Source organism: Erythrolamprus reginae, chromosome 2 (assembly GCF_031021105.1).
Source record: "Erythrolamprus reginae isolate rEryReg1 chromosome 2, rEryReg1.hap1, whole genome shotgun sequence".
Classification (NCBI taxonomy): domain Eukaryota; kingdom Metazoa; phylum Chordata; class Lepidosauria; order Squamata; family Dipsadidae; genus Erythrolamprus; species Erythrolamprus reginae.
In genome coordinates, this window is record NC_091951.1 from 275,815,691 (window position 1) to 275,874,767 (window position 59,077).

At 42.9% G+C, this 59,077-nt stretch overlaps 1 protein-coding gene across 4 annotated transcripts; it reads left to right on the forward strand.

Moving 5' to 3' along the window:
* The first annotated feature begins 11,995 nt into the window (after positions 1-11,995).
* Positions 11,996-39,002, forward strand: GCNT1 (glucosaminyl (N-acetyl) transferase 1). Of its 4 annotated transcripts, XM_070742696.1 has the most exons (3): positions 11,996-12,167; positions 32,115-33,512; positions 38,250-39,002. In XM_070742696.1, the coding sequence occupies exon 2, from the start codon at positions 32,204-32,206 to the stop codon at positions 33,491-33,493; it is 1,290 nt and encodes a 429-aa protein (XP_070598797.1). In that variant the 5' UTR covers positions 11,996-12,167; positions 32,115-32,203; the 3' UTR covers positions 33,494-33,512; positions 38,250-39,002. The 4 variants fall into 4 exon arrangements, with proteins under 4 accessions (XP_070598797.1, XP_070598794.1, XP_070598795.1 ...); XM_070742693.1 differs by lacking the exon at positions 38,250-39,002 and having other exon boundaries at positions 32,115-36,442; XM_070742694.1 differs by lacking the exons at positions 11,996-12,167; positions 38,250-39,002 and adding an exon at positions 13,633-13,723 and having other exon boundaries at positions 32,115-36,442.
* The last annotated feature ends 20,075 nt before the right edge of the window (positions 39,003-59,077 follow it).

Sequence of the window (59,077 nt, forward strand, 5' to 3'; positions counted from 1 at the left end):
ATGTATGTTTATAAATATATTTTGTTTCTTTTTTGTTATTGCTTTTATTTTGCTCTTTTACATTTGTTTATATTTACTTTATTATTTAACCACATTTAAATAACCTATATATCATTGATGGTGAACCTCTTTTTCCTTGGGTGCAGAGAGCGTAGGTGGCACATTCCCACACCCATAATTCAATGCCCCCATGCCCCACACCTGAACATGCACATATGATGCCCCCTAGCATATGCACATGATCCCCACTCCTGTTTCCTGACTTCCAGTAGGCCTGGTTGGCCTGTTTTTCACCCTCTCCAGGCTCCAGAGATTTCCCTCATACACATACATACATACATACATACATACATACATACATACATTCCTTCCCCTTTCTCATCTTTCCAGAATAGAGTAAAAAATGTAGCATGCCTTCCTGTCTCAAGACATCAATATCCTTATACTGTATTTTATTTGTATTGATTGATTGATTGATTGATTGATTGCGTCCAATGCACAATGAGGGCTTTAGTGGGTATACACATAGTAAAATACATGATGAAGGTTATAGAGGATATACTCATAGTAAAATATATCTAAGAAAGAATAGAAGAGAAGATATAGGAATAGAAGAAAGGTATAGGAGATATAGGAGAGCAATAGGACAGGGGACGGAAGGCACTCTAGTGCACTTGTACTCGCCCCTTACTGACCTCTTAGGAATCTGAATAGGTCAACCGCGGATAATCTAAGGGTAAAGTGTTGGGGGTTTGGGGATGACACTATGGAGTCCAGTAATGAGTTCCACGCTTCGACAACTCGGTTACTGAAGTCATATTTTTTACAGTCAAGTTTGAAGCGGTTAATATTAAGTTTAAATCTGTTGTGTGCTCTTGTGTTGTTGTGGTTGAAGCTGAAGTAGTCGACAGGCAGGACGTTGCAGCATATGATCTTGTGGGCAATACTTAGATTATGTTTGAGGCGTCTTACTTCTAAGCTTTCTAGGCCCAGGATTGAAAGTCTAGTCTTATAGGGTATTCTGTTTTGAGTGGAGGAGTGAAGGACTCTTCTGGTGAAGTATCTTTGGACATTTTCAAGGGTGTTAATGTCTGAGATGCGATATGGGTTCCAAACAGATGAGCTGTAGTCGAGGATGGGTCTGGCGAAAGTGGTGAACTTGGTGAACCCAATTGCCTTTTTAGCTCTACATTTCAAAGATTGAATTTAGTAGGAAACAATCCCTAAATAACCTTGTTTCTGTTTGGAAAACAGGAAAATTTGGTTTATTTATTTATTTGTTTGTTTGTTTGATTTATATGCCGTCCCTCTCCAAGGACAATTTAGTGTTTGGATGGAGAAAAAGGACTAAGGGTGTAGGCTAGATTAAGAAATTAAAAAAAACATCATGGAAAACGGCAAAGATCCTTTCCCACTTGTTATCAAGAAATATTCACTTTTATACGATTATGAAGACATTTACAGGTAGTCCTCAACTTAAAACAATTCATTTAGTGACCATTCAAAGTTATGGCACTGAAAAAAAAATGGGTAATGACCATTTTTCATACTAATGACTGTTGCAGCATCCCCATGGTCACATGATCAAAATTCACTGACTTGGCAACTGAATTATATTTATGATGGTTTTGGTGTCTTAGTTCATGTGATTACCTTCTGACAACAAAGTCAATGGGAAAGCCAGATTCATTTAACAACTATTAACTTAAACCAGCGGTTCCAAAGCTATGCTGGCTGGAGGATTCTGGAAGTTGAAGTCCACAAGTCTTAGGGTTACCAGGTTTGAAAGCCTCTGACTTAAACAAAGCAGTGATTCATTTAACAACTGTGGCAAGCAAGGTCATCAAATGAAGCAAAATTGACTTAACAAACATCTCACTTAGAAACAGAAATTTTGGGTGTAAGTCCAATTGTGGTTGGAAGTCGAGGACTGTACATACATGTATCCATGAAGTCACTTAAAATCTAGCTCAACTGGATGGGACTTTAATTTATCTGAGACTGCGAAAAATCAAATAAACACTTTACAAGTGAAAATTAAGAAGATTCACTGAAGAATATATGCAAAGGTTGCTGTTAGGAAAGACTTGAAGAAATGTAGAGATAACCCTCTGAGCAGTGAAGAAATTTTCCAATTGATCTAAATTTAACAAGTTTTAGAACACAGATTGGTGCATGTTTCTTTGAAATGGGGAGATAACAAATTAAATTCACTCTATTTTATTATCATGTTAAATATTAAACGGCCAATCATTATTATCAGAAATATAAGACAATATTGAATAAAAATTATGAGAAATTCAGAATTGCTAGTAGATATCGTATGCTTCCGTCTCTTTCTGGCGATTGTTGGGATCAGCTTCAAATCTGCTTACTAAAAAAAAAAAACATCACCTACTGTACTTGTCATTACATTCAAGGTATTTTTTTTAAGATAAAAAAATATTCCAACAAAGAAAAAGAAAGGAAAGCAAAATAACAATCTTCAACCCATATAGAATTCTTAATTCCATAATATGTTGCAAGGGTAAGAATGAAGAACAAAGAATAAAAGAACATAAAACTAGTTCTACTGGACTAGGTCAAGACTTAATTCAATGTTTGCAAATTGGAGGTGGAGATAAAGCTCTTTCTCACTCATCTTCCCCCTTAGTTGAAACTGGAACTACATATTTAAAGTCAATAAATGATTTAACAATAAAAAACCAAATATCTGTTGCCCTGGTGATCAACAATTAATTCAAACATTTTAATTGCATTGAGCATATATGAGTTTTATATATGTCTCATATCTGAAATTTTTACATGAAAAAGGCTATGAAGGTGAATTCTCTATTTTCTTAAAATGTTAATTCCCTATTAATTGCTTTTCCATGCAATAAGCAGCTCTAAAAACATCTTTTTTTTTAGTATCTTCTTTCCAAAGATCTCAGAGTCAGAAACATTAATTTACAAATATACTAGTTGACTAAAGAGGATATGAACTATGAAGGAAATCCACAAGACATAGACAATTTCCCCTCCTGTCCCAATCAGAGGAGAACCAGTAAATATCACCTCTGACTGGCCTAGCCCATCTATTTTCTGCCTCCCAAGTGTCAGCTAATCGGGACGAAATGGGGATTTTGCAGTGTCCTTCCCCTGTCATACCCACCAAGCCACGCCCATCATACCACACCCACAGAACCAGTAGTAACAAAAATTGAATCCCATCACTGGCCCAACTCACCAAATTAAACTCATTGCAACTGATGTTTTATTCCATCTCTCTCTTAATTGGTATACTGGATTACTATATGCTGGATTTTTGCCTTTTATTTAATTAATTATCATTTAACAGCATTTTTCAGATACACTAAATAACAATTCAGTGAAACTTTTAAGGAGCTTTCAAACTACTCTGCTACTTCAAGATACTGTGGTGTGGAAGCCATCTGTTTTGTTTTAGCTTATTCATATTTTAGCATTTAATTTTGACCCAGATTTTTGAAAAAGTAGTTTAAACATATTTTGCATTCAATAAATTAGTTTACTAAAGTTCATTTGCACAGCTTGTAAAGCCAACAACTACTTTCTGGCAGGCAATGAATGACTACGATTTCACATTGCAAGAAGCAATTGTCCCAAATCAGAGGAAATGATCCCTGTGAATAAGCCAACCTCCAATGGTGATATTAGCTGAGCTTCTAAGGGGTTTGTAATTCAGGAGAATTAGAAGCAGCAGGCTGCAGAAAATTAGTCTAGTGGCCAAGGAGATTTGTACTATACATTGAAAGAACAATACCTACCAAATTGCTGTCAGGCAAAATGTTTTAAACATTTTTTACAAAACCTATGCCAGGCCCATCCTCGAATATAGCTCATCTGTCTGGAACCCTCACCACATCTCAGACATCAACACTCTCGAAAACGTCCAAAGATACTTCACCAGAAGAGCCCTCCACTCCTCCACCCGAAACAGAATACCCTACGAAAACAGACTAACTATCCTGGATCTTGAAAGCTTAGAACTCCAAACTTGACTGTAAAAAATATGACTTTAACAATCGAGTCGTCGAAGCATGGAACTCATTACCTGACTCAATAGTGTCAACCCCCAACCCCCAACATTTCTCCCTCAGACTCTCCTCGATCGACCTCTCCAGGTTCCTAAGAGGCCAGTAAGGGGCGTACATAAGTGCACTGATGTGCCTTTCGTCCCCTGTCCAATTGTCTTTCCTTTCCATTTTATCATATATATTCTCCCCTTCCCACCTACTTCTCTTCCTCTTCACTTCCTATCTTTTATATACCACTTAATGTCTATTCCCTTTCATATGTATTGTATATTGGACAAAGAATAAATAAATAAAATTAAAAAAAACCATGATGTGGACATAAAAAGAGAAAATGTATTTACCCAGCATATATAAAATATAAAGTTCAAGTACAGGACTATTAACTAATGCAGAGACATTCCTTTCCTCCTTAGGTCTCTCAAAAAGCTCATTCAAAGCCAGATTTTTCTAAGTATAGAAGTCTTTTCTGAGTATCAATCTAGAAACTTCAAGAGCGGGAAAACTGTCTTGGTCCCAGAAATACAAAAACACCCATTTTTTAATTCTTGTATGTGTTTTAAATAGTTTCATTGACCAAAATATTTAATCAACATTTTACATTACAAAAGTATGTTTTATAAATGAAACATTTTGTGCGGAAACTTAATATGGACTCCCAATTAAATTGCTTTTTGGAAGGCCATCAGTTCTGTAATAATCCAAATAACCACTAGATGGTAGCAGAGAGACATAGCCATTGCTAATAGTTTGCTATTATTCTGCAGTCTTCTAAAATGTGCTTCCCATATTTGTTTTTTGTTTTTTAGGGTTTTTTTTCTTGGAAACATGGAAATACTTGGCCTAGGTTTTTTTTCCCTTGGAAACATGGAAATACTTATTGCTGACTTTATAGCTGCATCTGTTCACAATTTAATGAACTTTGTAGTATCCACATGCTAAATGTATTTTCTACTTTTTAAATAGGTAAGAAAAAGTGAGCTTGTTTAATTTACAGGCATATTGCATCTATTTCATAGAAAATATGCACGGTTCTACATAAAAAACCATCTTCTCCTAAGCCATCTTCAAACCAAAATAATAAATTACCCAATTAGCAAAGTTCTTAATTGTCAGAAGTTGAAATATACTCATTTTCTTACTTGCCAAACCAAATCCTACGGTGGCAATATGTCAAATAGAGGAATGCAATCTTCACCTTACTCAGAAGTAAGCTAAATACCGATAAGCCTTCAATAGCATTTATTCGTAGGTAAAAGTGCATAACATGGCAACCTTATTTTTTTTCATAAAAAAATTCCTTCAACCATTAACATTTAAAATGTACTAATTTATGACATTGCTTCTGAATTAACTTGCAATGTATATGAACTAAACTTGGAAGCCAACTTGGTCATCACTAATCAGATTTCTTTAAGTCTACAGAAAAATAAAACCTTTCCAATAACTTTATGTTTGCAGGATTGCTTCTATTTAAGCAATCAATAAATATTTGAACTTTAAATTGGGGGAAAAAGTTAAATGTAAAACCAGTGGTGTTCTGACAAGAGACATTTGTTTCTTCCCTTTCTAAGTTTCCCAATTTTAATTAGTTCAGTGCTGTATGAGAGAAGTGGCTGTTGCAATGAAATTTATGGTGGTTGCAATGTGGAGACTGAAGGAAAAGTTTGAGGCTTACCTTAAGTTTTTAGATGAATTATTTCTATTCTTAATTTATAGAATAGTAATTGGAATCCAGTGCATCTGCTTTTCCTCCACAGAACAAGTACTTCGTCAATAACGTTGCTGTATGTATTCATTGTACGTATATGCCGTATGTATGTATTTGAATTACAACCAATTGCTCTGAGACCATTTGAAGTTACAATGGACCTTGGAGGGGGATCTACTTAACAACCAGGATTTGAAGTCCTTATGGTCATCCCCTCCCACAGTCACAGGACCAAACATCAGTTGCTTAGCAATTGGCTGTATTTACAGCTATTTGCAGCATCCCATGGTCACGATGGACCACTGATTCTCAACCTTTCTAATGCTAATACAGTTCCTCATGTTGTGGTGACCCCCAATCATAAGTCTGGCACCAATTCCCCCAACAGAGCTTTAAGCTGATTGGCAGGAAGGTCAGAGAGACACCCCCACTGTAAACTCCTGATTGGTTGGATTGTAAAAATATGCTCCAAGGCATCAGAATAGAAGCTTTAGTTCCTAACACCACGGGAAATTTGTCTTTTCCCATGGTCTTAGGTGACCCCTGTGAAATGGTTGTTTGACCCCCCCAAAGGGGTCCTGACCCCCAGGTGATAACCATTGCAATAGAAGTTTATGACAGACTGCTGAAAATCAGAATTCACTTCCACTTTAAAAAAAAACTGTCCCTAACATTGGCTTGTTTGAGAACCATGCCATTTGCTCAATGACCAGTGCAAAAGTCATAAAATCAGATTGGTCATGTGTCTAACCAGTTCTACGACTGTCAGGACTTACAACCAGTAGTGGGTCGCTCCCGTTTTGGCCTGGTTTAAGAACCGGTAGCACCAGGAGGCTCAGCCCATCTGCCCAGGATGCTTTTGCGCATGTGCACGTGTGAACTGATAGCAAAGGGTTTTAGAACCCACTGCTGCTTACAACCATAATGGGCAAGCTCCATTATAATCATAATTTGTGGAGCACCATATTTTTTGGAGCACAAGACACGCCTTTTTCCCCCTAAAAGAGGCTAAAAAATTGGGTGCATCTTATACTCTGAATGTAGCTTTTTTTTCCCCAAAAAAGCTTTTTTTCCCCAAAAAAGCTTTTTTCCCCAGTCCTAACTAGCTGCTAACTATCTTCCCAGTTCTTACCTTGCAGGCTCTTTTATTGTTGCTCTCTGCAAAGAATGTTTTTTTAGTTCTAAGTCTTTGCAGGGTTTTTTTCATTGCTCTACTTGATCCAAATGTTTCTTTGCAGCCCTAACCAGCTGCTAACAATGTTCCCAGCTCTTACCTGCTTGCAAGCTTTCACTGTTACTCTTTCCAAATAATATAAGGTGCGTCTTATACTCCAAAAATATGGTACTTGTTCATAAATATATCGATATGTTAACTACTTCAACGAAATACTGTACACTCAAGACACTTACAAAAGACCCCATGCTCAAACCAGGTCCTACATTTTACCCTGTCTACTTTTACTGCAGTGAAAAGCAAGGTGGAAATTAGACATTCTTGCATGTTCATTATCTCCCCAAATACAGCTATACTGTGGAATCAAGCTGGTTATTTATTTTTTTTACATTTCCTGAAAGCCTCACGAAAGCGCTAGGGAATGACTTATTCACATTACTTACTAATGATCTGGCAGATATTCTTTACGGCTTCATTTATAAGTCAATAGGTGAATAATCTTAGAAAAAAGCTGACCATGTTGATGTTGTGCTGTTTTCCCAGCTGCATTAAGTCCATTTCTTCCAGCAGTAATACCAACAGGAAGTTCAGCCAGGAAAACCGAGTGACCAGAGAAAAACTGAATGAAGTCATTTGGGACCTAATCAGTGATACATCATTTCCCCAGTTTAAACAGACTAGCAGAGTTTTGTTGGGGTTTATTTTTTTCCCCGTACAGAAATATCTAGTGGCTAGTGGCTTTTTGAAACAGATGCCACAGAGTCCTTCTTCCCTAAGACCAGTAGATCTACATATCATATAATATGTAATCAATGCTTCGTTATGTGGGCAGATGCCTTGAACAAGCGATGGTTGTGAACTCTGCTTGTTGTGAACTTGGTCATTACCAATAAAAATTCTCAGGTTAATGGAGGAAGGAAGGTTGACTCCTCTTATGTTTGCTCCCCTTCCTGCATTCACTCATTCATGTCCAAAGATATTTCACCAGAAGAGCCCTTCACTCCTCCACTCAAAACAGAATATCCTACGAAAATAGACTAACAATCCTGGGCCTAGAAAGCCTAGAACTACGGCGCCTAAAACACGATTTGAGTATTGCCCACAAGATCATATGCTGCAACGTCCTACTGGTCAATGACTACTTCAGCTTCAACTGCAACAACACAAGAGCACGCAACAGATTCAAACTTAATACGAACTGCTCCAAACTTGACTGTAAAAAATATGATTTCAACAATCGAGTTATCGAAGCATGGAACTCATTGCCGGACTCAATTGTGTCAACTCCTAACCCCCAACATTTCTCCCTTAGACTCTCCACGATTGACCTCTCCAGGTTCCTAAGAGGCCAGTAAGGGGCGTACATAAGTGCACTGGTGTGCCTTTCCTCCCCTGTCCAATTGTCTTTCCTTTCTCTCACTTATCATATATATTTTCTTTCTTTCATATATCCTCTCTTCTAAGTTCACTTTACCCTTATATATATTACTGCATGTCTATTTTTCTTCCTATGTATTTGTGTATTGGACAAATGAATAAATAAAATAAAAATAAATAAATTCATTTGACACAAGATACAATCTCGGTAGATAAAGGGCTTTATCTCTCTCCTCCCCAAAGACAATATCCAGGGAAATTCCAAACAGATGAAAGACATTCCTCTATCTCCTAGAAGAATAGGATTAAAACATCAACAATCTCTGATATGCTGATGATACAACTCCTCTCTCAGAAATCAAAGAAGGCCTAACATCCAATCAAGGAAATCAAAGAAGAAAATAAGAATTTTGGTCACTTTCTGGGCAACAAAAGACCAAACTCATGACCACTTGCAAGGAAGGGAAATATCAAGATAGTAATTTGACACCAAACAAACAGATTGTGTGGAAAATTTTACTTTGCAAAAATCACAAATAGCTCAGAGAGGTGAATGCAGCAGACAAATACAACATTGAATTGCACTGGGTGCATAAGCCAAATATGAAAAAGAAAGGACGTCAGCCTAGAAACCAAATGTAGGTTAGTCTGCTCTGTTGTGTTCCCCATAGACATCTATGTTTATGAAAATTGGACCTTAAATGCAGCAAGAAAAAGAAGAAAATTAGCTTACATGAGCTTTAGTTCTAGAGATGCTCCTGCATATTCCTTGAACAGCAAAGGTAACAACAAGCAAGTACAGTGGTACCTCTACTTAAGAACTTAATTCGTTCTGTGACCAGGTTCCTAAGTAGAAAAGTTTGTAAGTCGAAGCAATTTTTCCCAGAGGAATCAATGTAAAAACAAATAATGCATGCAAAACCATTAAGAAAGAAATAAAAACTCAGAATTTGATTCGGCTGGGGCGAAGCACCCTTTTGACTTTCTGGGAAGCAACCTCGCACAGCAAAATGGTTTATTCCCTCTCCAAGTGCCCAGAGAAAGGAAAATGCTCCGTTCGCTCTGGACTTCCCAGAGCAATGGGAGCGTTTATTTTCTCTGGGCGCTGGCAGAAGGTTTATTCCCTCTCCAAGCACCCAGAGAAAAGAAAATGCTTTGTTCGCTCTGGACTTTGTTCGCCAAAGCCTCCTCTTAAGCACCACCGAAAGACTCCTCTGGCAGCACAGAAAAGCCCAAAATGACTGGGATTAAACGGGGAAAGTCAGGAAACTGGCCGGGCCTTTGTGCCGCTTTCAAATTTCCTGGGAATTTTTTCTGGGCTCAGGTTCTTAAGAAGAAAATAGTTCTTAAGAAGAGGTAAACAAAATCTTGAACACCTGGTTCTTATCTAGAAAAATTCTTAAATAGAGGCATCCTTAAGTAGAGGTACCACTATACTGGAGCACATAACATCAAACATGTCACTAGAACAGGAATGGCTAACCTTTTTGTTCTGCATGCAAAAGCGCACGCACACACCCATAATACAATGCATGCCCCACTCCCACATGTATACAATCCCTTACATGCGCCCCCACACATGCATGTGACCCCTGCATTCCCCCACCCCTCCCCACATGGCACGTGCGCATGTCTCCCGCATGTACCTTGCCCGAACATATGTGCGGCAGAGACCCAAAACCCAGTTGGCCGGTGGTAGGGGTGCGTGCATTTGCAGTAGAGCTGAGCTGGGTCAACGGCTCATGTGCCCGCAGAGAGGGCTCTGCATGTCACCTATGGCACATATGCCATAGGTTCGCCATCATGGCACTAGAAGGCAAAATCATGAAACTGTATCTCACTTACCTTAGCCATGGTCACGCAGGGATTTCTCTGGAAAAAGCAATTAGGCTAGGACGAGTTAGTGGTAAAAGGAAAGCAGGCATCAAAGAACATGGTGGATGGGCACAATCAAGGCTGACACCCACCACAGCATAGAAAAGCTCTAGTAGTGCATGTTTGGAAGATGTGGCCCATAGAATCGTCAAGAGTTGGACATAACTTAATGGATATCATCATATTTCTCATTGTTACCTTCCCAGATGCAGGAGTTGGGGGTTGTGGAGATGGTTATCCCATAGGCCAGTAATGGCAATATCTGCTGGCATGAAAGTGCCCTAGCTCAGCTCCAATGTGCATGTGTGTGCCAGCCAGCTGATTTTTGGCTCAGAGAGGCTCTGGGAGGGTGTTTTTGGCTTCCAGAGAGCTTCCAGGGGGTGGGGGGGTGTTTTTACCCTCCTCCAGCTCCTGGGAAGCATTTGGAGCCAGAGGAGGGCAAAACACGAGCCTACTGGGCCCACCAGAAGTTGGGAAATGGTCCATTTCTGGCTTCCAGAGGGCCTCGGGGGGGGAGAGAAGCTGTTTTCGCCCTCCTCAGGCATTGAATTGTGGATGTGGGCACTCACGCACGTGCAATAGCGCGCACCCACGCTCTTTCGGCACCTGAAGAAAAAAAGGTTTGCCATCACTGCCATAGGCCAACTAGCCTGATATTGTAGGTGGGAAAAATAGATACTGCTCAGGCTGGCTGTCATAAAAGGACCATAGTTCTCTGCTCTAAATGCTGGCAAGCATCTATCTATTCTTTTTCTACCATTTGAGGGGGTCGGTGAGAGGCAGCCTGTTCTCAATCTCAAACCTCTTTCCATGCATGGTCTCTCCTCTTACTGGCATGTTGACTCTGTTCCTCTTGGAGTTTCTGCAACCACAAGGGCTGACTTTTGCACATACCAGTGAATTGCTTCACTTACATTGAAGAAAATGATTTTCAAAGTCCCCGCTCTTAAGTTCACCGTCTCTGGTGTAATAGTCCAGCAGGTTGTGACAAATTCTTGAGAACTGGTAGCGGAAATTTTGAATAGTTTGGAGAATTGACAAATACCACCTCTGGCTGATCCCAGAGTGGGATGGGATTGGGGATTTTGCAATATCCTGCCCCAGTGAAGGGCTACCATTTTTTTTACTACCACACTGTGGGCATGGTTTATGCAGGGCACCCTGCATTTTCTTTCAACATCTTTCAGTGCAAATTGGGTGCTCTGGGGTGGAGCTCCCTTTTTGCTACTCCACTGCCTCCCGTCCCCCGTCCGGGCAGTAGCCCACCTCTGTCCTGCAGGAATGGGGATAGAATGGGGATTTTGCGCTATCCTTCCTCCTGTCACACCCACCAAGCCACACCCACAGAACCGGTAGTAAAATGGATTTCACCAGTAAGTAGGACTGAAGAACAAAGTCTGTGCCCACTTTTTCCTTGTGTTGGTAATTGTGGGGGTAGCCCCGCAAGGCCCCCAGATATTAAAGAAAACCCGACCGCCTACAGAGGCAGTCAGAATAGAGGGAGGTCCTGGATGGATTCAAGAAGGAAACCCCATAGATTTGAGGCCCACGTTTTATCGTGGCTTGTTTTAACCACGATCAAACCACCCAAGGGTGGGCAGACGGCCCAATGCGATCTGCTACACCCGGTGCCTTCCCTCACGCACTCCTGTAAAACCTCAGCCTTCATCCTCTACAAATTCCGAACAGATAAGGCGCGATGAGTCAGAGGAGCCTGAGCTAGGCGGCGTGAGGGAAGCCAAAGGGGTAAAGAATGAGCGGCTTCCAGCTTTAAAAAGAAGCGGAGCAGCTCCCCCACCCCACCCTTTCCACTCCCGGCGCCTACACGAGGTTGGTACGCCGACCGTCCCGGCCGAAGTGGGCGCCGGGGTGGAGCTTTGGAAGGGGCGGGAAAGCGCGGAGGTCCCCGCCTCTCTTGGGGTTTTCCTGGCGCACAGCTCGACAGCCGCAGCTTCTCTCCGGTCCTTCCCGGCAGGTAGGGTGCGCGCTCGCTTTCCTCCCCTTCCCAAGTCGGATGCGTCTCCGGTTCCCCTCGTTCCCTCTCAGGTTTTGGGGGTTTTTTCCCTGGGGCAACGGTTCTCGTTCTTTCCTTTGGAGCAGTGTTTCCCAACCTTGGCAACTTGAAGATACTGTATTTGGACATCAATTCCCAGAATTCCCCAGCCAGCGAATGCTGGCTGGGGAATTCTGGGAGTTGAAGTCCAGATATCTTCAAGTTGCCAAGGTTGGGAAACACTGCTTTAGTTTAGAGGACTCCCCTAAAGAAGCGCGCTCCCGATCCCTCAGCCGCCGCGCGCGCTTTTATAGGGTAAGTCGCGAGAGCAAAAGTTGCGCGGAGGGAGCCGAGCCCAGGAGAGCGTGCAGGAACTTTGCCGAGGGCAACGAGTTACTTCAGATTAGCAACAAGAAGAATTTGCGGGGTTCCCCACCCCTCCTTCCGACACTGAAAGGAGCTTGCATATTTGTTTTTTAGGTTTAGGAGAATCTCAGATTCCCCTAATTCCCCCCCCCCAATTTTTTTTTACCTTCTCTTTATGTCTAGTATCTACAACTGATTTAGCTATTGGGGGGGGGGGGATATTACCAATCGAGGGCATGTATTTTCCTCCTTCCTTCCGAGATTGCAAAAGAGCTTGCATACTTGTATTCTAGGTTTAGGAGAATCTCAGATTCTCCTAATTCTCCCCCCCCCCCAAAAAAAGTTTACCTTCTCCTTATATCTAGTATCTACAACCGATTTGGCTAGGGGGGGGAGGAATACTACCAACGGACGCGATGCATTAATCCCCCCCCCCCGTTTACGATATTGAACAAGAGATTGCATGCTTGTATTCTGAGATTCTCCTAATTCCCCCCTCCCAAAATTAACTTCTTTTTTTTATTAATATTGCTTCTTCATTGCTTATTTGACCCCTATGACAATCGTGTTGTAGCACATGATTCTTGACAAATGTATCTTTTTCTTTTATGTACGCTGAGAGCATATGCACCAAGACAAATTCCTTGTGTGTCCAATCACACTTGGCCAATACAATTCTATTTAGTATGTCTAGTATCTACAACCAATTTAGCTAAGGGGGTGTGTGGATACTACCAACCGACGGCACGTATTAATGACGGCTTTGTAAATGTGGTTTTATTAACAAGGGGGAGACGGTATAGCGAGTATGTTTTACGCCTGCTTTAATACAAGCTTCCATCGAAGTCCCATTTCCCTGGCCGAATGTATTTATTCCAAAGGACTCTGGGCGGCTAAATTTTCCTCGAGAGGAAAAGAGAACGGGCGGCGGGCGGCACCTCGAAGCGGCTGGGAAGTTTTTCTCCATCTCACTTTCTTTTCTCCTCTCCGCCCTTGGGCTGGGAGAGGGAGGAGGAGGAGCGTCATTTATCAACATTGCGGACAGGTGGCTCTTTCGAAAGAGCGAGGAGGCCTTGGCTCCGGAAAAGGGGGTGGGGGGAATGGCTGGGCCTTTTTTTTCCACCTCGCCTGTGGAGAAATACTAGTCGGGTGGAAAAGCAGTCTTGAGTGAGGTAACTTTCGGCAGAAGGGCGCGAAAGGAACGCGGAATGGGAGTTTTACAACAGGGAGGAAGCCAGTTTTTTTCAGCCCACTTGGTTGAAGAGGGTTTAAATATAATAGAAGAAGAAGAAGCTCCCTGCCACTCTTTAAAATACAATCCAGGTACCAAAGCAAACTTTCTCACATGCACAAAGAAAAGGTACTTTGCAATTATTGAGAATGGGAGTTTTACAACTGGGAGGAAACCAGGTTTTTTCAGCCCAATTGGTTGAAGAGGGTTTAAATATAATAAAGAAAGACACTCTTTAAAGGCTATCAATACAATCCGGGAACCAAAGCAAACTTTCTCACATGCACAAAAAAAAGGTGCTTTGCAATTTACGAGAATAATTTGTAAGGGGCAGAAACAAAAATGCAAAGTCTATCTGGAGTTTCAATAGATGAGTGCATAAAGCAGCCCATGCAAACTTCCTGTTGGTGGTAATCTCGCTATTTCGGAGCTTCGTTTTTTAGACCACCACTTCCTTTGTAAGCCTGCAGCCGCCACTCAAGAAGCTCACAGTCCGGCCTTCCACACCCACCCTATAAAAACTGCAAGCAACGCTGGTCTATGTTGGGCCTCCTAGCTTAAAGTGAGAAGTGGAGTTTTGAAACTTGTCAAGGTTGGTAACCAGATGATCAGTGATAAAAACAGTGAAAGGGTTGATCTGGTACAGGGGTAGGCAAAGTTGGCTCTTCTATGACATGTAGACTTCAACTCCCAGAATTCCTGAGCTAGCATGATTGGCTTAGGAATTCTGGGAGTTGAAGTCCACAAGTCATAGAAGAGCCAACTTTGTCTACCCCCGATCTGTCATGTTGGTTCTAACTAGATATGGCATCATTGGCTCCAGATAATTAGGGGAAGAGCCTAGGGCAGTGATGGCAAACGTTTTTTGGTTCACATGCCAAAAGGGTGTATGTGCCGTCCCCCGGCTTCAGGAGGCTTCCTTGAAGCCTGAGGATAGCAAGAAACGGCCTAATGAGCCAATCGAAATTTCAGAAACAAACTTCTGGTTGAACTGTTTTGCTATCCTCAGGCTTCTGGAGGCTTCCCCAAAGCCTATGGAGAGTAAAAACGGCCAAAAAGAAGGCCAAAAATAAGTTGTTCAGCACATTCATGTGTGTTGGTGCTTAAAGGGCAACACCTCGCATACCACTTGTAGCACACATGCCATAGGTTTGCCATCAGAGGCCTAGAGCAGGGGTAGGCAAGGTTGGCTCTTCTATGACACGTGGACTTCAACTCCCAAAATTCCTGAGCCAATCATGCTAGCTCAGGAATTCTGGGAGTTGAAGTCCACATGTCATAGAAGAGCCAACTTTGCCTACCCCTGGCCTAGGTGAAGTGGGCCTGTATTTAACTAAATGAAGAGCTTCATGATATGGAAGTAATGAGGTACCAATTTGAGCTACCTATCTTGCTATGCCCATCAGGATAAATTGCATCATTTGTTCTAATGGACGAACCCATTTCAGAGAGAAGAGGAACAATATTCCTACCCCTGGCCTAAGACAACCTTGCTTTGGGTCAAGACCGTAGTAGGAGAGAATAAGTTAATGGAATGTACGTGTTGTAGGCAAACTCGTATTTGAATGGCAATGCCATGATGCTGAGACCACCAGCAGAGAGAAAAATGTTGCGGTGCTGACTGCTGTGCTTGAGCCAGCCGTTTGGATCCAGTAGTGACCTCAGTGAGTCTCAGTCTTCCTGCCTTGAGTTGAAAAGGAATCCTGTTGTTGAGTCATCATTTTAGACATTGTCTATCCACTGCAGGATGAAGACGTCATCTGCATGTTTCCAACCAATACTGTTTCTGAGCTTTCTTTTGCCACTTGGGCCCCCAATACCAGCTGTTGTGGTTGATCCATTGTGTTTTAGATCTCATCTCTTTGCGCTTTTTATCCAATGGGGTCCATTCCATGACTACATTGCTCCACCTGCCATTAGTTCTTGGTATGTGACCAATCCATTTCCTTCTCCATTGTTTTACTCTCTTGGTGATATCATATATTTTCATTTGTTCTATAATCCATGTGCGGGTCTTTCTATTGTGCGTTGTAATGCTGACGTTGTATCTTTCCATGGCTTTATGCACGATCCGTATCTTTTATATCAATTGTGAGCTTAATGTCCAGGTTTCACAGGCATATGTTAGAACAGGTGGCACACAGAGATTGAAAACTTTTCTTTTCATGCACAGCGGAAGGTTGTTCTTGAAAATTATGCTTATTTTGCTGAATGTCGACCAACCACAATTAACACAACATTTAATTTCCCTTACTGTATCATCTTCCATTGAGATCCAGGCCAAGGTATATGGAGTGGTCTAGTACATCTAGTTCTTCTCCAGAAGAAGAGAAAAAAAATAGTGAATTTATTAAACATAACATGAATAACGGTATAAACATGAAGAGGTATGGAAACAAAATGGGGATATTCTGAAACTTTAAAAGGTGGAATGTGGGGTGAGGAACATTCGTTTAATAGGAGAAAGAGTCTCAGAAAAAGCTTTTCTTCTGGATTTGGCTCTAGAGAAGTAGTGCTGCATTTCAGAAAGAAAGGCATAAAACTGAAATGGAAGCAGGCTGCTGAACACTATCAAGACGATAAGCCAAGAAGGGCTTTATAGCTTTGACAAGTGCTGTAGCATAAAGTATAAAATTAAAGTCTGACTCTTTAGGAAGGGATTATTGTCACAACATTTTTTATCCCCACTTGTTTGAGAACCGCAACATCAAAATGTCTCCTTAAATTAAAATTTATCCTGGGGGAGAAAGACCTCTAAGAGTTATCTGGAGTAGAATCTGTGTGGAAGGACTGCGAGTTTTATTACCCCAAGCATAATCCCTGCTGTTATGTCACTTCAGTGGTACTTTGTGTTGTGTATTTGGCAGTCAGGACAATGTTGAAGGATTTCTACGCATCTTCTACAGCATATCTCTTGGTGTGTCCTTGAAAAGTTTGCTTAATGTAATTTAATGTAATTTAGGATGAGAATTTGGGCCTGAAGAATCAAATTATGTCTTTAGTTTCCATTTGTGTTCTTTTATTATTTTACAATCCTTTCTATATGTGCTTACTGTAACATGGGTGTATTTATTTGTTTGCCACTCAGAATTGCCTTGAACTTCCAGATAGGCGACAAACAATTTTGACAATAGAGTTTTATGGGGATATGCGTAGAATACAATTCAACTCCATGGTATCCCAGACTCACCTAATAGTGAGATAGCTGGCGTACAAATTTAATAAATAAATCTGTCAATTGACTATACTTAATGTCAGTTTGCTTTTAAAATCCAGAGGGGTACTCCTAGCTTAAGGCAACTTTCGGCTGCTGCAAGAATTCTTAAGTTAAAGCAGCTACTGAATAGGCAGATTCAGGAATTGTCTGCAGTTGCCTTCTTTAATCTGAAATTGTGTCCACAAATACTAGCTTGGTTGATGATAATCACAGGTGCTACATTTTGTCCAGAATCTTACTTGTCCAATAAATAAGATGTAGAGCAGAGTAATAACTGGTTTAGTTTCTACTAAAATAGTTTTCCAAGTCCAATAGTCAAGAAATGTTCCAAAGCATGAGTGTCATACTCAAGGACCAGGGGTCAGAGCCAGCCCATGGGGGTTTTCGATCTGGCCTGCAGGGCCGCGCCGGAAATAGTGAAGGATCGACCCACAGTGCCTCTGCCAGCAAAAATGGGCTCTCAAGCTCCATTTTTGGCTGTGATGGCTTCTTGCAGCCCTCTGCAGTGAAAAAAGAGCAGATTCTCTTTTTCCTTGCAGAGGATTGCAGGAGGCCATCCCAGCCAAAAACAGAGCTCAGGGGTCCATTTTCTCTGGTAGAGCGCTTGGGGTGCCACAGGCTCCCCCGACACAAGTAATGTTGAGTTGGCCATGCTGCCCCCCACCCCAGGTCGAACATAACCTGATGCAGCCCTCAATGAAATTGAGTTTGACAGCCCTGTTCTAAAGTAACATGTTCTGTTTCTATTAGTCCTTAATGAGTCCAAATTCCTATTTGGTTCCAAATACAAAACAAAATTGTCAGCACTCCTTCTTTTGATCCAACTCTGTATATAAGTTAAAAAGGAAGGTTTTACACCTGGTTAAACAGCATGACATCTTTCATGTTCAAATGCTGGCACAATATTTTGCACCTATATACCAGTGCCTCTTTTTGAAGCTCTTGTTAAAATGGATCCTTTTTAAAATTAATAATAGAAGATTACAGGTGGCTGAAGTATTCAGAGTCTCTTTTGTTACAAATAATCGATTTGCTTACTTTGGGATTCTTTTGCGACAGGAGACTGGCCAATGTATAATATTACACTTGATTTCTGCAAGATTTGTGTTATGATCAATGCCATCCTTTAAAACTCCCCCTCCCCTCTACCCTAGCATTCTTTAAAATAATCCTAGATGGCACTTGAAACCATCATCACATCTGGTAGCTCATTTAAATGGCTCCATCCCTATTCAGCCTGAAAACTGATTAAAGACAGACTCTACAGCTTGAAAATCCACTACTCTTAATTTTGATTCCCCCCCCCCTTCTCCATCTTGCCTGTTGAACAGCTTTAAAGAAATCTATAGTTTATACATTTTTCCATGGCTTTTGGATTAGTCTAAATCTGTTTATTATGTTATTGATTTGTTAAGTTTATTTCCCATCATCTCTGCATCTCTGTGGGGATGTTAAATATTTCTCTCATTCAGCAGTGTTGTGAGTTAAACTGAATTGAGAGAGAACAATTGGATGAGGTTGTGTAACTAATGATACTCTTAATTTGGTCTTCTCTGATCCTAGATCCAACTATCTGGTATATCACTCTGACTCCTTGTCTTTCATCTCTATTTTTATTATTTTTCTTTTTTCCTCTCCCTGCCTTCCATCGAGGACCTGTATACTGCACGAGTCAAAAAGAGGGTGGTGAAAATATTTACTGACCCCTCACATCCTGGACACAAATTGTTTCAACTCCTACCCTCAAAAATGTCACTACAGAGCACTGCACACCAAGACAACTAGACACAAGAGCAGTTTTTTCCTGAAAGCCATCACTCTACTAAACAAATAATTCCCTCAACACTGTCAAACATTTTACTAAGTCCTTTTCCCCCCACTTAGGACTGTATGACTGTAACTTGTTGCTTGTATCCTAAGATTTTTTATTAATATTGATTGATTCTTCATTGCTTATTTGACCCCTATGACAATCATTAAGTGTTGTACCTCATGATTCTTGACAAATGTATCTTTTCTTTTATGTACACTGAGAGCACAGGCACCAAGACAAATTCCTTGTGTCTAATCACACTTGGCCAGTAAAGAATTCTATTCTATTCTATTCTCTAATGTTTCTACCAGTATTTATTTCTTTCCTAGAACTAATCATATGCCTACCAATTTATATATATTCATATATACATTTGATAACAGTATTCCAATATTTGGGAGGCTGCCACAAAGAAGAGAGGGTCAATCTATTGTCGAAAGCCCCAGAAGGCAAGACAAGAACCGATGGCTGGAAACGAATCAAGGAAAGAGATGCAGTCAAGAACTGAGGAGAAATTTTGAAACACTGAGAAGAATCAACCAGTAGAATGGCTTGCCTTCAGAATTTGTGGGTGCTCCATATAGCTGATACATGATATAGACTCAAGCAAGGGGTTGGAGTAGATGACTCCCAAGGTCCTTTCCAATTCTGTTATTCTGTGATCCATAGAATAGGTGTGGTCTACAGCAGTGTTTCCCAACCTTGGCAACTTGAAGATATTTGGACTTCAACTCCCAGAATTCCGAATGCTGGCTGGGGAATTCTGGAATTGAAGTCCAAATATCTTCAAGTTGCCAAGGTTGGGAAACACTGGTCTACAGACTCTATAATGCAAAAGTGTTGTTTTTTGGAGTAAGGAGAGATACATAGGATTTAGTTCTGTCAGGCTGACAACATAGAAGTTAGTGATGGAGATTAAGGAAAGAGCTTTAGTAATGTTCAGAGGCCTGCTTTTTGAATGAACCTTATTATGTTTGTTTTCTGTACATCATGTATTATAACAGTTTTTCTTCAGCTCCTAGCTGTAATGGTGTTACCAGAACTGGTTATGATGTTCTTTTCAAGTCCAAGAGGTTAATGTTTTGCCAGTCAAGGGGGTTCTTTTGAGAGGCCAAGCAATTTTAATGCCCAAGAGGTTAATGTTTTGTCAGTTAATTTTCCGTTTTCAGAGAACAAGCAATTTCACGTGGTGGTATGCAGATTTCTCCCCCTCCGTCTTTTATTTTAAGCATTGTCATCTGAAATCTCATCATATTTTTGAAGTCATTCCCGTAGAAAACAAACACACACACACACACACACAGAGAGAGAGAGGATTCCACAGCAGCCATCTAGGGATTTGCAGATGTTTTGTTCTCACTTTTGAAAATCACATTGCCGACTCCTTAGGCACATGAAGGAATTATTCATATTAACTGGTACTTGAACTTAAGACTAGTGAATGCTCAGTGCAGTTTAGTTACTCATTAAAGCAGAATGGGCAGAAGGGTGATTGCTACTGTCTTTCAGTGATGCCCAAGTCCTTATAAGTCAGGTTAGTTGCTAAATTTTAGTATCAAAAAGTGACCAAAGTCTTTTAACTCCATCTAATAGATCTTATTTCTCAATGAATTTGGACCAGAGAAACATAGAATTTCTTTTTTAAATTGTTGAGTTTCTTCTTCACAGTGATTCCTTTTGGGTTATAATAGAACAGCTTCAGCTTTTAACAGATGTTTTCTTTATCTAGTTATCTCTGTGGGGGGGCCGTCCCTCTGGAATCAGCTCCCTCCAGAGATTCGCACTGCCCCCACCCTCCTCGCCTTTCGCAAGAGTCTTAAGACTCATTTATGTCGACAGGCATGGGGCAATTAGATCAAGCCCCCACCCCTTTACTAAATCTGATGAGTGGTTGTGAATGAATTGGTTGACTGATTTTAATATATTTGAATTTTAGTCTGTAAATTTTTAATTAACAAATTAGATTTGTTATTACATTGTTTATTGTGTCTTGTGAACTGCCCCGAGACTTCGGAGAAGGGCGGCATACTATTATTATTATTATTATTATTATTATTATTATTATTATTATTATCATTATCATTATCATTATCATTATTATCATTATTATACAAGCATAGACATGATGCTGTGGCACAGATGATCCACTGGAACCTGTGCCAGAACTACTATTTACCAGTGGCAAAGAACTGGTGGGATCATAAGCCCGAAAAAGTGGTCGAAAATGAGCAAGCAAAACTGCTGTGGGACTTCCGACTTCAGCCTGACCGAATTCTTAAGCATTACACGCCAGACATCCTGATTGTGGAGAAAAAGAAAGTATGGATCATCGACATCGCAATCCCAGGGGACAGCAGAATTGAGGAGAAGCAGCTAGAGATATTAGTGAAATATGAAGATTTAAAAATCGAGCTGCAATGACTCTGACATAAGCCAGTGAAAGTGGTCCCGGTGGTACTTGGCACGCTGGGCGCAGTGCCAAAGGATCTCAGCGGACATTTGAAAACCATCAGAATTGACAAAATCTCCATCTGTCAATTGCAAAAGGCTGCTTTACTGGGATCGGCAAACAAAATTTGCCGCTACATCCCGCAGTCCTAGGTGTTTGGGAAGTGCCATACTGATGATGAAATACGAAATCCAGCATAGTGATGTACTAAGTCTCACTACAAGTAGCTAACTACACTGGTTATAGTTTTGTATGTAGTGATTTGTGCTCAAATGCTATTACCGGTACACTGATCAAAGCAGGATGTATATTCAAATTGAGTTTCTCAAGAATTGACTAAGCACTCTATTTAAAACACTGTGACTTCTTTAAAAATAACTGCTTCTCTGGTGTTATGAGACTATGTAACTGGAAAACTTGAGCATATTTTTCTGACATTGGTAAAATAGTGTAATGCACTTTGGGGTTTTGTAGCTAATTTCTCATCACTGACCCTGTAATTCAAGGGTGTATTCATGTAGACCTTGACTTTGCAGATAAACAGATAAATGTATCTACTTGTCACTTAATAAATTAACCCCCTCTCAATAATTTAGGGAAGTAATGGCGAACCTTTTCGGCACCGAGTGCCCAAACCAGAACGTGGATGCATGTGCATAAATGTGCTTGTGCCGGAGCACTGGAAACACGAAGTCCAGCTGGCTGGTGCGCGCATGCCTGTTTTGGGGGCGTTTTCTGGGCTGTTTTCAGGCCCAGAAAATGGGCCAAAAAATAGCCTGGAAAAGGTCTGAAAAATGGTCTGGGTTTTGGCCATTTTCAGGCCATTTTCTGGTGCTCTGGCGCCCGTGAAGACCAGTGGTCTGGTTTGCATGTGTGCACTGGAAACCAGAAGAGTAGCTGGTGATAGTGCGCCTGTCTACAAAGAGGGCTCTGCGTGCCACCTCTGGCACAAATGCCATGGATTTAGGGTCTTTTCAGATTTGGTTGAGATAATTTGCTGAATTGGACACTATTATGATACTAGACAACTTTTAACCATTTTGAAGGAGGTGTTTTCCCATCCCACCCACAGCATACAAGTCAAGGATACTGGGAGTATTACCATAACTCTGACAGGCAATATAGAATGGTGGAGCCTGGTGTGCTGTAAGATCCATGGGGTTGCAAAGAGTCGGACTCAACTTAGAGCAGTGTTTCCCAACCGGTGTGCCGCGGCACACTGGTGTGCCGCGAGACATGGTCAGGTGTGCCGTGAAGAAATAAGCTCAGCTTCTGGTCTCGCAACTTTTTGCGAAGAGAAAAAAGTTGTGAGACCGGAAGCTGAGCTTGCTTCTTTGCGCCTTCCAAGTTTTCCAGCAGCTGCGGCGCCCCGCCCGGCTGGAGCTTCCCTGTCAGCAGGTGAGCTTTGGGGCTTGGTGGGAGGGCAGCGGCAGCGGGAGGGCGGCGCGCAGCGGGAGGGTGATGGCGGCGGCAGCGGGCAGGAGCCATGCCGTGGGGCGGTGGCAGGGTGGTCCCTCTCTCTCTCCCCCTCTCTTGCTTTCTCTTTCTCTCCCCCCTGTCCCTCTCTCTTTCTCCCAGTAGCCGTGGGGCGACGTCAGGGTGATCAGCTGTGAGGCGGAGCTATGGAACAGAGGAACAGAGGCACCGACGGCGGTGGCTGGAAATGCTGGAATTGCGTGGCTGGCACTTGCCTGCTGGCTGGACCAGGACGGAGGCTCAAGCCCCACATCCATGCCCAGCGCAACGCCAGAAATGTACAGCATCTAGCCACTGCCGTCTGTGCCTCCGTTCTGGAGCTCCGCTTCACAGCTGATCACCCTGCCGTCGCCCCACGGCTACTGGGAGAAAGAGAGAGGGAGAGAGGGGGGAGAGAAAGAGAAAGCAAGAGAGGGAGAGAGAGGAAGAGAGGGGGGAGAGAAAGAGAGAGAAAGATATAGCAAGAGAGGGAGAGAGAGAAAGAGAGGGAGAGAGGGGGGAGAGAAAGAGAGAAAGAGATAGCAAGAGAGGGAGAGAGAGGGGGAGAGAAAGAGATAGCAAGAGAGGGAGAGAGAGAGGGAGAGGGGGGAGAGAGAAAGAGATAGCAAGAGAGGGAGAGAGAGAAAGAGAGAGGGAGAGGGGGGAGAGAAAGAAGGAGAGGGGGTAGAGAAAGAGAGAAAGCAAAAGAGAGAGAGAAAGAGAGATAGCAAGAGAGAGGGAGAGAGGGGGGAGAGAAAGAGAAAGTAAAAGAGAGAGAGAGAAAGAGAGATAGCAAGAGAGAGAAAGAGAGAGGGAGAGGGGGAAGAGAGAAAGAGAGAAAGACAGCAAGAGAGAGAGAGAAAGAGGGGGGAAGGAGGGTGAGGGAAAGAGAGGGAAGGAGGGCAAAAAAGAGGAAGGAAGGGAGAAACAAAGGGAGATGGAGAGAGGGGAAAGAAAGAGGAGGGAAGGGAGAGAGAGAGAAAAAGAGGGAGAGAGAAAAATAGAGCGAAAGGGAGGAAGAGAGATATTTTTTGTCCAAACTTTTTTTTACACACACACACACACACACCGCCCCCGCTCAATGTTCCCCAGGATTTTGTAAATGTGAATAATGTGCCGCAGCTCAAAAAAGGTTGGGAAACACTGACTTAGAGAATAGAATAGAATAGAATAGAATAGAATTTTTTTATTGGCCAAGTGTGATTGGACACACAAGGAATTAGTCTTGGTGCATATGCTCTCAACGTACATAAAAGAAAAAGATACATTTGTCAAGAATCATGTGGTACAACACTTAATGATTGTCATGAATGAACTTCAAGTCAAGGATATGTACAGTGTCATTCATTTTTAAAACCAAATTAATCGTTGCATCTCTGCTAAATGTTGCCTGCAATATTAACTCTTTATTATCTGCTTGTTTTTATTAAATTGATTTGTAAGGAAGATATGTAGATATCTATTTTCATTAAGAAATGGTGCTAATGTTGAGAGAATAGCACTAGGGAAATCAGATGCTGACTATTTAGAGGGGGGGTCTTAATAAACCCTCAAATTCTAGGAAGGGTAATGCCCATTACTATCACTGCACAACTATTTTGCACAAAGACTCAGTGCATCTGGATCTTGACATCCATTCAAAAAATAGTTTTAGACTTCTAAGAAGGATCCAGGTTTTCTTGCTGAATCTTTCCCAGATCTCTGATACCTGGCATCTCTCCCAAGTTTCTAGACCCTAAGCCATGCTTGACTGTGAATGCCTAAAGTTGTAGCTGCAAGTAAGAAGTTTGGTGTTTTCCTGGCGCTCTGCCTCTTTTTCTAAGTTGTTGTGAAAAGGACAGTTGTGTAATGGGAAAAGGAGGGGTAGGGAGCTTTTTTTTAAAAAAGAAAGTATATGAGTTACCGATTTTGGACTCTATGCTGTTCCAAACAGGTCTCCTAAATAAGGCTGCTGGTAACAGGTTTCCAGCTTTTTGTGAACAAAAGATACTGTTGTGCTGAAGCACAATTGCCTTCTCTGTTTTTTGTTTTGGTGTTCGGTCTTTTTTCCCCTGTAGTTTTTGGCAGACTTGTTTCTGCTAGAATTCTCTTCTCTTTTTTCAGCTTATAAGAAGTAATTATCCTGCCATTGCAGGATGGTCAAAGCGAGCTAAGTTTCCTTAATAAGGTGGTGTCAGTGGAAGCGTTGATTGTTATCTCATTCCAGCTGAGCACCTGGGCCTGTGCTTCAATGGGGATTTTTGGTGAGGGTGTCAGATAAGCTCCACAGGCGAGAATGGAGAGCCGCAGAGTGTAATGCTACTCAGGACTGGATTGCTCCCAGAGGGACGAGAGCTTTGAACGCTGCCAACATGGAAAGTCTCAAAGGGGGGGATCTGTAACTTGGCTACATAATTTATGACTGAGGTCCCCTTTGCCATTGAAACACTATCTTTTGAAGAAGCTCCCTGTATTGTTTTCCATTTTTTATGAGAGATCTACCCTCCAGATTGACCCTGGAATGAATGCATAGCAGTGTTCACAAAGCCATCCAATCTGTGCAGTGTCTTGCCCCATGTACAAACAGACTTGTTTGCAGGAATTCTCTGTAGAGCACTTTTCCCAGCTCTGTCTGGCATATGGGTGTATCTTGGGGGCAGGGAAGGGGGGGCATAGTATGATAGCTTGCAGAGAACAAGGAGCCGCCCCGAGTCTTCGGAGAGGGGCAGCATACAAACCAAACAAACAAACAAATAAATAAATACATACATAAATAAATGTACTACCTAACAAAATTACCTATTTTCAAAGTCAAAGAATTCCATACACACACACACAAACCATAATAAATTGGTTTATGTACAGGAGAACTCCATCTTTCCTTGCTATTACAAATTCAGGATAAATTCTAAGTGGAAAATTAAAAAAGGAAGAAAAGCTTCTAATAGATGATAATTTTAAGCCTCCCTCACCCCCTCCTCTGGCAATAGATCTTTTTTCTTCAGCCATTCTTTGAGGAATCAGAAAAGCAATTGTCACAAACAACAGGGCACAAAAGCTGCCTCTTTTTACAGGACAGGGTATAGAACTTATTTAAAAAAACCTTTAATGCATGCTGTCAGGAATAATCTGTTGATAGATATCGGTCAACAGTTGGAAGGGGTAAATTAAGAAATGGGTTAGCAGAACAAGACAACCTTGTGTGCCACAGATCTGCAATTGATGGCTTGAAAGGTACTGTATTTTTCAGAGTATAAGAAAAATAGGGGGGGGGATCTACCTACCAGGTATTCATCTGGCTAGCCACCCTAGTCTGTTCAGCTTCAGCACATTATTTTATCCCCTGGTTAGGGCTGGGAAAAAAGTCTTTGGAGTGAGGAGCAATGAAAACAAGCCTACAAAGACTTAGGGCTGAAAAAAGCCTTATTCGGAGGGAGTAGGAATTTAAAAATCCTACAAGCCGGAAAGATCATTAGCACCTTGTTAGGGCTGGGGAAAAACAGCTTTGAAAACGCTACATTTGGGGTATAAGATGCACCCAATTTTTCAGCCAGTTTTAGGGCAGACAAAGATGTATCTTATACTCCAAAAAATACAGTAGGTAGGTTTCAAGGTTACGGAGATTTAATTCCTAACACTGGATAACAGAAAAAATAGAGAAAGTAAGAAAATCACATTTTGCAATGAGTATTAAGGGACTTTTTCCAAGTTCCACATATCCATTGAGCAATGAAGGACTTATGTTTGCATGGATTTAATGACCAATAAATATGTCCACACAACTGATTCAAACACTAATAATTTACTTCTAATATTTTTTTAGAAATTGGGTCTTTTTTAAAAATTCAAGAAATCATAAAGAAGGCTGTTTGGTGAGACAGCTGCTAATTAATGTCTTAACCACTGGCCAGAGTCCAAGCAGATATCCTTCCCTGGAACTAATGCAAGGTTGGCAGAAAACACGGAGCTCATTAGTAAAATCAGAAAAGCCAAATTTTAACATCACAAGTGGAACAAGAAAGTCTGAAAGAGACAGAACAAAACCCTTCTGGAACAGAATGACATTGAATTCCGCACTGAAGTATCACATGGCTAAGTCTTAAATAGTCTAAGGATGAAGCCAATTTTCCTATTCACGAAGAGACCTCCTCTTGCTTAGCCACTCCTGCCTTCTAGCAGCCCTGTGTGCCCTAGCATCAGGAAGAGGTTTCTCCTCTTCTCCTGAGTCACTCATGTGCACCTCAGGAAGTACAGAAAGCCCTGGTTGGCTTTCAGCCTCTGACACCACATCCTCTGTAACCTCCTCGCTCTCAGATTCAGGTGCCAAGTGCACGGACCTATGGTCTCTCAATCCTCGGGATCTGTGTGGGACATGGATGGGCCACAACAATATCCTTGGATCTTATGAAATGATTATGTAAGCCCTGTAAATTGACTCCATAGTCCTGTAGAAATAGAGACTTAACCACAGTTCATTTAGTGAACTGACGAATTTTTCACTTACAATTGTTGCAGCATCCCATGGTCACGTAATCAGAATTCAGACGCTTGGCAACTGGCTCAGTGTCCTGGGATCATGTGTCATAGCAGAGAAATTTTGGGCTCAATTGTGATAATAAATCGAGGACTATCTGTATAATGTCCAAGTGGCTTTTTTTAAAACATGAGCTACTGTAGTTATTCAGTGGATTAAAGATCTGATGTTACTTGCATTTTATGAAGAAGTTGCTTAAAGAAATAAATGATTATAATAAAATATGATTTTTATTGAAATTGGGTAAAAAATATAGAAAGTGAGAAAACCATACGTTGTGATGTATTTATGGGTGTGCATAAATGAGAGTGTCTGATCACATATTATACACACACACACACACATACACACACACGCGTGTGCGATCTGTTTGCACCAGAGGTCTCCAACCTTGGCAGCTTTAAGACTTATGGACTTCAACTCCCAAAGCTTTGCTGGCTGAGGAATTCTGGCTGTTGAAGTCCACAAGGCTTAAAGTGGCCAAGATTGGAGACCCTTGGTTTAGACTGTATGTCTAGGAAGGGACATAATTATTAATAGAATCAACAATAGTGCTATCATTCTTCTATTGGGCCACTGTTATTTACTGAATTTCCAAATGGAACTTGTCTAGTTTGTTACAGGTGCTGGGAAAGATCATTAAGCATTTCATACAGGTATTATTAGTTTGGATAGTGCTTACCGCCCGTCAAAATGTTTTGAACAATGTGGTTTCCTTACTAAGATGTCATATCCCCATGAACATTTTCAGGAGAAAAGCTGTATTAGCTTCTATATGAAACAAGACAATGGGGATCCATAGGTGTGAAAGCCAATACTTTCAGCACTGTATACAGGTATTTTTTGACTTACGATCATAACTGAGCCCATAATACAGTGATACCTTGTGTTACAAACTTAATTGGTTCCTGGACGAGGTTCTTAAGGTGAAAAGTTTGTAAGATGAAACAATGTTTCCCATAGGAATCAATGGAAAAGCGATTAATGCGTGCAAGCCCAAAATTCACCCCTTTTGCCAGCCGAAGTGCCCGTTTTTGCACTGCTGGGATTCACCTGAGGCTCCCCTCCATGGGAAACCCCACCTCTGGACTTCCATGTTTTTGTGATGCTGCAATTTCACTGAGGCTCCCCTCATTGGGAAACCCCACCTCCGGACTTCCGTTGCCAGCGAAGCGCCCGTTTTTGCGCTGCTGGGATTCCCCTGCTGAGATTCCCCTGCAGCATCACAAAAACACGGAAGTCCGGAGGTGGGGTTTCCCATGGAGGGGAGCCTCAGGGAATCCCAGCAGCGCAAAAACGGGTGCTTCGCTGGCAGTCCAGAGGCGGGGCCTCCCAGCGGTAGCGGTGGGTTTGTAAGGTGAAAATAGTTTGTAAGAAGAGGCAAAAAAATCTTAAACCCCGGGTTTGTATCTCGAAAAGTTTGTATGATGAGTTGTTTGTAAGACGAGGTATCACTGTATCTGTTGTTCAGCAAGACAGTTCTTAAGTGAGTTATTCCCCATGTTATGACTTTTCTTGCCACAGATCTAAAGTGATCACAGATACTACAGTTGTTTAAACTAGTAACACAGTTAGTAAGTGATTCTGGCACCCCCATTTTTGCCTATTAGGCGATCGCATGAGACAGTTGCCAAGAGTCCGAATTTTGATTACTTGACCATGATCTAGTTGTATGTGTAGGCTTTTGTCCTAGAGACATTACCACTAAATGCTGCCAAGAGACTGATGCCACCTGAGAGATTATCTGAGAAGTGGAATGTCAGCATTGAGCATTCTGGTTTTGGTAGTTCTCAACCAGGGTTGAGCCTGGTTGAGGCATTATAGAAGAGAACTATTGTGTAATGAATCATTAGTGGTTTATAATAGGGGGAAGATGCTTCTTAGATTAAAGATTTATACGTAAGGGATATTTTGAACGTTATTCTGTTTAAAGCCATCTTCTAAGAGATAGAACCCTTTTCCTTTCCCGAACTTCATTTGCTATCTTCAAGTTCAGTATAACATCACAGTATGTCCCTGTGATTATGATTAATTGTGACATGTTTTGTATAACCAAATGTTGTCAGTCTTTTGTCCTTGCTAAGTAATTTATTAAAAACAGTGTTTCATATCCGAAGAATGCTGCTCTTTTATTTCGTATCTCTCTTTTGATGAGACATAGCAACTAAGCTAGCTTTTTAGTCATCTGCAGTTTTTCCTAACCTGGTGCTCATCCGGTAGTGATATGATTCCCATAATTTATGAGTAACAACTCATCCAGGTTAGAGAAAATGCTTTTTAGCTAATCTGCTTTGGTCCAACCCTTTTATTGGAATGGTGCTGTGGAACATAATTCCAAATGCAAGTAGATATTGTTGGGGCCGATTGTTTATCAAATAATTTCATTTTTATTTTACATAAATATTTTCAATAAATCTGATTGGCAGTAACAGTTTTCTAATATTCTTAGTAATCTGCAGTAATATTTAAGAACATGAAACTGAGTGGCTCACTTTATTTCATATATTTTTTCATAGCTTTATGTCAATTCTGCAGGAATTTTCAAAGTGGGCTGTTATCTAGTTTTAAGATCTGCTGGGTTTCTTCTCTGAATCCAATCTTTCCTCTTCCCTTAGCTTTTTTTATCATTAATTGGAGGTGGATTGGTCATTATTTTCATCTAATAGGAGAGGGTAGGTTTTGACAAATACTTTTCTCTTCAGTCCTGATATTTTCATCTTGACATCTTTGTACATGACAACTGGAGAGCTGTTTGGATTAGTTGTGACTTCACCATTGTGTGTACGTTTCTGCTGTGGCTTACACTGTGTAAGCTTTTTACTGTGACATGTAAATATATAGTCTGAAAACCTAATGTAAAAGGAAGCCTTTGTGAAAGTCTGCATGCTGAAAAAAAATATATCCTGGCTTAAGAATCCATCGTGTTTATCTAACTTACAGGAGAAAAAAGTGCTCTGTTTGAATGAGGTAAAAGCCAAATGGAGTGTTATATTAAAATGAGTTTCACAATTGCACAGATACACAATCCCCACAAAACCATCTTGCGTAACTGATTCTACTTTGGTTTAGCAATAGTTTTATTATAATTACAGTACAGGAAGAAAAAAAATTAATCCCCATTCTCAACACATTGCCTTTCTGATCCTATCCATTATTTTTCCCATTGGATATTTAATACAGGACATACCAATTAAGCGCAAACAATTATAATGCCTTTTTCAGAACTTTAAGGTAATGTGCGGCCAATTTATAACCTTATAATGTTTGGATGGAAACAGAAATTGAGACTTTTAGGAGCTATGGTGCCACAATGGATACAATGCAGTGTTGGAAGCTAATTCTGCTGACTTCCAGCAGTTCAATTTTCATCGTCTCAAGGTTGACTCAAGCCTTCCATACTTCCAAGGTCGATAAAATAAGCTGACTCCTTAAAGTGCTTAGACAGTGCTGTAAAGCACTACCAAGTGGTATATAAGTTTCATTTCTATTTTATATATTATTTTTGCATTATCATTATCACATTAGGCTTTCTGCTCAGGGTGGATCATTTTCTTGCTGCTAAAAACTGATAGACAATCTTTGTCCTAACATATTTATGAAATAAAACAAAGGGAAGAGCCAATAAAATAAAATGGTCATTTATTTTATTCTATTTATATGATGTAAAGGGTTATTTTCCAAATAACAAGCACAGTGTCAGGGAGACATGCTTCTTGTTTCCATTCAGATGGCTATTTAATGGGCAGAATCTGTCAAACCTTCTGAGCTTATTAGGTGAAGAGGAAAATAGGTGCTTCTTCAAATATCCTGGCTTTAAAGAACTTTGTAAGGGACAACCAGTATCTTAAATTGCATCTTGAAATCTAGTGAAATCTCATAAAAGAGTGATGGTCCATGAATATGTTTGGAAGGAGTTGGTGCTCCTCAAAGAGTTTAAAAAGGAAATACATGAAATTGTACAGATACTATAGAAACAAGGATGGTTTGCAGGCTTAGAAAAGTATGAAGAGATATGCTGAATTGTGTGAATGTACAGTGTTCCCTCGATTTTCGCGGGTTCGAACTTCACAAAAAGTCTATACCACAGTTTTTCAAAAATATTAATTTAAAAATACTTTGCGGGTTTTTTCCCTAAACCATGGTTTTTCCCGCCCGATGAGGTCATATGTCATCGCCAAACTTTCATCCGCCTTTAATAAATAGTTTTTTAAATAAACTTTAATAAATAAACATGGTGATAATAATTTAAATGGTTGCTAAGGAAATGGGAAATTGTAATTTAGGGGTTTGAAGTGTTAAGGGAAGGCTTGAGATACTGTTCATAGCCAAAAATAGTATATTTACTTCCACATCTCTACTTCGCGGAAATTCAACTTTCGCGGGCGGTCTTGGAATGCATCCCCCGCGAAAATCGAGGGAACACTGTGTACTGACTTTAGATATGTTCCTTTCTTTTTCTATTACCTTCTACCTTCAGTTTCCTTTGCTTACTACTTTCTCTTTTTTTCCTCTTAAAGGGGATATTAGGTATGCAGAAATACAAAGTTAAGTTATGAATAGAAAGCTTAAATACAGGTTTGAATTTATGTGCATCTGTCAGTGAACATACCATAACTCTATGGTTAAATCTTAATGATCAAGCATTAGTCTGTCTAATGTATGTTATAAAAGGTATCCTTTGAGGTTGGTAAAACAAGGACCTAGATTGTTAAGAGTAATATGCGGACGTTGTAAACAACCCAGAGACTGCTATAAAACTCTATAGACAGTATATAAGTGCTATTGTTATTTCTATGTCTTTCAACTAAAAGCCAAAATAAATTTACAGCAAATTATAGACAAAAGAGTGGGTTCTCCCTAACTTTATCTTTGTTTTTATTTATAGGAATCTATAGAAATGACAACAGAACTGTGCACGGCTGGAACTTAATCATGTGTACAGAGAAAGTCCCTTAATTGTCTGAAATTGTCCAAATGTTGTCTGAAATGCTAAGGAGGAAACTTCGTCACTGTGGTATCCTACGGTTTAAGCCTCTTTTGGTGTTAGTGTGTGTAGTTGGAATTGGGTCTTATATTACGGTTCACCAGAAACCAACCTACCAAGATTATGAGCATTTGGAACTGACTGGTGAACATCCTAATACAGTAAACTGTTCCAAGATACTAGAAGGTGACATAGAAGAAATTCAAAAAGTTAAGCTTGAGCTGTTAACAGTCTCCTTTAGAAGAACCCCCAAAATGACTCCAAATGACTATATCAACATGACAATTGATTGTGCCTCCTTTATTAAGAGGCGGAAATATATTATGGAACCTCTTAGCCAAGAAGAAGCGGAATTTCCCATTGCATATTCAATAGTGGCTTATCATAAAATCAATATGCTTGAGAGACTTCTGAGAACCATATACGCTCCTCAAAACTATTACTGTATTCATGTTGACAAAAAGTCCCCGGAGTCTTTCTTGGCAGCGGTAAAAGGGATTGCATCATGTTTTCGCAATATCTTCATTGCCAGCCAATTGGAAAGCGTAGTGTATGCATCATGGAGCCGGGTACAAGCTGACCTCAACTGCATGAAGGATCTCTACAGGAGGAATGTGAGCTGGAAGTACTTGATCAATCTCTGTGGCATGGATTTCCCAATCAAGACCAATCAAGAAATTGTGGAGAAGTTGAAAGCCCTCAACGATGAAAATAGTTTAGAAACTGAAAAAATGCCTTCAAACAAAGAGGTGAGATGGAAGAAACATCATGAAGTAGTTGATGGCAAGGTAAAAAATATGGGTATAGACAAACAGCATCCACCTCTCAACACTCCCATTTTCTCTGGAAGTGCCTATTTTGTTGTTAGTAGGAAATTTGTGGAATACGTATTGGAGAACAGCAAAATTCTTGCTTTTATAGAATGGGCTAAAGACACGTACAGTCCTGATGAATATTTATGGGCTACAATTCAGCGAATCCCTGAAGTTCCTGGTGCAGTTTCTGCCAGTAACAAATATGATGTTTCCGATATGAATGCCCTCGCCCGGTTTGTGAAGTGGCATTACTTTGAGGGGGATGTATCCAAGGGTGCTCCTTACCCACCTTGCAATGGAGTCCACGTCCGTTCTGTATGTGTCTTTGGAGTCGGAGACTTGAGCTGGATGTTACGGAAACATCATTTTTTTGCCAACAAGTTTGATACTGACGTTGATCCTTTTGCAATTCAGTGTCTGGAAGAGCAATTACGAGACAAAAGTCTACGACAACGCAGACACTAACCTGCGACTTCTTTTTATGGTGCATGTCTTTCTCATTCCTTTAAATTGGCAGAAAAGAGATAGAAAATACAATACCCCTTTTTTGTTTTTAAACAAAGCTTGTAGGGTGATTATCTAGCTGATTGTGTCCCCTGAGCTTTCTTAATTCTATTTTTTTTTTCTAAAATAGTTCTATTACAAAAATGATCTGGCAAAAGGCCACAGGATTTTAGCCATGAAACAAGATACTCCAGCTTGCATCTGAAAGACTGTTCACTTCCCTGTATCTTTTAAAGAATTCTGTTAGAAATCAATCTTGATTCTTAGTTTGTGTAGCCACTAAGACTACTTTCCTTAGTGGAAAATGGACAATTTTGAGGACAGTAAAGAGACAGAACTAAGTAGTCATAGTGGAAAAAATCTCAGATTAAGGGAAATTTATGAGATTATGAAATGGGAATTTGAAGTATATTTATGTTTTTATAGTCAAATTACTGAATTCTGCCTCCCCCTTTTAAACTGTACATATACAGATATACACAAAATACATGGAAGTTGGTTTTTTCTAAGCTTAATTTTTCAGATAGAATGTATTCAGTTGTGTATAAAAGTTTGTCTACAGAAATGTAGCAGAAGCCTCCCAGTTTAAAATATTCTCAGGGAAATAAAATGTATGCCTGTTTGTGTTCATTTTAATATAACTTGATATAATTTATGTTTGTTGCTTAACAGATCATTTGTCACTTTTCCATAAAGGGAGAACAAAACAGATCAGTAGAATTGTTAATTCATGATAGTTCCTACCATTAGTTTCTCTATCATGGGTGGAGCCATCATTCAGGATGGATAGTCCTTGTTTGTCCATTCAGAATGTGGACCGAATCTGTTCTTTCTCTCTTTTTGCTGGATCGGCCCACCTGGGACCCAGTTATAACTCAGTTCTCAGAAAGGACTATTGGGGTTCCCTGGTTCCCTGCCTGAATTTGGCTTCACCCAATGGATGAGAGATTTGTGAGTTAGATCTCTTTGGAAAGTGACTTCCTTTAAGATTTCTCTCCTTTCTCCCTTCTTTTCTTTTTTACCTGGGATTTTTATTTGAATTTTTCCTCTTTTTTACCTGATTGTTACTTTGAATTACTGGGAATCTTTACAGATTGATTATTGCTAATTATTATTGGCAGTAGAGCCTAGGTTTCTGCCGCTGCTTGTTGAAAGAATCAGGGGCCACTGACCGTCAGAGCTTGCTCTGATCTGCCTGGCAAATTCAAACTTCTGGCATCGACAGCTCTGCACTTGCTCTGGTTTGCCAGCCAGAGCTTCGGACAGTGCAGGGACATTGGGCAGAGATCTAAGGATTGCCAGCAGCCTAGTCCTCGGTTTAAACTATTTTGCTGATCGCCTCTTTTAAACTATCTGGCCGCTTGCTTCTTCAACACTGATCTGAATAAAACTTCAAATGGGGAGGAGTTAACATACTTTAGTTCTTCATAAATCTAAGCAGCAGAACAAACAAGATCTAGAACAGGCATAATAAGTGCTTCTTTTACAGCTAGAATTATTTTTCTTTTCTTGGTGTCTTTCCCGATGTTGTCTTGGAAACAATTTCTGGAGATGGCATGAGGAACAATATAGGACTTCAGTTTCCTGTTGAACATCCAAGTGTTCCAAAATAATCCATAATTAAAACTGCACTGGATACAATTCTATCTGCAATATATTATGTCAAATTATATTTCTTTTACATGTTTTATTACTTAGGTGTTAATTTTTAAAAAGGAGACAAAGTCTCCTTCAAGTTGAGTTAGATTTTTGTTGACGTCAAGGAAAAGCCGATCAGGTTTTCTTGGCCAGCATTGCTGACCAGTGCTGAAGGATTTATTTATTTATTTATTGGTTATCCCCATGTAGCCTTACAATCTGGTAGACAAAGTTGGAGGCAAAAGTGAAAATGTTTTAAAAGGACCTGACCCATTAACCAACCATATAGGATGAACAATTATTTAGAAATTTGATATCAAATATGCAATTTTAATTATATTACATGGGTAATAGTTGAGGGACAAAGTTTCTTAAGGATTATTTACCACGAGTTTGCCTGTTCACGCTACTTTGCACCTACTGTCCATCTTCCTTTTTTGAATGTAGGATCTGCTGTAATCTGACCACAGGTAAAATGAGTTTTCTGTAGATCATTGTTTCTCAACTTTGGTAATTTTAAGATATGTGGACTTCAGCTACCAGAATTCCCTAGCCAGCCATGAGAATTCTGGAAGTTGAAGCCCACGTGTCTTAAATTTGCTAAGGTAGAGAAATGCTGCTGTAGGATTTATCCCATAATGCATGTGATTTTCCTTAAGTTACCCTACTTAAATATTTTTGCTGCAAATTACTGTAGTAGAATCGTACGTTCTTTCCTTCATCTTTTTGTCCATGGCCATTTTTTTTCCAACTTCATCTTCCCGACAGGGTGATCATGGCCTTACTCTCTCTTAATTTGGAGTTTCCAGTAGCTGTTGAGAGGGGCTTATGTTTAGATATCTTGCTTGGCATGATCCCAAAACTGAACCATGGTAATGGGTCCTGACTTTTTTTCAATATTCAGCAAGACACTGATTTGGGTTACCTCACACATTGGATTCATTTAGCATGTGAATTAATTTTCTGACGTCTATGTTGGTAGGCTTTTTACACATGATGGTACTCCTGCTTCAGTCAAGAAGAATGGATGTCTTCCAAAAAATATCCATGCATGTGCAATAAATCATTGTATGTGATAATTTATTTTAATTTTGTAAGCTATTTCACACTACTGAAGATCTCATCCAATAATAACTGATCATAAATTGCAATTCACTGATTATAAGTGAATGGATCTTTGTTACCTACATTGGCATTCAGTTGACCAATTCTATGTTGTAATGCTCAAACACAGTTACCAAAACATTTAATAAATAATATGTGATATAGTAATGTATGGGATTCTTTATTAATCTACAGTATTAATAACAATAACAATTGTCAAGGACTTACAACCAAAATTGAGACCAGAATTCCAATGGCTAAGGCAATGCTTTTCAATTATTTTCTGTTACGCCCCCCCCCCCCTTTCTAGGAAGAAATAAACATTTTGCACCCCCAAATTCTCCGATTTGGGTCCCAATTGAATTTTTGTGATAATTATTATTTTACTTATTATAAGCTGCAAGCAAACTATTGGCTGGGGAAGGCTGCTCTACCCACTTACCTGGGAGTTAAGTCACAATGAACTCAGTAGAGCCTCTTTTTAGTTAGGCTAACATGGTTAGAGCCTGTTAACATGACCAGGGCCAGGCCAGCTTTATCAAGCCGATGTTTTGGGGTCACCGGCCTGGCCCATAAGCACTGCATCTGCCGGGCACTCACAGCGAATGGTGTGGAAGGAAGCTTTAGGTTACTGTTTGTGGCTTGCCCAGCTGCAGAGGATGGTCCTCCTTCTTCAGCAGGTCTGCCACACCGTTCATGACTACTGTGGTGCCCACCTAGAACAAGAACCCATCCAGCCGCCCCGCCCGGCCACCTTCTCTTCCGGGCTTGGAACGGCATGCAACTGGGTAAACACTCCACATCTGGGGGAATCACACATTCCCTGGGGTCACATGCGCCCCCTGGCATTGCTCTGTGCCCCCGAGTGGGGCACGCCCTACTATTTGAGAAGCACTGGCCTAAGGCAAGGTGGTGGTGAAGTGAGTTGTGCCCACTTATACAATCTTTTTGCCACAGTTGATCAGTGAATCACTGGAGTTGGTAAGTGAAACAGATGGTTGTATGTAAATCTGATCTCCCTATTGATTGATTGGTCAGAAGACAGCTGGGAAGGTCGCAAAGGGCAATCACATGACCTGGAGATGCTGGAACCATAAATACATGGTTGTTGCCAAAATACCCAAATTTTGATCACATGACCATTGTAATGTTGCAGTGGTTGAAAATGTAAGGTCTAGATCCTAAGTCACTGTTTTCAGTGTCATTGCAATTGCAAGCTTGTTAAATGAATGGTTATAAGTTGAGGGCTACCTGCAACCTTCAATCATAATTTTAGGTAAGATTTTTTATTTGCAGTTCGCAAATATTTTTGGAACCTAGACTTTATCACTTTCTTGCTTTCATGTAAAAACTAAATTTTTACATGAAAAATTTAGGGAAACTTTCCCTACAGAAAATAATACGGAATGATTTTTTTTTACTAGACCAACTGAAATCTAATCACTGATCTATAGATTCCAGTTAAAGATTCCTGGTCTAATTAATACTGTGTTTCTATAGATGCAAGAGCTCACAAAAGCATAAAATGCCAAGTGAGGGACAACCTAATCTTCAAAAAGTTATGGATGTAAATACTGCTATTTACATTGCTATTGTCAAGGAATTGCTTGGTAGAATGTAGCAAATTTGCTTTGAAATTCCTGCTTGCTTCTCAGTTGCCTGTTCTGCAATGAACAGGCAACCGATTAGAGACCAATAGTCTTTTTAGAGCATTCAGTTTTAGCTATGGTTTCTGATGTTTGCATACTTGCCATACCATGGTAAAAATTGGCCTGAACTAATTTAGCATTAGAGAAAATCTGCTGTATTTTGATGCAACTCTTAAGAACGTGATCCTTTTTGTGCTAAAGTAAAACGATATTTGGGGTTTCAAACTGTCAATCAATTTAACAAGGAAAATGCAATGCATGGGAATACTCAATATGGAAAAACATTTTGGAAATGCAAATTTCTGTGTATGTCACTTAAAATATAGGACCATTTAGAAGACTTGCTGCACAGAAGTCAGCCAATTAGTTGATTTCTCAAGTGGAATTGGTTACTGTAATTTCCTCATGCTCTGAACTGAAATATTTGCCTGATTTTTGCAAACTAGCAAGCTGAGCCTTTGGCTTGACAATCAGGTATGTATTTACATTTATTTCTTGGGAACTGTTCCATTTAATTAATCTGACTACTTAGACCTTTCATGCATTCTTCTAGTTTTATTTATTTATCAAACATGTATAGGGTAGTAGTAATTTGTATAAACATAAGATAAAGTAAAAAGGATAAAAGAGGACAGTAGGACATGGAGGGTAGGCACATGGTGTGCTTATGCACGCCCCTTACAGACCTCTTAGAAACGAGGAGAGGTTGACTACTAGACAATCTAAGGTTAAACTTTTTGAGGTTTGTGGAAGAAAGCAGAGTCAGGTGATGCATTCCAGGCATTGATCATTCTTGCTGAAGTGGTATTTTCTGCAGTTGAGTTTGGAACTGTTTACATTTAGTTTGAATCTATTGCGTGCTCATGTATTGCTGCAGTTGAAGGTGAAGTAGTCATTAACAGGAAGGACATTTTGATATATGATTTTATGAACTACATTTAGATCAAATCAGGGGCGACATAGATGTAAATTGTCTAATCCCAGTATTTCAAGTCTGGTGGAATAAGGTATAATTGCCAGTGAGTTTCCAAGATTCTGGCTGAGCTGCCTTTTCAAGCTGCCTTCGTGAAAGTCTCAAGGTAAAGTCAACCAACCCCCCCCCCCCAAATCCAACAAGAAAACACTAGCATCTTGATCTATTGTAATAAAGGTTTAGCAATGGGCAAAGTAAACTTTAATTTCCACAGTAGGAGTTTACACTAAAATGAATAGCCAATGAAGTGAAATGAAAGCTGGTAAAATAAGGTCTTGTAAAACTGAGAATATGCTCACCTGGAGTTATTCAGGTTAAACTATATTTCCCAGCATACCTCAGCACCAGCCATGCTAGCTAGGTTCCAGAGATGTAGTTCAACATGTAGAAGACGATATATTCTCCCAGTGTAGATAATAAACTAACTAGTTTAGAATAGAGAAAATTCAAACTTTCTCCAATGCACTTGCAAGGAGAGTCCAGGATGGGTTATTCTCAGCCTGATTGGCTGGGACTGAGTTTAATTTAAATATTTAGATATTAGTCAGGCACCGCCCCTCTTGGCCCTCCAGTCTAAAAAAACTCAGTCGCAGAATGGGACTTAGAGTTTTCTTCTCCTGTTAATTGTTTTTAACAGGGGTATTTACATTTGGTTGTTTCTTTTTAAATATTAAATTAATTTGTGTACTAATATTCTCTCTCTTTTTCTCACTTTTCAGGCACTGGGGGAGGCTTCGTTCTTCGAAGAGCAGCGTGGGTTAATACCCTCCGCGGGGTTAACCCACTTGGGCTGCAGCTCCTCTAAGCGGTGACCCTACACAGGGGTCTGAGAGGAGCGCCCGGGTTGCTGGCCTCCGCGGCAGCGCCCGGTGGATTTGGCGGTCGGCTGCCGCCATGGGGGGCCTGCCCTCCATGGCGAATATGCCGCAAGAAGAGGAAACACGAAGCCTAGGAAGATCCCCCCCACGGAGAGCCCCTCTGCCTTCCCTCACCTCCCGTCGCTGCCGAGCTCGGAGCAAAGCAATTACCTCAATGACAGCCGGCAGCGACGGGCGCCATTTTGGTGGGGGGGGGCGATCGGCGGAGCGGAGGAGGAGTTCCCGCCCGCTCGATAAGGAGGTTCCCGCCTTCCCTGTGGCCTCTGTTATGAAACCGCTGTCTGAGAGCGGTTAGCAGGCCCCTTTTTTGGCGGGATTTGGCGGCCGGCCAGGAAGGGGGCGGAGTTCCCGCCTCCCTTCCTTATTGGACAGCAAGTTCCCTCTTCACTTCAGAGCCGGGGGCAGCTAACAAGATGCCTTATGCGTTGCCAAGACAACGCGAGGGCCGGACTTGGCTCCAATTGGCCGACGGGCTTCTCACCTCTAGGTGGGGGGCAGTTTTGCCTGCAGCCTCTTTTTGCCTAGTGCTGCGCAGCCGCAATAGCCTAGGCTACAAACGATCGTTTTCTCCAAGGCTTTTCTTTCCCTGGAGAATTGCGTGGAGGCTCCTTGCGTGTTACTACACCTCCTTGATAACTGCTTGTGAGTGTTTGCTTTGCATCAGCTATGGCTGAAACTCCTGCCCGTGTTGGGGAAGAGGCCAGTACCACTCCCAGGCCCAGTACCCCGAAAGAAAAGACTCAGAGAGCCAAGACCTCCCAAAGCTCATCTCTCAGGGAGGCTGAGAAGAGAATTAAGGCTCTCGAGAAGCAGCTGGAGGCCTCCCAAAGGCAGGCCTCGCTGTCATCTAGGCCAGTGGGACCCCCAGTGGAGCCAGCCTCCCCCATGCTGATCACAGGGGTTGCAGGCTCGGCCTCTGAGAAGGACTGGTCACCTGAACGCTCACACCAGCCTAACCCCCCAGAGATGGTCAACGTGGGGAGACAACATTACATGTGGCCTGGTTCCTTTCCATCCCAGACCTATGTCCCACCTACCTATGGCCATACGCAGTCTTCCACCTTCACGCCAACGGCCGCTGGATTGCGCAGCTCGCAGGATGTCTGGCAAACCATGCCCCCAAATCTTCAGGAGCTGATAGCGACTACCTTTTCCCAGGGGGTGGATACCGGGGCACAGCAGTTTCCAACACCGGTAGGACTCCCTTCACGTAGACTGAGGGATCCCTGGACGGCTCCAGCCCCGGCTTCAGTCTCCGAGGCGTTGGAGGAGGACTACTCTCCCAGAGAGGATTTCAGCGACCGGGAGGATGACCTGTCGGGGGATGACCAGCCCCCCGAACAACCTGTCTTCGCTGGGCTCTTCAAGTCCTCTCTGTTCAAGGTCTTGCTGAACAAGGCCAAACTAACCATTGAACAGGCAGGGGAGAGTGGACACCAAGATCCATCTGCTACGGCCCAGGCTGCGGGGGGACTTTTTGTCCTTCCCAAACAAGAAACCGTCAACATTCCTTCCTCTCACCTATTCTTGGAAACCATCCAGCGCCCTTGGGAGAACCCAGCGGCGGCTCAGGGACCCTCAAACCTCGACCGCAAGCTCTACTCTTTTGACCAGCCGATGGAGGACTTGCTAGTTTTCCCGACGGTGGACAAGCCGGTCACCAGTCTGGTGTCCAACGCCCTGGTCCCTTCGGAGTCTCAGGAGGGTCTAAAGGCAGAGGACAAACGGGCCGAAAACATTGTACGGAAGACCCATCAGATGGCGGCCTGGGCCATACGGGCCACCTCTGGGGCCTCCTTCTTTAACAGGGCAACCCTTCTCTGGATCAAGGAGATTCAGTCGCGGGTGGATCCCGAGGACGCCCGCCTCCGACAGGACCTTAATAAGCTTTTGGCGGCCACCGAATACTCCGCTGATGCGACGGCTACCGCGGCGAGGTTTGCCGCCAGGGCTATGGCTTCGTCACTGTCCTCCCGCCGCTTAATATGGCTACGCAGCTGGCAGGCAGACGTCAAGTCTAAGTGGAGCCTGGCCTCGGCCCCATTCAAGGGCGGAAAGCTGTTTGGAGAGGTCCTCGATGACGTCTTAGTCGAGGACAAGGATAAAAAGAAGGTCATGCCCAGAGCCAGGAGGCAAGACAGAAGATTCACCCCGTATCAGAGGCGCCAGCCCTTTCGGTCAGAGCCCTCCTCGAGCACCACCCAGGCTTCGAGACCTTTCTTCCAGGGCTCCTTCAATCAGGGGTCCTACAGGTCGGACAGATCCACCCCACAGGATCGCAACAGGGCCTACCAGGGACGCCGCCCTTTTCGAGGCGCTAACCGGGGCTTCCGCAAGAATAAGTGACTCTATCACCACTACTTCCTTAGGGGGCAGACTAGCTCACTTTGCAGACCTCTGGGCTACGACATCCTCGGACTCCTGGGCGACAGCCACCGTCACCGAGGGTCTGAGACTCGAGTTCCTATCTCTGCCCCCTCGCCGTTTCATCCCGTGCCGGGTCCCCTCCGATGCCCAACAGAGGACCCTCTTGTATCAAGAGATTTCCCATCTTCGAGACATTGGAGCCATAGAAGAGGTGCCTCCGGAGGAACGAGGCAGGGGATTTTACTCCGCAATCTTCTTGGTTCCCAAGAGCTCAGGAGGGGTCAGGCTGATTCTGAACCTGCGCCACTTGAACCTCTTCGTAAAATACAGGAGGTTCAAGATGCACTCCCTCAGCTCTATCCTCGCATCTGTACGGCACAGGGACTTTTTAACATCCATAGACCTCAGAGAGGCCTACCTCCATGTGCCTATCTTCCCACCACACCGGCGGTTCCTGCGGTTCTGTCTAGGCGGAACTCATTTTCAGTATCGGGCAATGCCCTTTGGTCTCTCGTCGGCACCGAGAACATTCACAAAGCTCTTGGATGTTCTCACGGCTTCCCTACGACACCGTTCGGTACGCCTCATGGCGTACCTCGACGACATCCTTATATTGGCAAAGACAAGAGAAGCAGCCTACCAGGACCTGCACTTCACTATCAGGACACTCGAACTCCATGGCTTCACGGTGAACTGGGAAAAGAGCCATGTGACGCCTACGAGGAGGCTAGCTCATTTAGGGACTACCATCGATACCACCTTGGGGATGGTGTTCCTGTCCCCGGAGAGGCGGTCTTCCATCAGACGACTTTTGCGACAACTCTCCGGTCAGAGGTTTCCAACACTCTCCTTCCTCTCAAAGATCTTGGGGACCCTAGTCTCCTGCATCGCGGTTGTACCGTGGGCAAGACATCACCTACGACCACTTCAGTGGTTCCTGCTCCCGTTCCAACGGTCAAAGTCCAGCCATCTCCACCGGGGAATTTTTCTCACCACCAAGGTTCGCAACTCGCTTCGGTGGTGGACATCCCCGGCGTTGGACAAGGGCTCTTCCTTTCTGCCCAGCAATCATCTCATCGTGACGACAGACGCCAGCTTAACGGGTTGGGGAGCCCATCTCGAGTCCCACCTGGCGCAGGGCCGTTGGTTACCTCAGGACTTGAGGGACTGCAACATAAACTTTCTAGAGCTACGGGCGGTGTTTCTGGCCCTCCAGAGCTTTGCGCCCTGGGTGAGGGGACACCACGTCCTGATCCTTACAGACAATGTTTCTACTCGGGCCCATATCAACAGGCAAGGGGGAACCCACTCACGGCGACTCATGGCGGAGTCGGAGTCCCTGCTGAAATGGGCGGAGGCCAATTTAGCCTCACTCTCGGCGGAACACATCTCCGGCGTCGACAATGTATGCGCAGACTGGCTGAGTCGGGAGACTCTGCACCCGGGGGAGTGGCGCCTGGACCCCACCATCTTTCAGGAGATTGTCGAGAGGTTCGGCTGTCCGATTCTGGATCTGTTTGCGACCCCCCAGAATACCCAGCTTCCCAGGTTCATCTCCCGCTTCCCCTCACCAGGGGCGGAAGGGGTGAATGCTCTGCATCGACCCTGGCCGTCCGGACTGCTTTACGCCTTTCCTCCTGTTCCATTACTCCCGAGGGTGATTCAAAAGCTGTTGGAGGACCGGGCAGAGATTCTCCTGCTGGCTCCGTTTTGGCCGAGACGCATCTGGTTCGCCGATCTGATAGCTTTGTCGGTAGCGCCCTACTGGAGGATTCCGTCTCATCGCATACTCCTCACGCAGGGGGCAACACAACATCCAGACCCTCAGTGGTGGCAGCTGACCGTATGGCGCTTGAGCGGGAACATCTGAAGAGCCAGCTCGTGCCAGAAGGGGTCATTGCCACTATGCAGGCTGCCCGTAGACCGTCTACCAGGCGAGTTTACCAAGCCACCTGGGCAGCGTTCTGTGACTTTTGTCAGCAACAGCAGGTCGACCCACAGGGAGCCTCGCCGTTGATAGTCCTTTCGTTTTTGCAGGCGGGTCTGGAGAAAGGACTGGCGCCCAACACGCTTCGTCGCCACGTCGCCGCCCTGTCTACCGTCCTGGTCAAGGATTACTCCCGTCCGCTTACGAGACATCCCTGGATCAGGGACTTTCTCAGAGGGGCCGCGAACATCCGGCCTCCCGCACTTCACCGCTTTCCGTCCTGGGATTTGTCACTGGTGTTGCATGCCCTGACAGGTCCCCCCTTTGAACCGTTACGCCAGGTTTCACTCCGGTTCCTCTCGATTAAGACGGCCTTTCTGGTAGCCATAACCTCGGCCAGGAGAGTGTCCGAAATCTCTGCTTTATCCACCAGGCAGGACCTCTGTCGCTTTTATCCAGACAGGGTCGTACTACGGTTGGACCCAGCATTTGTGCCGAAGGTTAATTCCACCTTTCATCGATCCCAGGACATTGTGGTCCCAGATTTCTGTTCACATGGCAGCCACCCATCTGAGTTGCGGTGGCACAAACTGGACGTTAGACGTGCGTTAAAACTATATGTTCGCAGGACTCAACCGTTCAGAGAGTCCGAAGCTCTCTTTGTGTCTTTTGCCAGTAACTCCTTGGGGAAGAGGGTGTCCGCTCCATCGATTAGCCGTTGGTTGCGAGAGTGCATTTCGGAGGCTTACATCGCCAAGAAAACGCCTATACCTCCAGGGATCACTGCACATTCCACTCGCAGTGCAGCCACTTCCGCGGCTTGGAGGACTCAAGCCTCTTTGGAGGACATTTGTAGGGCGGCCACGTGGGCCCAACCTTCTACATTCATAAGACACTATAGGGTTGATCAGTACGCGTCTGCGGACGCAGCCTTTGGGAGGAGAGTTCTGCAGGGGGTGTGTTCCTTTCCGACGCCCCTGGTCCAGCCTTCTCCCTCCCTATAACGGTAACTTGGGCATATCCCATCCTGGACTCTCCTTGCAAGTGCATTGGAGAAGGACCGTTGACTTACCTGAACGGTCTTCTCGATGCACTGCAAGGAGAGTCCAGACCCGCCCGGCTTTGGGACCAGGGTCTTAGTTACTTAGTTCATGTTGGAGTTTTTCCTTCTCTCCAGTTTTTGTGGTTCAATAAATGTTTGTTGGTTCATTCTGCTCCTTCGTATTATTTAGACTGGAGGGCCAAGAGGGGCGGTGCCTGACTAATATCTAAATATTTAAATTAAACTCAGTCCCAGCCAATCAGGCTGAGAATAACCCATCCTGGACTCTCCTTGCAGTGCATCGAGAAGACCGTTCAGGTAAGTCAACGGTCCATTTACATCACTTTCTATGCAAGGTTATTTGGTCATTTTGATCAACGTACACTCTTTTTCAGATGCCTTTTATTAATATCCAATTTCACTCACCAAATAGAACTGCCCATGGTATACTTTATATTAAAGGGACCTTTTGAGAAATTTTACTGGAAGCACTAAGGCCTCTCTGTTTCTTTTGGCTTTTCTTAAGGCAACCCTACATCTTTAGGTGGGAAAATATTTTACTTAAAATATAAGGCTGCTATAGATGTGGGAAACTGGCTAGGATATACTCAGGCCATCTTTGTCTCTAGGGAAAAGTAGAGCCTCCTGTATTTTAACAGACTTAAGGCTATAAGAAATTCTGACTCCCTTGTTTATTGCAGGCAAGCAATGGCACCGGGGAATGGAAATGTTGATGTAAGAACATAGGCCTACTCGCATTTCAAAGTGTGTGTTATATTAAACCATGTGGTGTTTATGCTTTTATTTTTCAGGAAAAGCCCTGAAATTGTAAATCATGGAAAATGTTTAGGGAATCTAGTCAAATGAAAGCAATTCAATGAATAAGAGCTTTCTTCTCCACCCCAGATTGCAGTTGGGATTGATATAAGGCCAAAGCAGAAATATTAGCTTCTTTCAGAGGAAAAAAAAGAGCTGCTTTTAACTTTAACTATTGGTGTTTCTGAAATCTCATAATTAGCTGGGTGCATATTATTATTGTGTGTGTGTGTGTGTGTGTGTGTATGTATGACTAATAAGGGATAGATCTAAAATTTGTGCACTGTTGTTTTTAAGTAAAAGGAAAGGACAAGTCCTCTGGAAACATTTGTACAGTCATACCTCGTCTTACGAACCTAATTGGTTCCAGGGGGAGGTTCGTAAGACGAAAGGTTCGTAAGACGAAATATTGTTTCCCATAGGAAACAATGTAAAGTCAATTAATCCGTGCAATCAAAAAAAAAACCCGCTGCCGCCCGGCTGTCACCTTTTAAAACAGCCTGGGGGCTTCTCAGCGACCTCCCGAACGCCGAACGCCAAACCCGAACTTCCGGGTTCGGCTGGGAAGCCCCCCAGCCCGGCTGTGACCTTTTAAAACAGCCGGGGGGCTTCCCAGCAGCCTCCCGAACGCCGGTTCGTAACTCGAAAAAAGTTCGTAAGAAGAGGCAAAATTTTTCTGAACCCCGGGTTCGTATCACGAGTTGTTCGTAAGACGAGGGGTTCGTATCTTGAGGTACCACTGTATGTGATAAAAGTGTGTGTGCATTTCCAATTTCCCATGAACATTCAGTTTTAGTATAACCTGTGTTTTAATTTTTTTAATATACTATTTTTCTACATATTTTATAACTTGTAAACTGCCCAAAGGCACTTTACAGCGTAGATAAATAGCATAAAAATTAATAAATAAAATACAGGAAACAAACATGGTTTCCATATAGACCACTGGTTCTCAACCTTTCTAGTGCCATGACCCCTTAATACAATTCCTCATGTTGTGGTGACACCCAACCATAAGTCTAGCGCCAATTCTCCCAGCAGAGCTTTAAGCTGATTGGCAAGAAGGTCAGAGGGACATCCCTACTGTAAACGCCTGATTGGTCAGATTGTAAAAATATGTTCCAAGAGGTCAGAATAGAAGCTCTAGTTCCTAACACCATGGAGAATTTGTCTTTTCCCATGGTCTTAGGTGACCCCTGTGAAACGGGCGTTCAACCCCCAAAGGGATTCCGATCCCCAGATTGAGAACCACTGCTATAGACCTTGATGCATTTAGCACTAAGGGTGAATAAGAATAAAATCCAAGGTCAGAATGCTTTTGGGAGTGAAACTCATCTTTTCTATTATTTACTTTATTTCCTTTTCTTTTCCATGGGGAGGCAAAAAGCATCCTAAGCTTATTGTGATATTATTAAAAGATACCTTTATGTAATACATTTATGTGATGTTAAGATATTTTACTTACATTAATTTAAACCTCTGTTTCTTCTCTGTATGCCCACCCAATTCCAGAGTGATCCTATGCTATGTTCAATATTAAAAGACAAATTAACAGCAACAAGGAAAAAGGAAAATGGTGAACTTGTAGAAATAAGTAAGTCCACTGTCCGACACACAGCTTTCCCATGAGAATCCATTTGAGCAAACCAAAGAAACAGTATAAATCTCTGCAGTCGCCATTCCAGAGGGAAGGCACCAAAACACAGGGGTTTTTTGTTTTTTGTTTGAATAGGATGGTATAGGAGGACACTACAGGAGAAAGACTGTCCCTATCAGGCCCTATAAAGTGAATACAGGTGATAAACAGAAGCTTGCATTGTAACAGGGAGTCTATTGCCAGCCAGTGTAACTCGGAGCAAAGATGTTACATGGGTATTCTGTGGCATGCCCATTATTATTATTATTATTATTATTATTATATTATTTATTGGATTTGTATGCTTCCCCTCTCCGCAGACTCGGGGCGGCTAACAACGACGATAAAAACAGCATGTACAATCCAATTAATAAAACAACTAAAACCCCTTATTATAAAAACCAAACATACACACAAACATATCATGCATAACTTGTAATGGCCTAGGGGGAAGGAATATCTTAACTCCCCCATGCTTGGCGATAAAGGTGGGTCTTAAGTAATTTGTGAAAGTCAAGGAGGGTGGGGGCTGTTCTAATCTCTGGGGGGAGTTGATTCCAGAGGGCTGGGGCCGCCACAGAGAAGGCTCTTCCCCTGGGGCCCGCCAAGCGACATTGTTTGGTTGACGGGACCCGGAGAAGGCCAACTCTGTGGGACCTTATTGGCCACTGGGATTTGTACGGTAGAACAGCTTGCTACCTTCTCCCACACATTACCACCTTTGCTACCACATTTTGCACCAACTGGTTTTCACACAATCTTCAAAGGCAACCCCTTGTAGCACGCATAATAATAATTCACATACAAACATGAGGGACTATCCAGAAATGCAGAAAATGTATATGTCTTGAAAGAACCATTCCGTGTGGTGTAGTGGGTAGGATACTAGCAGAATAGATGGTTTTGGGCCAGTCTCAGCCCAACCCAGCTGTCGTCTGGGAAAATGGGAAGAGAGACCGTTTTGCACACTGCTTTAGCTTGTATAAAAATAAAGGTGGGATATAAATTAATAAATACATAAATATTTCTGTAGGGATTGTTCATACTATTTTCATTGCAGTGTAGGATAAAACAGCAATAGCCATAGAAAAGTGGCATGCAGTATATTGGTGCATCCATCTCTCCTTTAATATACCTACCAAAATTAGGTACTTTATTATACTCTTTGTAATATGTCATACATAAGCATAATTTATGACAGTAGTGAGACTTACTTATGAGTAAACATACATAGGATTGTGCTGTTAATCGCATTGCTGCGTTTACACTAACGACTGATAAATTTCACCTTGTAGGCTGGTTTCTAAAGATTGCAAATATAGCAGCATTTTAGAAGTATTATTAGCTGGTAAAAGCAAATACAGTGATCCCTCGATTTGCGCGTTCTCGATTAGCGTGAAACGCTGCAACGCGGTTTTTCAAAAAATATTAATTAAAAAATAAGTCCGCGTTTTTTTTCCTACACCACGGTTTTTCCCGCCCGATGACGTCATACTGATTGCTGATTGGAAGGAAGGAGGGAGGGAGAGAAGGGAAGGAGGGAGGGTTGCCATTGCCATTGCCGCCAGCGCTGCCCCAAGAAAGCCGGTGAGAGGAAGGAAGGAGGGAAGGAGGGAGGGAGAGAAGGGAAGGAGGGAAGGAGGGAGGGTTGCCATTGCCATTGCCGCCAGCGCTGCCCTGTGGGTAGCGGCGAGGAGCCCGGAAAAATCTGCATTGCCAGCCTCCGAACTTGCGTCGCTCCACCTTCTGCGCATGTGCGGCCATGGAACAAAGGGCGCGCATGCGCAGATGGTGTTTTTACTTCCGCATCCAGTATAACGCGGAAATCGGTTAGCGCGGGAGGTCTTGGAACGTAACCCCCGCGCTAACCGAGGGATCACTGTACAAAGAAGGTGACTGTGACCTGCAAGCTAACAGCCAGAGAAGTACTTAAGACAGAGATTTCCACAACCAAGAATGGCTTTGCTTCAATCCTGGGAGACTGCCACTAACAGAATAAGTCAAATCTAAGCATCCAGAAAGCATCTGATTCAATAAATTGCCTTGTAAAAAACTGGGTTAATTTAAAATACAGGTGTTCCTAGTAACCAGATATCTGAGGAATGTAGAAAGAATTAACCAAGTCATAAGAATTAAGTCAGTCAGACAATGTCTTTGTTGCTGGCTAGCAAAGAGGACAGGAGGTTAATTTTTTCAATTTTTAAAATGAATGGAGTTTGTGTAAATGCTCAAGCTCTCAAAAGTGGCTCTTTCCAGAAACTAGTTTCCTTATGAAATTGGAGATTACCTGGTCCCTAGTAATTTCTTTTTGTAAGTCTGAATCAATCTACTGTGCACAGTAAAACACAGTATATAGTAGTGTTCCAAGAAGCAATTTGAAGGAAATTGCTGATTTGCCAGCACAATGACTGAAAAGAATATGTTTTCAGAATTTCAGTGAAAACTGAGATTCTTAAGTGCAATCTTAACCATATAAGAGCAAATTGCTTGGAGTAGATGTGAGCAATAACCTTTAGCACACAGTGTTATTTAAGTAAATACATTCTAGTGAGTACATTTATTCTAACCCTAATCTTATCAGTAACTTACTGTAAATCACAGATAATTTTGAACCAATCATACTTTCTCTCAGCCTAACCAAAGTCACACGGGGGTTATGGGGAAACAAACTAAAGTTAAACGTTGTACATTACCTTGAGTTCCTGAATTAAACATGTACAGTAACTGCAAAAAGCAAAGAATTGCAAAGAATGAAATCTATGGAGAGTAATATTAATTGCATTTTAATATATGTTCAATTTACATTAAGCCAATTATGGGAAAATGCCTCCTGGTCATTCAACAAGTCAGATGTAGTGCCCTCGCCCCAAAAATGTTGTGTACCCCATATTGAAGAAAAAACAAAAATCCCGCTTATAGTCTTAATAGCAAACATCTTAATAATTTATTTCTGGCAAATTAAAAACTTTTTTTGACATACACTTTTCTAGATTTACTTCTAGCATAAGCTCAAGTAATTTATTCGTGTACTTATGTATACATATAGACAGTGGTGTAAAACTATGAAAAAAGACACTTTAATATGATGGTCAAGATAGGAACAAGACTCCTGAAATGCTAATTTGTGGGTAAAAAGAGAGATGGATACTGAAAGACAGTTGTGGTTTTTCTACATCACTCATTGAAGAACCAGAGAGGGGCTTTTTTTGCAATTGCTCCCCCAAATCTTAATTTTGTTTCGGATAAGAAATATCCTAAATCCCAATATTATCATTATTCGAGTGTCATTGCTGCTACATATTAGTGATGTCCAAATATCTGCTACATATTAGTGATGTTTAAATACTTCTATCTATATATCACCTATCAGAGAAAGATAAGCATCATATAGTTAACACTGCAGAAGTCTTCAAACTTGACAATTTTAAGACTTGTGGACTTCAACTCCAAGAATTCTCCAACCAGCATAGCTGAAATCCACAAGTCTTAAAGTTGCCAGGTTTGAGGCATGATGATTTCTTGTTAGGTATATTAGTAGTAGCAGAATAATTCTTTTTTTTCAGTGTTTTGATTAATTACTCTGTAATATCACTTTTTTGGAAAGAGAGTAGCAACAAGTGCAACAGCTGTGCTACCTTCTCCCACAAAGACCTTGTCAAAGCTTTGTCACTTATCCTTTCTCCCCATCACACTAATGCCATTCTAACAAGATTCTAGCAAGCAACACAAATTAGGTTTGTTATTACTGGGTTTGTTTGGGTTTTTTTTGTACATGCTGTGAGCCGCCCTGAGTCTTCGGAGAGGGGTGGCATACAAATCCAATTAAATCTAAATCTAAATCATTATAATTTACCACCCTATATTGCTTGGGGTTAAATCACATGCCATTACTGGTACGTAGCACCCAGATAGATGACACTATGGCCAACTTTGCTTGATCATGAAAATTAAACGTCAGAGTACAGTAGTACTTAAATGGGAGACTGCAGGATATCTTAGGGCATGAGGCAAGGTGAGGAAATTGAAAAATAATACTCCCCAAGCCAATGGTAACTAATTTCATACTTTTACTAAGAAAACTCTTATCAGCATATCCATTACTTGATCATTCTAATGAACTGTTCTTTATTAGAATTAGAATATTATTTATTGGCTAAGTATGATAGGACACATAAGGAATTTGTCTCCATTTATATTACTAATGGAAACACTACAAAGCCAACATGAGTTGTGTATCTCCCTATCACAATGTGTGAAAGCTTTAGACTGGTTGATTAGCTGACTCACATGGATCTACAGTATGTTGTGCCAGTATTGTACCACTGCTAGAAACATTGGGGATTGTTCAGACATAGCCACAAAAATTGGCCCACTGATGTAAGCAGCACTATTGTGCATAGTTAAAGAGTTTAGTTATGGAGAGAGACTTTCAATATGCCATGGTGAAATGTGTGAAATTCCAGAATTGGAAAGGGCGCAACTGTTACTCGGTGCAGGAAGCCCACAACTTCCTCAGCAGTTCAGTCCAAATCTTTTATCAAGCACCAGCCTTCCTGCAACACAGCAATTGCTGACAACTAAATTCCTTCAGGCATTTTAAAATAAATTCTACACACAAAGAGAATAAGCAACTACGTGCAGGCATGTTCATTAGTTCCACATATATAAACCTCACATGTATTGAAGCCAAGGATTATGGTGTACTGAATAATGTTAGGAATGCCTTAAGAATATCTCCGGGACTGCCTTCTGCCGCACAAATCCCAGCGACCAGTTAGGTCCCAGAGTTGGCCTTCTCCGGGTACCGGAGACAATGTTGTCTGGCGGGACCCAGGGGAAGAGCCTTCTCTGTGGCGGCCCAGACCCTCTGGAACCAGCTCCCCCCAGAGATTAGGATTGCCCCCACCCTCCTTGCCTTTCGTAAGCTCCTTAAGACCCACCTCTGTCGTCAGGCATGGGGGAATTGAGACATCTTCCCCAGGCCAATATAATTTATGTATGGTATGTTGTGTTTATGTTTTTTTTAAAAAAATATGGGTTTTTAGCTCTTTGAAATATTAGATTTATATTTTACATTGTTCTTTGTCATTGCTATGAGCCGCCCCGAGTCCACGGAGAGGGGCGGCACACAAATTTAATAGATAGATAGATAGATAGATAGATAGATAGATAGATAGATAGATAGATAGATAGATAGATAGATAGATAGATAAAATGCCACAGGAACAAAGGCAAAAGTGTTGAATTGGCAACACTGTAGATAAAAGCCAGTGGAATTTCATGAAAATAATATATATACCGTATTTTTCGGTGTATAAGACGCACCTTTTTCCTCCCTAAAAGGCTGATAATTAGGGTGTGTCTTAGACTCTGAATGTAGCTTTTTTCTCAGCCCTTACTAACTCTTAATGATCTTCCCAGCTCTTACCTTGCAGGCTCTTTCATTGTTTCTCTCTGGGAAGAATGTTTTCCAAGCTCTAAGTCTTTGCAGATTTTTTTCCCATTGATCTGACTCTAACTTGCTCCAAATGTTTCTTTCCAGCCCTAACCAGGTGCTAAAAATGTTCCCAGCTCTTACTAGCTTGCAAGCTCTTTCATTGTTATTCTGCTAATAATTTTTTCCAAGCTCTAGGTCTGAATTTGTAGGATGTCTTCCATTGTTCTACTTGCTCCAAATGTTTCTTTCCATGTGCTAATGATGTTCCCAGCTCTTACTGGCTTGCAAGCTCTTTCACTGTTACTCTCTCCAAGTAAAGTTTTTTAAAAGCCCTAACCAGGGGATAAAATAATGTGCTGAAGCTGACTAGACTAAGGACGCTAGCCAGATGAATATCTGGTAAGCAGATTCTTTTCCCTATTTTCCTCCCCAAAAACTAAGGTGTCTTATATTCCGGTGCATCTTATACTCCAAAAAATACAGCATGTAAGATTGACTTGTGATAACTTCAGTTGAAACTGGTTTGGCCTGAATGGATTGGACAAGTTTTGTTTTTTTTTGCTGGATTTCAATCCATTTTATTATTGAATCATGCATACATACTATACTTCAACTGATATTAGATATATTGCTTAATCTATATAACACAGCATACTAAACAAAATAAAAGCTTTAGAGTCATTCCAGATAAAGGAGAAATTATATTTTATTACCAATGATAGCATCATGGCAACAAGTCCCTTCTATAGATTCCTTTCTTGCATAGCATGTAAACTTATTTTTGAAATTAATTATGATATATGCAATATAAAGCTACCATCTAACAAAAAACATAAGCCCAACCAAATTCTCCGTACTGAAGGAGTGGGTCCAGCAGTCACATGGGTTTGCTCTGTCCAATCCGGTGGAACTGAGCCTAGTATTAAAAAAGACTGCTGGATCCGCCCCTTCCCCAGAATTCGCTCAGTTCGCATTCCTTCGGATGTGTGTGAATGCTCGTTCCTCCCAAAACACCTTCCCTTCGATCTTTCTTCAAAACCAGTAAGAATTTTCCATTACTGTATTAAGCTTGCCGGCAGGGGATTCCACTCAGCCCTCCTGGGCTTTGAGTTGGGGGAGAAGTTAGCGGCTCAGCCCCCGCGGTTTTTTCCTCCGTGCTGCTGCCGCGGCCGTTATTTTACTATTACGGTCTGGAGGTCCCGCCGAGAGCAAGCCTTCTTTAACTAAAATAAACAAACTATTAAGGGCTAATTACCTCCCGCGGTGTGGGACTTGAATTGTCTCCCGGGCTTAGTGTCTCCGATCATAAATTAACGGAGCGTTTGTTTTTGGCGCCAAAGGCCCTCGCGCCCAGTAATTGCACTTTCGGTTCTGCCCTAAGAGGTCGGCCATTAGTGCTTCCAGCCCGCCGCTTGACCCTTGGAGTCGTCGTTTCGAGTTCCCTCAAACCTATTCTCCACGGAAGTGGCCTCCAACCAGTTGTGCCTTGGTTTTTCTTAAAGTTAGTTTGTGAGGCCTGCCACGCTGCACTTAGGGACACGAACTCTCTGGTACCGTCCAGGATTGCCCCTTAAGGCGCAGCAGCTCCTGGGCCTGGGAGCAGGGTCACCTCTCCTCTTGGGAAAGCTCACAAAAAATTTCTTCCCCCCCCTATTTTATTGGCTCAAGCCTTGTCCTCTGTAATTTGTTTCAGACTATGGCTTCTTTTCCCAAGAGAGGCACTACTAAGGGTCCCAAAGAGGTTAGGCCTACTGATAATTCTACTGAAGTTCCCCAGGCCTCTTCCTCCTCTTCCTCAGGCGCCCATTCCTTAGCCGGGCCCACCAGGGCTGAGAAGAGAAGGGACCCAGCCCTACAAAAATTACATGATAAATCAGCCAAACGTTTTAAAGTGCAGGCCCAAGTGCATACCAATACACCCCTCCCGGAGGCCTCTAACCTGCCTCCCTCTGGGGTTCCTGTGATATCTCTGGATGAGCCAAACCTAAATCCACCCCAACTTAACCTATGGGGTTTAGGTCCAGAGGAGCCAGATATTACTGAGGATCCTTCCCAGCCAGAATCTGCTCAGGCCTTCAGGGATCCTCCTTCCTTCCCGGCTGATGTTTCTTCCTTGCCTCCGGAGTTTCAGTCTATCTTGACTTTTTTGACTAACACCATGGACGCTAAACTCTCATCTTTCAATGTGCCTTCTTTGTCTCACCCCCTCCCACGCTCCTCCCGTCCCGTGAGTTCTGCTCCTTCTTACAGAGCCCCAATCATGGAGGTCTCTGACTCCTCTCAGGAAGAGGATGAGGACGTGGATGCAGCAGAGGATGATGACCCCTTTCAAGGGCTGTCGGAAGACGAGGAATCCCAGATCAAGATTCCAGCCCCAGCTGCTATCTTCCCTTCTCAGCTTTTCAAATCTCTCCTGCTTAAAGCAAGAGTATCCACGGGGCTAGCCGGACAGGAAAAACAGGCTACTACTCCTTCAGACCCTCCGGAGGAAAATCTTCCTTACTTCATGGAAGAACAGGAAGACAATGAGGTAATTCCTATGCCCAAATTATTTAAGGATGCCTTGCTCAAACAGTGGGACCACCCAACTGCTCGCCTCACTCCCACTTCCAAGGACAAGAAGCTTTACAAGCTTTCTCCCTCCTATGAGGAGCTCCTAACATGTCCTAGGCCAGATGAGCCAGTGAAAACACTCCACTCAACGGCCGCCATGCCTGGCGAAGCAGAGGAGGTCCTCCGGCCGGAGGACAAACGCCTTGAGCAGATGCTCAAAAGAAGCCTCTTCGCAGATTCATGGGCCATTAAGAGTGCTGCAGCGGCATCCTTCTTCTCCAGAGCTATGCTCTTGTGGCTCCGTCAGCTCCAATCTCACCTGCCTCCAGATGATCTAAGGGGCCAACAGGATTTCAACAAAGTCTTCGCAGCTGCCCAATACGTAGCAGATGCTACCTTCCAATCTTCAAGATTTGCAGCCAGGTCAGTAGCAGCCTCAACAACGGCCAGAAGACTTCTGTGGCTCCGCCCTTGGCAGGCGGGAGTAAGACAAAAGTGGCAGCTAGCCATGGGTCCGCTGAAACGCAACTTGCTCTTCGGAGACCTCCTGGATCCTCTCCTTACAGAGACCACAGACAAGAAAAAGGTCTTAGGACCCACCACCAAGAAGGCTCCTAAGCCGCAGCCTTTTCGGCGCACAGGACGGCAACAGGATCAAGGCTTCACCCTTCAAAGGAGTCCAGGTCAGTATTCCCCTCGGTTTCGATCCCAATCTAGAACCACCAGGGGCAGAGGTTCCCGTTATCTGAGAGGATCCTCCTCTACCAGGGCTTCCAGAAGAGCCAGATGGTAAGTCCTCCTTTTTCCCCATAGGCGGTCACCTAGCCTGGCTCTCTTCCGCCTGGCACCGTTCTTGTAAGGACCCCTGGGTCATTGACCCTGTGAACAGGGGCCTAAGATCAGAGTTCATTTCTTCTCCCCCTAACCGCTTGTTTCTTGTTCTTCTCCCAGCCTCCCTTCGGATCGTTTCCGAATGGAGGAGGCTATTTCCCACTTGTTGGCTATTAGAGCCATTCAACCGGTCCCCTCTCTCCAGAGAGGTTCTGGCTTCTTTTCCATCCTCCTCATGGTCCCTAAGGCCTCTGGAGGCCGGAGAGCCATTTTGGACCTAAAGAAATTGAACCGGTTCACAAAATATAGGAAATTCAAATGCATTCCTTATCTTCCATCCTAGCAGCCCTTCATCGGGGAGACTTTATGGTGTCTCTGGATATCACGGAGGCCTACCTCCATATTCCCATTGCCAAGGCCCATAGGAAATTTTTTTGCGCTTCGCCCTTCAAGGCAGGCACTTCCAGTATAGGGCTATGCCATTTGGACTCTCCTCAGCTCCCAGAGTCCTCACTAAACTCTTGGGATCCTTGACGGCTCATTTCCGAGCCTTTCCCATTCATATCTTAGGTTATTTAGATGACATTTTAATTCATGGGAATTCCAGAACTGGAGTGGCTGCAGACCTCTCCCTTACCATGTCGGTTCTACAGAATCATGGTTCCTCCATAAACTTCAAAAAGAGCCTCCTGGTTCCTTCCACTTCCATTCTGCATCTGGGAACTATCATTATTTCTGAGATAGCCCAGGTTTTCCTCTCCACTGAGAGAAAACGTAGTTTTTTGGATCTCATTGCTCGCATTATGCCCCAACAATCTGCCTCCAGTACCACCCTATCTTCCCTTTTGGGTAAAATGGTGTCATGTATTGGTATTGTCCCCTGGGCCCGCCTTCACGCCAGGGAACTACAGTGGCTTCTGTTACCGTTTCAGAGATCGGGCCACAGCAACTCAAATCGCCGCATTTCCATTCCTCTGCGGTTCGCAGATCCCTCAAGTGGTGGTCGTCTCCAGCCCTAGCAAAGGGATCTCTCTTCCGGTGCCCCGACCAGTTTGTAGTCACCACAGATGCCAGCCTCTCGGGCTGGGGAGCCCACGCCCAAGGTCTTTTAGCTCAGGGCACATGGTCACCGGAGGAGGTTTCCAGGCCCATCAATTGACTAGAATTAAGAGCCGTGTCTCTAGCTCTAAAACAATTCCAATCTCACATCTCCAATCAGCATGTGTTGGTCCTCACGGACAATATAGCCACCAAAAGCCATATTTGCAGACAGGGAGGCACAAGATCCAAGGCTCTCATGAGGGGGCCCTGAAGTTAGGTCTCTGGGCAGAGAAACATCTCCAGTCGCTTCTAGCCGATCACATCTCGGGGAGCCTCAACGTCCAAGCGGACTGGCTCTCGAGAGCGACCATAGACCCAGGCGAGTGGAATCTCCATCAGTCACGGTTCCACCAAATCTGCCTCAGGTTCGGCCACCCAGGGTTAGATCTGTTTGCGACCAAAGCCAATGCCCAGCTCCCTCGCTTCATCTCCAGGTTCCCGTCTCCGGGAGCAGAGGCAATAAATGCTCTCAGGAGTCCTTGGCCTCCGGGGCTACTGTATGCCTTCCCTCCAATTTCAATTCTGTCAGACGTAATCCACAAAATTCTTCTGGAAAAAGCCGGGTAATCCTGATAGCCCCTCACTGGCCTCACAGGCCATGGTTCGCAGACCTCCAACAACTGTCCATCCAGGACCCCTGGCGACTCCCCGTTTCGGAGGAGAGGTTGCGGCAAGGGGCCCCCTTCCATCCGGATCCGGAGTGGTTCCACCTCACCGCCTGGCTATTATCCGGAGGGACCTAGACCTGCGAGGGTATGACCCGGACACAGTGGGAATCATCCTGTAGTCCAGAAGGGGGTCTACCAATCGGATCTACGACCATACTTGGTCCAAATTCCATCAATGGTGCTCACAGGAGGGCTTATCTCCCCTGTGTCTTCCCATACACAGGATAATCGCCTTCCTCATGAAGGGTTTCCACCAAGGCCTCTCTACCAGCACCATCCGGCGTCACCTGGCAGCCATTTATTCCGCCCTGGCGGGGCCTCGCAGGCAGCCCCTCCGCTCCTTCCCGAAAATCCAAGAATTCCTAAGAGGAGTGGCCAACCTCAGGCCTTCCAAGATCCACAGATATCCTACCTGGGACTTGCCACGGGTTCTCCCCTCCCTTACTCAGGCACCTTACGAACCCCTGAAGTCTGCGTCCCTCAGGTACCTACCCTTCAAGGTAGCATTCCTGGTGGCGATTACATCCGCCCGACGCATATCTGAGTTGGCAGCCCTTTCTACCAGACAGGACTTCTGTCAGTTCCACCAGGACAAGGTGGTTCTGCGACTGGACCCCACCTTTCTTCCAAAGGTCAGTTCCATGTTCCACAGATCTCAGGATATCGCCTTACCTTCCTTCTGTCTCCAACGAGAGCATCCCCTGGCAATTAGTTGGCACACTCTGGATTTCACTAGGGCGCTAAAGTTCTATATCCAACGCACAGGACCCATAGGAAGGTCAGAAGCACTCTTCGTGGCTTACCACCCCAGATCCCGGGGATCTAGAGTGTCTTCCACAGTAATAGGCCGTTGGATTAGAGGGACCATCTCTAAGGCTTACGAGACAGCTTCCCTTCCATTCCAAGGAACATTACAGCGCACTCC

What these genes read in the sequence shown, in the direction of transcription:
- GCNT1 (XM_070742696.1), top strand. Translation starts at nt 32,204, where the DNA reads ATGTTGTCTGAAATGCTAAGGAGGAAACTTCGTCACTGTGGTATCCTA.